Below are 72089 nucleotides of genomic sequence, written 5' to 3'. Positions count from 1 at the left end.
TTTGTTGCAGAGATCCCCAAGTTTGGAGAGCTGTTGTTGGAATCAATAATCTTTTCCAAAGCCCTAAGACATCTAAGAAAATGCAAATTGATCAAATCATTATCCATCCACATTTTGTCCCAGAAAAATATGTAAATGACATTGCACTTTTTCATTTAAAAAAAGCAGTGAATTATAATAAGTATATTCAGCCTATCTGCCTACCATTTTTTGATTTTCTGCCAAACTTGACCAGAAGAACAAGATGCTTTATAAGTGGTTGGGGCCAAACAAGAAACAAAGGTAAATATTGTAATTTACTAAGATAATGATCCTTTGCCCAGGTTCATTTGGTTGACAGCTGCTGTGGAAGAAATCTGAGGCTGAGCAGAGACAGTGATTTACAAACGTTATCTCTATATGACCTCACATAGAATGTAATGTAAAGGTAAGCTTTAGGGGTGATTGTCATTTGATATACACATTAGTCCTGCTGTTGGCTATACAGGACCAGACAGCTTATTGTACCCTCCTATAGCATGCTGCCATGTGTACAGAGGAGAGTATGAAGGGGCAAAGAAACTACATGCTATTTCAATAATTCCAATTTAAACCTATTCAACCAGTGCCAAAAAAAAAAAAAAAAAAAAATGAGGAATGGACATAAGAAAAGGCATTCAATTTTACTGACCAATCATTAATGAAGTTGTTGCTTTCTGTAAAATAAACAACAATGGGGAAAAATTAATACTAAACTTGTATTAAGTCAGGAAGACTAGAGGTAAAATATCACCTCTGATGTCTGCTGTGTGATCTTGGGAGAGTGGCAGTCTCTTAGGACTCCAGACTGCTCTCTCATATTCTGGGCTGCAGAGCAGGGATTGATCTGTATCAATAGAAGAAATTTCAATTCTTTCACTAGGAATTCTCCACAACTGATGAAATAATAGGTTTGATTTTTAAAAATTGCATAACTTGTATTATTGTGAAGGAAACAATAAGCTTTAAGAAAGTATGAGTTGGTTGATTTTTAGAAAAAGATGGAAAGACTTGCATGAAATAATGAAGAGCAAAATGCACAAAACCAAGAAAATATTGTATACACTAACAGCAATATTTTTAATTTTTTCCTTTATTGATTCTTTTTAAATATCATTCATGTTTCTCAATTTATTCATTTTTGTAAGACTTTGTGTTCCAAATTTTTCTCCTTTCCTCCCTCACTTCTCCTCTCCCCAAGATAATAAGCAATCTGATATAGTTTAAACATGTACAATCCTTTTTAACATATTTCCATATTTGTTATGTTATGCAAGAAAAATCAGACAAAAAGGGGGAAAAAAATCCAGGGGAAAGAACAAGCAAAAAAACCAAACAAATAAAAAAGGTGAAAATACTATACTTTGATCCATAGTTAGTCTCCACAGTTGTCTCTCTCTGAATATGAATGGCATTTTCCATTTCAAATCTGTTGGAATTATCTTGAATTACCTCATTGCTAAGAAAAGCTAAGTTCATCACTACCTGCCATCTAGGGGAGGGGTGGAGGGAAGAAGGGGAAAATTTGCAACAAAAGATTATGTAAGGGTCAATGCATATTGACCCATGCATATGTTTTGTCAATAAAAAGCTATAATTAAAAAAAAAAAAAAAAAAGAAAAGCTAAGTCCATCATAGTTGATCATCACATAATCTTGCTTTTGTTATTTACACTTAGAATCAATTCATCTAAGTCTTTCCAGGCTTTCTGAAATCAATCGGCTCATCATTTTTTATAGAACAATACAGAATATAGAACAATAGAACAATTACATTACATTCATATACCATAATTTATTCAACCATTCTCCAATGATAGGCATTCAAATTCCAATTCCTTGCCACTACTAAAAAAAACAGCTACAAACATTTTTGCACATGTGGGTTCTTTTCCCTCTTTTATGATCACTTTAGGATACAGACCCAGGAATGATAATTGCTGAATCAAAATGTATGCAGAGTTTTATAGCACTTTGGACATAGTGGCAAATTGCTCTCCAGAATGGTTAGATCATTTCATAACTCCACCAACAATGAGTTAGTGTCCCAATTTTCCCATATCCCCTCCAATATTTATTATTATCTTTTCCTGTCATCTTAGCCAGTCTGAGAGGTATAAAATAGTACCTCAGAGTTGCCTTAATTTGCATTTCTCTAATCACTAGCATTTTTCCATATGACTAGAAATACCTTAAATTTCTTCATCTGAAAATTGTCTGTTCACATTCTTTGACCATTTATCAATTGGAGAATGACTTGTGGTCTTATAAAGTTGAGTCAATTCTCTAAAACTTTTAAAAATGAGGCCTTTAATAGAAACACTGGCTAATAACAGAAATATTCTTTTTTAAAAACCTTTTTATTTTCAAAACATATGCAAAAATAATTTTCAACATTCACCCTTGCAAAATCTTGTGTCCAGATTTTTTCTCTCCTTTCCTCCCATTCCTTCCCCTACAGGACAAGCAATCCAATATGTTAAAACATGCAATTCTTCTATACATATTTCCACAATTCTCATGTTGCACAATAAAAATTAGATCAAAAAGAAAAAATGTGAGAGTACAAAATGCAAGCAAACAAAAATGGCAAAAAATATTATGCTGTGATCTACACTTAATTCCCACAGTCCTCTCGCTGGGTGCAGATGGCTCTTTTCATCACAAGACCATTAGAACTGGCCTGAATCATCTCATCAACAGCAATATTCTAAGAACAACTTGGAATGACAACTCATAAATATTCAAATAAACTACAGAAGACCTATGAAGATGCTATTCATATCCAAAGAACTGATAAATAGAATTATTTTACACATTTTACACATATAGATATGCATTTTTACATCTAATGATAGCAAGTAAAATTTAAAATAGGAATTTTACATTCAAGGAATTTACATTCTACTGAAGAATTTACATTCTACTGAGGAATTTACCTTCTACTGTTTATGTTAGGTACTCAGATTAATAAATACAAAGTAAATGAATGGCAGGAGGCAAGATCATATAACAGAACTTTCAGAGGAGTCTGAGGCTATGGATTCATTTGCCAACCTTCTCTTTTTAAGTATTTTAAAATAATTTCTCAATATGTGCCAAATGCTTCTTATCTAGGCATGAAGACTGAATTTGCAAGGTTACCAATATCAGCTGTGTCTGTGAAGACAAAAAGTATAGTCCATGGATACTCCCTGTAGATTTTTAAATTTGATACAGTACCAGGAATCTGTCCCTGAATAATGCCTTGAGTATTGTCCTGCTTTTTACCCTTTCCTTTCTGTTGCTTTTCTTGTTCTAGTCAGAGTAACAGGTGTAATCCAAGGGGCAAAACCCAATTGCATGGAACTATCCTCATTCGTAGAGAAGCACTCACTCCTGGGAGTGTTTCACCCAATCTCCACCATGATGATATCTTTGTATAATTGAGCTTTAAATTTCATGTTCTATGGAGATGGAAATGTGCATAATTTCAAATTTGGTTGAGACATTCATTAGTCCATGGAATGTGGTGACCCTTTTTCTATCAGGGGTCCTCAAACTACGCCCTCGGGCCAGATGCAGCAGCTGAGGACGTTTATCCCCCTCACCCAGGGCTATGAAGTTTCTTTATTTAAAGGCCCACTAAACAAAGTTCTTGTTTTTACTATAGTCCGGCCCTCCAACAGTCTGAGGGACAGTGAACTGGCCCCTTATTTTAGAAGTTTGAGGACCCCTGAATTTATTTTCTATATTATTGTCAAAAATATAATGTAGAGTTGAACATGGGACTTTCCTCTTGATGTTTTTCTTTGGAAGAAAGTCTGGAATGACAAGTTCTGACTGAATAATTAACAAACTTCCTAATTTCCCAAATGTTTTGTGGTTCTTTGTTGTAGGTCCATATTCTTCTATTTTGCAAGAAGCAGAAGTTCATTATATTCCTCGAAACACCTGCAATAGTGAAGAAAGCTATGATGAAATTGTTCCATACACTTCATTTTGTGCAGGAGAAGAAGATGGAACTGTTGATACTTGTTTGGTGAGGCTCAACAACTCTCCTTTAAAATTAAGTCAAATGACACAACTACTGCTGATCCTCAGGAGATACAAAAGCTTGCTGATATTTGCCAGGAATCAAACCTTACTCAGCTGCAGCCTCCCTAACAAACAGTATTGTAGGCAACTAAGGTCTATCTTACCCACCTGAAGCTAGCATAGTTCATTACTGATTTGAAACAAGTACATTTTATTGATTGATACCTCATGTTTTTATAAAACAGTCATCTCCCACTCTGATTCTTCCATTAAAACCTTTCTTTATGACCAAAACAAAACAAAATTTGAGTGAAAACATCTGCTACAGAGACAATAAATAGAATATTCTGATCTAGAAATTCTCCATTTCTCTGATCTAAAAGAAGAGTTGTGTTTCTTAATCTTTTCTCCAGAATCTTCTTTGTTTTCCCTTTTATTCAGAATTCAACTTCCTTTTCTTTTCTCTTCATTCCTTGTGTATATTATTCTCCTGGTTCTGCTTATTTCATCAGAGCACATAAATCTTTTTTTTCATTTTTTAAAATAATAGCTTTCTATTATCAAAATATATGCAAAGATAGTTTTCAACACCCTTGCAAAACCTTATGTTTCGAATTTTTCTCCCTCCCTTCCTCCCTTCTCTCCCTTAGACAATGACCAATCTAATATATGTTAAACATGTACAATTCTTCTATACATATTTCTATATTTATTGTGCTGCACAAGAAAAATCAGATCAAAAAGAAACAATGAGAAAAAAACAAGCAAACAACAACCATAAAAGTGAAAATATTATGTTGTGATCCATATTGAGTCCCCGTGGTCCTCTCTCTCTGGTTGCAAATGGCTGTTTCCATCACAAGTCTATTGGATTTGGTCTGAACCATTTGATTGTTGAAAAGAACATGTCCATCAGAACTGATAATCATATAATCTTATTGTTATTGTGTAAAATGTTCTCCTGATTCATTTCATTTCACTCAGTATTAGTTCATGTAAATTTCTCCAGGCCTCTCTGAAATCATCCTGCTGATCATTTCTTATAGAAAAGTGGTTTACTATTTCTTTGTTTGGCTCATTTTACAGATGAAGAAACTGAGGCAGGGTTAAGTGACTTGCCCAGGGTCACACAGCTAGTACATATCTAAAATGCAATTTGAACTCAGATCCTCCTCACTTGAGGACCAGTGTTCTATCCACTATGCCACCTAGTTGCCCTCATTTGAACTAGTTGATTTGAATTCTTCAATGGTAGCAAAGGTCTCTGTAGTTCCTTTAACTGATGCTTATATGGACTCAAAGCCCTTAAATATCCCGGTTGCCCTCCTCTGGATACTACTTAGCTTATTATTTCCTGACTTATCTTGGGTATCAGCTTCCTGGATGAGTCATTTTTGTTGGCGTGTCTGCAAAATATAAAGTTTATCTATCTGGACAGAGGAAACTGAAACAACAAAGCAGCTCTGCCTTCTCCATTAGCAGGGACAGCACCTTTTTCCATCTACACAGAATAAATTTCCTATCCCTTTCTCCTTTTTATTCCAAAGTATCTTTGAAAGCCTCTTTTTCTTTTTCCCATCCCTTTCCTTAGCTTTCCTCACCTGCTTCCTCCTAAAGAACCATCCCATAGAACAAATAGTGTTTTGGGGTTTTTTTTTTTTTTTTTAAGAAGAAAAAAAAAATCATCAAAGCTAATGGATGAAAAAAAATTTGAACATATGCAATGTGTAGCACTTATGGACCTCCCACCTCCATGGCAAATAGGTTGGGACAGGCTTCATTTAGAGTCCAGTTTGATCTTTATAATTTTGTTACATTTGCTTTTCATTTTTTTAGTTTATGATTCTTTTCATTAATTTCTATTGTAGTTACTGTATGTATTGTTTTCTTTGCTCTGTTTACTTCACTATGCATCAATTCATGTAAATATTTCCAACACTTTTCTGTATTCATCACATACATCATTTCTTATGACACAGTAATATTTAATTACATTCATGTGTCATGATTTGTTTAGCCATTGCCCAATTGTTGTCATCTACTTTGTTTTCTCTTCCTATTACTCGCAATAAGTGCTACTATACATATTTTGTGATGTAGGGGAGATTTTTATTTTATTGATAGCTTCCTTGGGGTATGAGCCCTTGGAGTCTCTGGTTCAAGGGGTATAGACATTTTAGTCACTTTATTTGAATAATTTCAAATTGTTTTCCCCAATGATTTTATTATTCCATAATGCCACCAACAATGATTAGTGTGGTTATCATTCCACAAACACTCCAACATTAGGTAATGGCATTTTTTGGTCCTCTTGGCCAATTTGCAGAGTGAGGTGTTTTTTTCTGATTTGTACTTCTCTTATTATTGATGATTTGGAGCATTCTTTCATGTGATTGTGAATACTTTACTGTTGGGAACACAATATGTAACTTTGCTTTACCTCTAGTAGACCTTTTCTTCTCTTCTTGTGAGAGCATGATGGTGATGAATCACTCAAGGAGACTTGAGAGGCAATTGTTATTCTCTGACCTCCCCACAGAGAGACCATTGTGTTGTCTAACTTCTCTCCTCTGTCTCATTCCCTCTTCTTTCCTTTCTCTCCTCTCTCCTTTCTCTCTTCTCTCCTTTCCCTCCAATTAATTTTCCCAGTCCACAAGCAACACCTGTGTTAGGAAAGGCTGCTTTGCAACTCCTTCAGATGTTGACCACTGTGGAGGTTCTTGGAGAATTGACCTGCCTCTTACAATGCACTTAGGCATGGTCTTTAACACTTTGCATCTCTTATTTTTTATTTTTATGGATTCTAATCAGGTGTCACTTAAGTATTGATTAAAAAACTCTAAACAAAAAAGTAAATATATCTTTGCTTTCCTAGAGCTTCATAGTAAATAAGGTCCTTCAATAATTTGTGAATGGGGTTGGCAAGGAGGATTGTGGCAAGGAGGAGAAGCTGTAAATGAAACCAGCCATCTCTAGCTTTTATGGGTGGTTATAAGGTGATCTTATAACTTCACTTCTCTGTAGTCAGTTTCCTCATCTGTAAAATTAGGGGGTTGAATGAAATATCCCCTAACAGGACTCAATCTGTAAATGCATAGATTAATCATTCATAGTTTTACAATTCACGTCTTCCCTATTTTGTTGCAATTGTTGTCTTTGTATATGATTCATTTTTCAAAGGCTCACCACAGTTCATTTCTGTAAGTATACTCAGAATTTTGATGGTAGTTGTCTTTTGCCTTAAAGAAGAATAGTATTTGACTGAGAAGCTGATCTTAAAATGAAACCCTTTTCCTCTCAACTTACAGTAGTTCTTATAGTTTTTGTTTTTGTTTTTTTATTTCTCCTTCATGTTGGGAGAAAATTACTGGATGATTTAATTGGCCATTGGGTGATATGTTATGGTGTTTGTTTTTTCTTGGCTGATTTTACAAAGTTGCTTCTCTGTTGTTGTGCTATAGGTTTTGATGAACATGTATGTGGAATAGGTACTCATCAGGAAATCCTTGATCAATTGAGTTCCTCTCTCCCACATAATCCAACTGATGAAATTTCAGGTACTTGACAGGCAGGACAGATACAACAAAATAACAAAGTTTTGCTCTTTTCAGACTTTCAATAGTTGTATTTGTAGATTGTAAAGAGTGAGAAGCCTGTAGTGGCTCATTCAGACTTTGTATAAGAGTCCACCCCTTTCAGGTTTTGATGGACAGATTTAAAGAAAGTTAGAGAAGTGCTTATACTTCTTTACTCCTGAAGTTCCTCAGTTAAGCTAATGAAATTACAGGGTAGCTAATTATTGCCTTACTGGTGGATTTAAAAATCACGAGCAAGCTCTCAGAAGAGATTCATTTTTGACAATAAAGAAAAAAATAAGTCATAGAAGAACCAATTTTTTTTTTCCTTGTGACTCTTCCTGAATATCACAGGAAGGATGAGGAGATTTCTCTGTCTTCCTATTACTCCATCAGCAATGGTACTTTGCAGTTGAGCAACTCATTTGACAGAAGACACTATGTCCAACAGAGATAAAGCTCTAGAGTTTAACTACATGACTGAGTGGAGTGGAGGAAAGCTGGAAGCTCAGTGGAGTTACAACCTTAACAGAGATGTTGTGTTTAACTTTTTGTGACTCATTTGGGTTTTTTGGGTTTTTTGGGCAAGATACTGGAGTGTTTTTGTCATTTCCTTCTCCAACTCATATTTACAGATGAGGAAATTGAGGCAAACCAGGGTTAAGTAACTTGCCCAGGGTCTCACAACTAATGAATGACTGAAGCTGCTCAGGGAGATGAGACTTAGTCATTTCAAGCCCAACACTATCAACTGCTTCACCTAGCTGCCCTAATATAATGATGGTGAAGTTATAAAATTTTATTCTAGTTACATATTTTTGAACTAGATTTACTGATTTTTCTGTTGCTTCTAATATTTTGTCTTCTTTCAGGACAATTCCATTTCTTAGTGAAACTATATATTTTTACAGCATTCATGGATAAGTTACTGAGTTTCATTATCATCTTATCTTTTTAAAATAAAAAAAACTGGTCAAATGTTTCCTTTCTAATATTAAATTTTCCCCTTTTTTATTTACAATCCTTATTATCATCAATGAAATTAGCTTTATAGTAGTTCCGCCTTTGTATTATGGGGCACTGTTGATGTTAATTCATTGGGTATTTTAAAAAATTTTCATTTGATGTCTTGTCTTCATATTCTCATTGTGGCATAGCATTATGAGTAGAAAATTGGTCTCAGAAGCATGAAGACCTGGGTTCAAGTGTTGCTGTTAACACTGACTATGTGATTGTGACCAAATCACTTCTCAACAGATCAGACAACTAGTCTAAGGATAATATGTTTCAGAAAATTTCCAGAATCTCAAGATTCCTCAACCTCTCATATCATTAAAATCACAAATTGAGTTTTTATATATATATATATATATATATATATAGCATACATATCCATTATGTTGGAACAGGTTTTTTTTCTACTTGCTTTCCCCCCCTTTTCTATGAGGCAATTTCCTTTTGAAAAGGAAATTTTTTGTTATCATTTTTTTCTAGAATATCTTTTGCTATTTCTAAGAACAAATGTGAGTGGAACTACCTGCCATCTAAGAGAAGGGGTGGAGGGAAGGAGGGGAAAAGTTGAAACAGAAATTTTTGCAAGGATCAATGTTGAAAAATTACCTATGCATATGTTTTGTATAATAAAAAATGTAAAAAAAAAAAAGTGAGGAAATGAGGATATTATGACATGTACCCTAGATTTTTTGGAGAGCAAATATCAAAGAACTCAGAGAAAGAATAGGTAGGATCCTATGGCTTAGCATTTTATAAGAGAAGTTTATTAGTTTTAGAAATGGAGTACTTTCAAGAATGAAATTCTTTTTTTTTTTTTTTTTTTTTTTTTAATTTAATAGCCTTTATTTACAGGATATATACATGGGTAACTTTACAGATTAACAATCCAAACCTCTTGTTCCAATTTTTCACCTCTTACCCCCACCCCTCCCTAAATGGCAGGATGACCAGTAGATGTTAAATATATTAAAATATAACTTAGATACATAATAAGATACATGACTAAAAATTATTTTGCTGTACAAAAAGAATCAGACTTGAATTATTGACAATTAGCTTGTGAAGGAAATCAAAAATGCAGGTGTGATAAATATAGGGATTGGGAATTCATGTAATGGTTTTAGTCATCCCCAGAGTTCTTTTTCTGGGATATTGGTTCAGTTCATTACTGCTCATTAGAAATGATTTGGTTGATCTTGTTGCTAGGATGGCCTGATCCATCAGAACTGGTCATCATCTAGTATTGTTGTTGAAGTATAATGATCTCCTGGTCCTGCTCATTTCACTCAGCATCAGTTCGTTAAGTCTCTCCAGGCCTTTCTGAAATCATCCTGTTGGTCATTTCCAGAACAGAATATTCCAAATTTTCATATACCACAATTTATTCAGCCATTCTCCAACTGATGGACATCCATTCAGTTTCCAGTTTCTAGCCACTACAAAAAGGGCTGCCACAAACATTCGTGCACATACAGGTCCCTTTCCCTTAAGAATGAAATTCTTAAGACACAAAGAGAAACAATTTTATTGAGGGAAAAGGATTATCAAAGCAACTGATGTGGATACAAAAAGAATTAACCAACTGACTTAGATATTAAGAAGGAGAAAGCAAGGTCAAGTAATGGTAAAGTATAACATAGTTCTATATAAATAATGTTATAAAAATTAAGTCCAATCACCTGCATATTCTACCCAATGAAAGAGAAAGTAGAACTGTATACATAGTAGGAAAATTGAGCAGCATTACTATGAGTATTTACATGTTGGAAATAAATTTAAAATGTGTGCTTTAATAATATAGATATCAAGTATAATATTGCAATTTTTTATGACTTACAGAATACTTGAAAAATTATTGATGTCATTGGGGGGGTCTTTTCTTCTCTTTCCTTTTTTTTTTTTTTTTTTATAGGGTGACAGTGGTGGACCTTTAATGTGCTATATTCCAGAGTCTAAAAGATATTTCCTAATGGGAATTACCAGTTTTGGATCTAATTGTGGCAAAAAATCTTTTCCTGGAGTTTATACTGGGGTGCAATTCTACAAAATGTGGGTGAACAACATATTGCTTCTGGCAGCAGCTGAAGACACAGATAAAATAAAAATTGTACAAGGAAAGACAATTCTAATTGTGATCTTCATCATTCTACTACTGGATATATAAATCAGCACTAAGGTTACAGTAATTTCATTTTGTAATTAATCTGTCCTTTTTCATCTCTATACTGGACAAACTTGATAATTATTCATTCTTTGGTAAATGAACTGTCCTCAAGTTTTCATGTCAACAATTTTTGTTGTTTATAAAAGGTTTATTTCAAAATTTAATATTAAATCACATCCTTTCCATGTGTAAGCATATTGGATGTTTTATAATGTCATAATAATAGTTTATTATTAAAGAATACCTTTCCCAGTATTTATATCAAACATGCTATGTATGTTCTTTATAATAAAAACAATAATTTAAAGTATCTGTAATGAAAATTATAGTTGCTTATTTTAAAATATTTTTATGAAATTTATTTGAATATTTTTAGGAATTTTCTTAAAATTAAGGTTTTACTTTTTACAATATCATTTCATAATTTATAAATTTTGAGACTATTGTTTTGAGATTTCCAAGTCATATTTAAAAGATAAATGTTTACTCATTATTTTAATTTCAGATAGTAACTTAATACAATTGTCAGAATTATCCAAGCTTTGATTTCAACATCCTCTAAGAGGAGAGAGATTTGCTCAAGAAGTACTGCCAATTTACTGTACATTTTTTGCTGACTTTGTGACCTGGATTTATCCCTATTCCATTCCTTTGGTTTTCTCTATGTTGAGGACCTCAAATAATTTAACAAGACTTTCCCAAAGATTCTCTCAAAATAGAAGGGAACATCAATATAGATTCATAGGGAAAGCTGCTTTGTAATGTCAAGCCCCTAGAGTTTGTTCCATTCTCTCACCTAGTATTTTCTCTCCCTAAATTGAAAAGAATTCTCCCTGGTTGATGAAATTTTCCAGATACTCCTTTTTGGAGTTTTGGCTGGAATTAAAGAAGAGAAGGATGAGAGAAGGTACATAAAAATACTGAAATTTCCATACTTCTCCAAGGAAAAAGGGAACCTTGCTTGCATAGTTACTTGGCTACATAACTTTGAACACGATAATCTCAAAAGATTTGAAAACAAAAGCAATGGAAAGGCCTTATGATCAGTGTGAGCAAGCTGTAACAAGTAACAAATGAGGAATTTTGAATAAGAATAAAAGATCCTATCCAAAAAAGTGAAAGCTAGAAAAAGAAAATGCACTGGTCCTATAGTAAGAATTACAAGGCACAACAGATATATAGCTCAAGTGCCCCATTAGAGGCTCAAGATGATGAAAGATCTCGAGCATGTTGAATTCAATTTCTGTGGTAGGAAATATAAAGATTACATAAATTTGTCAGACACGAATAGACTGTAATCTATAATATTGTAGGAAATATTCAGTGGGATTACAGATCCATCTGAGTATTGAAGAACTCCACAAAAATCTTCCTAAGGACAGACCAAGAGGTTTTTTTTTTTTTTGGTCATATTTTTCTGTGATTCTTTATTGATCATATATTGCTGCCTCTTCATGTCTACTAATCTACTAATTTACTGATAAGTAAATAGTTATTAAGCATCTAGACACTGTTCTAAGTACCATAAGCCGATATCCTTTTGGCTACCATTAGACATGAGGCAAACCTAAACTTTAAAAGATTTCTCCTGCAATTCCAGGGGCATGATATGATGAGCCAGAGAATATTTGAAGACCTTTCTTTAAAAGAGGTCAGGTTCACCCATGAGTAAACCCAGTTCATGAGAGACCTGAGCTGGATCCCCTTATTAGAAAAGGATGCCTGTAGCCTCTCTTAAATTTAGTGGATCTTTAAACTCACATATAAGTATATAGGGAACTCTAAGATTCTTCCTGGCATCCTACATACATATTCAAAATTCAAAATAAATAATAATTTGTCTCAATTTATCTTTATTTTCATTATTATGTGAACTAGTCAATATCAGACAGTTTTTAAAGAATACAAAACAATCTCTAAAATGTGCTTGGCCACATGTGTTTTCTACCTTTGTACCTAGCGTATGTGATTTTTTAAAAATAAGTTCTTATGTCTTCTGTTTCTTACATCATCATCATTATTCCAAATGTCCCTTTTCTACTCCTTCCTGAGAGTCCTTCCATATAACAAACCATTTTTTTTTCCACGCTAAAAAATGGTTTGTTGACTAATTAGTCAACACACTGAACAAGTCTGAAAACATGTACAATAGGTAACACCTATGGATCTCTCACCTCCACGAAAGAGCATCTCATAGCTCTTCAATTAAGTCCTGCTTATTCTTTATTATTTTGTTAATTTGTTTTTGTTTTACATTATTGTAGTTACTATATATACTGTTTTCTTGTCTATTTCATTCTCTATTCTTTTTATGCTTCTCTGAATTCATTACATATATCATTCCTTGCAGTACAGTAATATTCTGTTGCATTTATATAATACATTGTTTGATGGGCACCTACTTTGTTTCCATTTCTTAGCTATCACAAAAAGCACTGCAATAAATTTGTTTTTTTATGGGATCTATCTTCTTTTCAACGGCTTCCTTGGGATATAAGCCCAGTAATGGAGTTCAAAGGGCATGGACATTGTGGGGAAAAACAAAAAACAAAATTACTGTTCTCCCCCCTCCATGATGTGGATTCCCCTTTTCCATCTTGTCTCATTCCCAGAATGCCAGGTGCTACACCTATTAGTCAGCTTCTGTATCTGAGGTCAGCGGGGCCTTACCTCCTCTTGAGCTTCAGTGTGCATCTGGCCAGCCATGTTTGCGAGAGAGTCACAAGCCAGAAGAGATGAAATCAAGATGCTCTTTATTAGAGGCGCTTTCCTCTGCCTTCCTCTACCTTCTTTTTACAATCTTTGGTCCCTCCTTATATCCCCCTTTCTACACCAACCTCAAGGAAGTACACTTATGCCGACATGGGTGATTCAGGAAAGGTCAGAGACCCCGACAAGGAACCTTATGCCGACATGGGTGATTCAGGAAAGTCATGGAGCTCACATCCTGATGACGGAGGACAAGCATGTTTTGGGGTGACTGTGACTTGCTCTTTGACCTGAGCTATTGTCAGCAACCTTTGCAAGCCCCGGGTCTCATGTTTGTCAGGGGAACTACAAGGTAATACTTCCTTCTCTCTAAACTAGCACAGATTTCCTTCCTGGGCCCACGACCTGAGCCCTGTGTCACCACAAACTTCTTGCCAGAGCCCTCTGGGCCCCAACACCAGAACAATGCTAATTATCACAGATAACAGAGATGCCGAGAGGTGGTCATGATAGAATCCCTTAGCAGCACCCAGCTTGGTGGTGTGAGGTAAGAAAGCCAGTCAGCTTCTGCATTTGGTAAGCCCATCATTCTGTTTCAGTTGTAGAAATGTATTAGCTATGTCATTTATGACAAATTGTTTTCTCTGCCCAGTTTTCTGATTGAGAACTAATAATGGTTGTTGTGAAGATCAAGATCACAAGCGCTTAGCACAAAACAAATGCTATATAAATGTTAACGGCTTTATTGGATATAATAGTTTTATATTTGATAACTTTATATGGATTTTTAGATGTGACCAACATAAAATATCAATGTTGAGAAAAATGAATTTTCCATGTGTGGTAAAGTGATTTGGAAGCAAATTCAATTAAATCAAGGCCTCCCCAGGATAGTAGGATAGTACAAAGTGGAAAAAGAGTTTCTTTTCCTTCCCTCTCTTGACTACAGCAAGGGATACTTGGATGGAGGAGTGAGTTTCTCCCCCTATCTCTAGAGAGTAAACTTTTGTTTCTTTCCCAGCAGAACACAGCAGTCCCGTGATGGCTTAAAATCAAGATGGCGCTGCTTAGGTTCCAAGTTAAAATTAAGCTCTATTACTGGAGGGAGTGCATTGCATTTAAGAGATAACGAAAAGTTCGTGGATCAGACACATAATTAAGATCTGGCCCAGACTCGTTTTTTAAAAACGTCAATTTTATAAAGCTCCTCCTTTTTCCACCCCCCACCCCCATCCAGAGCAAGAAAAACAAAATGCGCGTTAAGAAATAAGTGCATTCCCGTCCTGGGGCCGGCCCCAGGACTAGACACATAATCAGGGGCTTCTGGCTTGCTAAGAATAGCCACGCTCTTGTTTCTGACGCATGGGGGGGCGGGGGGAGGGGACACAGGAATGTTCCTATATTTGGTCACATACGTATGTGTGTGGATGATGATTGTATGTGCGTGTGCAGAGATGCCTGACTCTTGGTCGTGTGCGCGTGCCCCGGCTCCTGTTCACGTGCGCAACGCGTATACGTGGGCCTTCGCGTGGGCGCATTAGCGTCTAGTGCTTCGGGAATCCCTCGGGAGAAGTTTGGTTCAGGTTGGGGGGGGTGGGAGGGATTAATGACCAGAGAGCCCCGCCCCTCTGCCGCGGAGCGCGCCAACCGCCACGCGTGACGTAACCGACAGCGCAGAGCCCCGCCCCCGCCCTCACCGGTTTTTTTTTTTTTTTCCTTTCTCCTCCCCATTTCCTCCCCCCCCAAAAAATGGGGCCCTGGCTTGGGGGCGCCGCCTTGTGGTTATTCTGGGGCAGCTTCGCTTCCGCCAACGGTGAGTAGTCGCCCCCGTTCGAGGAAAAGAATAAGCGCCCCGCCCGCGCTTTGCGCTGGTCTCCGGGGAGAGCGGGTCCGGGCCGGCGTGAGGAGGCTGAGGGCCGAGCTCCCGGCGGCGAGCGCCCCCCAGTCCTTCAGCCGGGGCCCGGGGGTCTGCTCCTCCTGCCGGCGCCTTCCCCCGAGGGCGGAACCGGCAGGCAGGCGCGGGGAGGGCGGGAGGGGGGCCCACGCTGGGACCCTCAGTGGGGCCCGCACCACTAGGCGAAGGCGGGGGAGCCGAGCCCAGGGCGCCCCGTCTGCGCATGCCCCGAGCGTGGCGCGCTCTCCGCCTGCCCCCGTTACGTTTCGCGGCGCTGCAGCCAATCGTTCTCAGTTTAATGGTTTCCCTCGGTTACAAGTACGTAGCGTCCGTGTTGGAGAACGGCGTCTCGGAAAGGTTGCAAATGCATGGTAGGTTCAGCCCGTCTTTAAAAATTTAAAAACATTTATTGCATTAATGCAAATAATAATATTCATATATAATAGTAAATTATTAAATTGCATTGAGAAGAGGGCAGAGAGTGAATGAGTTAGGCACGAAATGCGGATTTGCAGCTGATGTTTCGTGTTTCCAGTTAAAATAATGTATCGTTTCTGTTTGTATAGACTGTGGGACAGTACCGCTGCTGGATGTGATTTCAGGGTCTCGAATTATAGGTGGTCACGAAGCTCATATTGGAGCGTGGCCATGGATGGTTAGCCTGCAGTTTTCAAAATTTTTCAACAAATCCATTCATTTGTGTGGTGGATCCATAATTAAAGAGATGTGGGTCCTCACAGCGGCCCACTGCTTTAAAATGTCTAGGTATGTATAAGCATTATTACATACTATTTTTGGTCACAAGTCAAAAGTTTTAAAATGATAATGTTCCTCCCCAATTGGGCTCCCAACCCTGTTGTTTTAGGTTGCAAGCTTTAAATATTTAATTGGAACAGTCTGTCACAATTTGTAACGAATGGATGGCAATACAAAGCCAAAAACAAACCAACTTCTTAAATTACTGTTTTAACGTCATATATGGGACATGGTTACTGTATCTCTATATTGTAACTAAAAACTGACTTTTTGGGGGCAAGGAAACTTTTCTTACCAGGATCCCTTTACACCTAAAATAAAATCAGCTGAGCACACACAAGTAAAAAGCAACTTAATGTAGTTAGGACTTTAAAAAAAGTTATAATTATGAAAAAAAATAAAAAAAATTTTAAAAAGGTTATGATAAGTATAAAGGATCTATTTCACTCAAAAGGGTATTTTAAGTTTTTTTTTTTTTTCACTAGACTCAGAATGTTTTAAAACATACTTTCCATATTTTGGTCAATTAAAAAGTGTGGTGGAGGGAAAGGAAAAGAAATAGGGAAAAGATAGACAGTTACCGAGAATCAAAGTAAGGAGCATGGAAGTGATGCCTTCCAGAATATGCTCCAAACAAAGCTAACTACTTTCTCTTTCATAACCAATTTCTCTTTCATAATCAAATCCTTCCCACCACCACAACAAACCAACAAAAGCCCTGAGCTTTCAGGTCTCCTTGCCTTTGCTTACATTGTTTCTTATTCCTAAAGTCTAAGTGCAGACTAAAATACATTTATCAATATTGTCTGCAAAGTATTACTTTAAACCAGAAGTTGTTAACCTCTTTTATGTAATATTCGCTTTTGGCTGTCTGATGAAGCCTATGGATCCCTTCTCAGGATAATGTAAAACAGAAAGGATTAAGAAAAACACAAAGTATAAAAGAGTTCTGTTCTCCACAAAACACTAAATCATATATATGATATTATATTGTCATAATAAAGTACTATATTGGATAATAACAAAATAATAAAAATTCTTGAATTGGGCTTTACAGGATAGTAACTGAGGGAGAGAAAAAGAAAATTAATTTCAAAAGTTCTTTGAGGGCAGGGTCCATATCTTACCTATACTCATCAATTTTATGTCGTTTTATACTCACAGCTTTCTTCTTTTTATTCGTAAAACCACTATTCTTTTCCTTAGATCTGGACTACTGTATCAGTCTCCTAATTGGATTCTTCATTTCCATTCTTATCTCTCTTTCAATCCATCTACCACACAGCTGCCTAAATAATAGTTCTAAAGCATGAATGTGTCTATGTCATTCCCCTCATTAAGAATCTCTAGTAGTGAATTTGTTAATTGGCATTTGGCCCTTTGAAATGCTTTCAGCCTATCTATACATATTCGACACTGTCCCCTTCATAAACTCTACATTATAGACAAAAATGACTTGTTTGTGCTTCCCTGAACTTAATATCCCATCTCCTGCTTTCATGACTTTGCACAGACTGCTTCTTTTTCTGAATGAATTAAAGGAAGTTTATTGAACTAGCAAGATCTTAAAAAAATAAATCCTAGGGGCTGCTTTTTGATTTGGGGGGGAAAATTAGGCTCAGGAGATCTCTGTAGGTGTTGAGATGAAAAGGGACTTCCCTCTTCCCCATTAACCATTGCTTCCAGCAATAGATACAGATGAGAGAAAGAGAGATAAACACACTCAATCTAACAATTTTAGAGTTAAAAAGTTAAAAGAACAGTCGAAGGAGCAGAGAGACAAATTCCAAAGAAAAACAAATGTAGAAATACAGTTAGTCACTAGAGGGAGGAAAAAGCTTCAAGGAACAGGACTCTTGGCAGCAGAGAAGACCTGCTGTGGAAAAGAATACATCCTGGAAACCTAAGGATGCTACACCCAAGGAGAGATGCATAAGGATTCTTTGAAGAGAGGATGGTCCAGAGCCTTCAATAACTAGAGCTGGGCATTGTCTTTGCCCCACAGTATTCTGTTTCACAACCATTATACTCTAAATTTGATCCCACTCTTTCTATGGAATGTAACATAAATGTGTTACATTCGTGACACATTTATTAGAAAGTATGCCCCAGGTTTAAGGGGCTAAGGTTTTGTTGCTTCTGGGTTTGTTTGTTTTGGGGGAAGAGTAGGGTTTGTTTGTTTTGTAATTTTTTTTTTTTTAGATGCCATTTTAGTAAGTGCTTTTGCTAAGAGTGAATTGTGTCTACTGTCTTATTGTGAAGGACAGTTACATTGTTGGGACCTCATAAACTGCAAGTTACCCCTGTTGCCTATGTAGCAGCTGCCCTCCAGGGACCTTAAAACAGGATTGTTAAGTATAAGATGGGGAAGTAGTCCAGAAGGAGACAATATAAATAATGTTAACAAATGTGACTTTTGATATGTAAAATTCCTTTAAAATTCCCATTTCTATAATATAATCAATCAAAAATAATCATACTCAAATTAATCCAGTGACACAGATTTTAGCTAACTTGTGCTTGTTTGACTTTTGGAATTTTGGCTTATATCATCCTATAAATTCACTGCATATTGAAGAAATTCTTCACTTTCTCTTAAAATAGCAAGGGTACCAGTGGGGAATTCTTTCTGTCTGTCATTCCTTTCCCTTACCATGTGACCAATCTGTTCTCTCTTCTCATCAAACATTTCTTTGATAACATCTTTTAATCCTTTTCTTTTAAGTTCTTCATGTTTATATGTTGTAGCCTCTTTATACCTATCATAAGTCCCTCCATTGCACTCAGTATGATACTCATTTCTAATTTGGAAACTGTGTTTGTATTCTGTGTCTCACTGCTCTATATGTCTCACTGATGGAGACTGCTGGCATTTAAAAAGATGAACCATTGTTTTCATGGGAAGCTTGGAGTCATTAAAGGAACTTTGCAATTTCCTAAATTAAATCCAGCCTGCTTTTCTCTTCTTATTCTACTCTTTGTGAAGCACATTGTCCATCTGTACTATTGGGTTCAGATATATTTACAGATAGACAAGCTTTATACACTTTTCATCCAAATTCATAATCAAGACAATAGATAGTCTTCATCCATTTGGTCTTTTCTGTCTGACTGATAAGGCCAAACACTTTTGAATGGTTATGGCTGTCTTCCAGGATGTTCTTCACTGTTCCGGGACTTGATGCAGCTAGCACAATGTCATCAACAAACAGGGACATCTGGAGGACCTTGCCATCCACAGGGTGATCCCTCTTCAACTTGGACTCAGCACTGAATTTTCTCCATCGCAGTGCAAATACTTTTTGGTGAGCATACATCTCCCTATTTTATGTCTCCTCTGATGTTTGTGATCAGAGGGTCATTAAACTGGGTTATCTGTTATATCTTTCAAGGCATCTTGAATGATTTTGATGTATGGATTAGCTTTATTGGAAAAGAAACTTTAAAACAGTGTATTTATTACTTTATCCAAATTAGAGGGTTTCCTAATTAACAAATAATAAGCACAATGAGATCTTATATTCTCTACATCTTTTAGTCAGTTGTGAAATGTTAAAGATGTAGCCTATTGACTATCCTTTAAACCTGCCTGTTTGTGCTTTGCATAAAGTTTTTGTATAATGAATTTTGGCTTATATCTTATAAGAGAATAGGCATGTAAGTTAATAGTTGTTTTTATTTTCTCAATCACCTTTTTTGTTATTAAGTCTTAGTTTGCTTCTAGACTTGTAGTGCTTTCAAATAACTTGTATATCAGTTCCTTAATGTTTTCATTATTGTGTCTCTTCTGGCATACTTCTCTATATATACCTGATCTAATCAGGCTCTTTCTTCCATTTTTTTTCCCTTTATTGCCATCTTTACCTCTTCTATAGGGATATGCTGCTTCTACTGTCCTTGATGAGGAAACCAGATTGTTATAATAATACTCTTCATGTATCTTTTTCATTTTACTTCTATTTATTATCCTTTTTTGAATACTTAAATACTCTTGATATAGTTTCTTTTAGGTCATTTGCCAAGTTTTCTTTTTTATTCTCTTCTGCTTCTCTCTATTTTAATAGATGATATTATTCATGATTATCTAGCATCTTTCTTTGTAAGATGTTACAAATTAATTTATATTCTAAATTGGCATTGACTCTGTACATCATTCTCTGCTTGTCAGATAAGTCAAAATCAACAGTTAAACCTGCATATAAAATTATCATAATTGATGTTTTTTTTTTTTAAAAAAAAACATAGATTTAATCTTTGTGTTATTTTAATTCAATTTTATTTTATTTTCAACTCCGAATTCTCTCCCTTCTACCTTTTTTCCCTTCCACCATTGAGAAAACAAAAACAACAAAACCAGTTACTAAAATGTATAGTCAATTAAAACAAATCCCCATATTAACCATGTATAGAAAATAAATGTACGTCTTGATTGTATTCTGAACCTATTACCTTTCTCTCTGGAGGAAGGTAGCTTATTTCATCATGAATTGTTTCAACTGGAATTGTGATTGTTCAGAGTTCCAAAGTTTTTCAAAGATGCTTGTCTTTAAGATATTATTGTCATTGTATAAATTGTTCTTCTGGTTCTGTTCATTTCATTTTGCATCAGTTCATACAAGTCTTCATATGTTTCTCTGAAACCACTTCTTTTATCATGTTTTAAAATACAGTAGTATTTTATTACTTTCATATATCATAAGTTCTTCCCCAATTGATAGGCTCCCCTTTGGTTTTCAATTCTTTGCCTTCACAAAAAGAGCTGCTATGAATATTTTTATACATGTGAATTTTTTGCCCCTTTCTTTGATGACTTTGAGGTTATAGACCCAATAATGTTATTATTCTCTCAAAAGGTACACAAAGTTGGGGCTTTGGGTTCATAAATCTTTCCAGAATGTCTAGACAAGTTCACCCAACTGCTCCCTAATGTATTCAATTTCCTACAATCTCTCCAACCTTTCTTGGTCAACTTTATTGGTCTGATAAATGCGAGATGTGAGGTATTCTTTATTCACATAGTCACTGATAGCTGGATGTCTTCTTCTAAAAATTGCCTCTTTTTATCTTTGGCATTCATTCTATTGGGAAATGCCTCTTATTCTCATAAAATTTGTATCATATATATCTTAGAAATGAATCTTTTTATCAAAGAAATTCATTGCAAAGATGTTTACTCTATTTCCTGATTCTCTTTTAATTTTGGCTGCGTTATGCAGCTTTGGTTTGTGCAAAAACTTTTAAAGTTTTATCATCCTTTATCTTTGTCTTTTTGATATAATAAAAAATAGCCATTTTATCTCCTACCAACCTCTCTGTCATTTCTTTGGTCATGTACTTTTCTCCTATCCATAGATCTGACAAATATTTTCTTCTATGATTCTCCAGTTTGTTTATTACCCATTAAATCTAAATTTGGGCTGACTAGATAGTGTGGTGTTCTTTTCTTTTCTTTTTTATAATATATGATAGTTCTCTGGGAGCAGGTTTCTTGGGGAGGTTTCTGGAGGCAGCCTTAGTTTCGGTTCAAAGTAATAATCTCCTCAAACACAGCCAGGGATTTAAGTATAGTCTTTTATTGTCTCTTCCAAAATAGCCCAGTTAGTTTTCTTAGAGGCCTATCTTCTTCCTTGGTTCCAAGAGCTCTTGCAGCTTGTCCTTTGTCTCCTCCAGCTCCCTCTGAATATATTGGTTCTACTCCGAAACCTTTGTTCTGCTGGACTGCAGTCTCTAGCTTGTAAATCTCCGGAACTCACAGACTTCTGGCTTTCAGTCTTTTTCAACTGACCTCTCCTGACTGAGCTCAGGTCTTTTTATGCTCTTTTAGAGATGTAAACTCAAAGGTTGACTCCTCCTCCGAGAGTGGATTATGGGAGATGTGAATTCACAAAGTTACAAAGTTAACTTTGTGTATCTCCCATATTTGTGAACTCCAGTGTGTGAGCCAATGTGTGAACTCTCAAAGGTGTAAACAAGCATTGTTTCTATCGATTCTAATGAGTTAACACCTTGTTTCAAGTTTTGGCCCTTAACAAGATGGTACAACAGTTAGAATGTTAGGCCTGAAGTCAAGAAATGTCAGCTTCCAAAGTTAAAATCTGGCCTCAATCACTTACTTGCTGTGGAACTCTGGTCAAGTCACTTAACACTTTTTGCCTTGAAACCTTACTTATACAATGAGTAGAAGGAAATGGCCAACCCCCTCCAGAATCTCTCCCAAGAAAGCTCTAAATGGGGTTACAAAGAGTCAGGCACAACTGAAATGACTGAGCCAGAACAATATATCTAAGTCATGACTCATGTGTAGTTATTTGGTGTATAGTGTAAGATATTGATCTAGACCTAATTTTTGCCAGACTGTTTTTCTGAATCATTTTTTGAATCATTTTTGTCAGATACTGACTTCTTGCCCCCTAACCTGGAATCTTTGGGTTTATCAAACATGAGATTATTATGTTTATTTGCTTTTGTATATTGTGTACCTAACTCTACTGATTACCCTCTCTGCTTCTTAATTGTTGTTGTTCAGTCATGAAATTTCAAAAGGCCCTTATTGAAAATAACTTTTATTGTATTTTGGTTTGTAAAAGATATGTTTACTATTTCTGCTTTTTGTAAATTTGCTTGTGAATTTTTTTCCCCTAACATGGTCAAGTTTTGCAAAGTCATTCTATACGACTAAGAAATGGGTACAGTACTTTCTATTCTCATTCTAAAATCTCCAGAGTTCTGCTATCTATAAGTTTTCTAAAATTATATTTAGGTCCTTCATTTTCTTTTTTGTTTATTTTTGGTTAGATTTCTTTAGGTCCAAAAGAAATAAATTAGGATCCCACATTATTAAAATTTTATTTTTTATTTTTTACTGTCTAATTTTAAGGATGATGATGACTATTCTTTGTTGAATTCTTGCATAGTTCAACCTTACTTAAATCCAATTCACTTGCATGTCCTGGGATCATTTCCCTGATGAATGAAGAACAAGCAACAATAACATTTAATTAGTCCTTTATGAATTTAGATGTTATACCAGTTGGTGCAAGTGTGTTTAGTATTTATATTGATTTCTTGCTTATGGTTTCTTTTTAGTAAAAAGGTGGGAGAGGGGGAAGAGAAGAAAATAAACATTTATATATAACCTATTTGTCAGGCCCTATGCCAAGTACTTTTTTTTTTTTAATTTTTAAAATTTTTTTTTATTTAATAGCCTTTTATTTACAGGATATATGCATGGGTAATTTTACAGCATTAACAATTGCCAAACCTCTTGTTCCAATTTTTCACCTCTTACCCCCCCACCCCCTCCCCTAGATGGCAGGATGACCAGTAGATATTAAATATATTAAAATATAAATTAGATACACAATAAGTATACATGACCAAAACATTATTTTGCTGTACAAAAAGAATCAGACTCTGAAATATTGTACAATTAGCTTGTGAAGGAAATCAAAAATGCAGGTGTGCATAAATATAGGGATTGGGAATTCAATGTAATGGTTTTTAGTCATCTCCCAGAGTTCTTTTTCTGGGCATAGCTGGTTCAGTTCATTACTGCTCCATTGGAAATGATTTGGTTGATCTCGTTGCTGAGGATGGCCTGGTCCATCAGAACTGGTCATCATATAGTATTGTTGTTGAAGTATATAATGATCTCCTGGTCCTGCTCCTTTCACTCAGCATCAGTTCGTGTAAGTCTCTCCAGGCCTTTCTGAAATCATCCTGTTGGTCATTTCTTACAGAACAGTAATATTCCATAATATTCATATACCACAATTTATTCAGCCATTCTCCAACTGATGGACATCCATTCAGTTTCAGTTTCTAGCCACTACAAAAGGGCTGCCACAAACATTCGTGCACATACAGGTCCCTTTCCTTCTTTATAATCTCTTTGGGATATAATCCAGTAGTAACACTGCTGGATCAAAGGGTATGCACAGTTTGATAACTTTTTGAGCATAGTTCCAAACTACTCTCCAAAATGGTTGGATTCGTTCACAACTCCACCAATAATGCATCAATGTCCCAGTTTTCCCGCATCCCCTCCAACAATCATCATTATTTTTTCCTGTCATCTTAACCAATCTGACAGGTGTGTAGTGGTATCTTAGAGTTGTCTTAATTTGCATTTCTCTGATTAATAATGACTTGGAGCATCTTTTCATATGACTAGAAATAGTTTCAATTTCTTCATCTGAGAATTGTCTGTTCATATCCTTTGACCATTTTTTCAATTGGAGAATGGCTTGATTTTTTATAAATTAGAGTTAATTCTCTATATATTTTGGAAATGAGGCCTTTATCAGAACCTTTGACTGTAAAAATATTTTCCCAGTTTATTGCTTCCCTTCTAATCTTGTCTGCATTAGTTTTGTTTGTACAAAAACTTTTCAGTTTGGTATAATCGAAATTTTCAATTTTGTGATCAGTAATGATCTCTAGTTCTGCTTTGGTCATAAAGACCTTCCCCTTCCACAGGTCTGAGAGGTAAACTATCCTGTGTTCCTCTAATTTATTAATAATTTCATTCTTTATGCCTATGTCATGAACCCATTTTGACCTTATCTTGGTGTACGGCATTAAGTATGGATCAATGCCTAGTTTCTTATGCTAAGTACTTTTAACAAATATCTCAAATATAGTTTCCTTGTCTAGTTCTTTTAATTAGATCTATTTTTGCTGTTATTTTGCCTGAGATCATGGTTGCCATCCCTGTCTTTTTTACTTCAACTAAATCATAATAGACTCTGCTCCATCTCCTTAACTTTAGCTCTGTGTGTATCTTCCCATTTTAAGGGTGTTCTGCAAACAAAATATTGTTGGGTCCTACTTTCTGATATTTTCTGCTCTCTTCTTTTGTGGGTAATGCAATAAATAAACTACTTATCATTATAATTATTTATTATTTATTTCATTCCTTTAAGATCATAAATACATCAAAAAGAATTAACAGCTTGGAATAAGAGGTCCAAAAAATAACTACTTGGAGATCAGAACAGACAAAATAGGAATTAAAGACTCCATGAGACAACAGAAAATATTAAAGTCAAAAGACTAGAAAAAATAATAAGAAATGTAAAGTATAGCAAAAAAAAAAATCATTTGTAAAACAGATTAAGGAGGGATAAAACTGCCTAGATCTCTTAGAAAAAGTAGAAAAAAAATCCCCTAGTAACATCCTAAAAGAAACCCCAAAATGAAAACTTCCAGAAATACTATACCTAAAATTCAGAGTTTTCAAGACAAAGAAAAATACTGTAAACAGGCAAAGAGAAATAAGTTTGATAACTTTTTAAGCATAGTTCCAAATTGCTCTCCTCAATGGCTGGATTTGTTCACAGTTCCATCAACAATATATTAGTGTCCCAGTTTCCCCACATCCCCTCCAACATTCCTCATTATCTTTTCCTGTCATCTTAGCCAATCTGAGAGGTGTGTAGTGGTATTTCAGAGTTGCCTTAATTTGCATTTCTCTGATCAATAATGATTTAGAGCACCTTTTCATATAACTAGAAATAGTTTCAATTTCTTCATCTGAAAGTTGTCTGTTCATATCCTTTGACCATTTAGCAATTGGAGAATGGCTTGAATTCTTATAAATTTGAGTCAGTTCTCTATATATTTTAGAAATGAGGCCTTTTATCAGAACCTTTGAATATAAACATGTTTTCCCAATTTATTGTTTCCCTTCTAATCTTATCTGCATTAGTTTTGTTTGTACAAAAACAATTGAAAAAGATGAGCTTTATTTAATTATCTTTATTTATATTGGATGAATTTTATTTCAGTACAGTAAGGAATGGGGCCAGAGATGAATGCTTGAAAAGAGTAAAGGAGATTGGGAATAGTCTCATCCAAATTTGATAAGAGTCAATATTAAGTAAATAAAAGTTATTATGCAGCAATAAAGGCCCAGGTGGATTTATTCATTTATTTATTTATTTTTTATTTTTTATTTAATAGCCTTTTATTTACAGGATATATACATGGGTAACTTTTACAGCAAAAATCCAAACCTCTTGTTCCAATTTTTTCACCTTCTTACCCCCACCCTCCCTAAAATGGCAGGACTATTATAGATGTTCAATATATTAAAATATAAACTTAGATACAAAAGTATACATGACTAAAACATTATTTTGCTGTACAAAAAGAATCAGACTTGAATTATTGTACAATTAGCTTGTGAAGGAAATCAAAATGCAGGTGGGATAAATATAGGGATTGGAATTCATAAAATGGTTTTTAGTCATCCCAGAGTTCTTTTCTGGATAGCTAGTTCAGTTCATTACTGCTCCATTAGAAATGATTTGGTTGATCCGTTGTTGAGGATGGCCTGATCCATCAGAACTGGTCATCATCTAGTATTGTTGTTGAAGTATATAATGATCTCCTAGTCCTGCTCCTTTTCACTCAACATCAGTTCGTGGTCTCTCCAGGCCTTTCTGAAATCATCCTGTTGGTCATTTACAGAACAGTAATATTCCATAATATCTATATACCACAATTTATTCAGCCATCTCCAACTGATGGACATCCATTCAGTTTCCAGTTTCTAGCCACTACAAAAGGGCTGCCACAAAACATTCGTGACATACAGGTCCCTTCCTTCTTTATAATTCTTTGGGATATAATCCAGTAGTAACACTGCTGGATCAAAGGTATGCAAGTTTGATAACTTTTTGAGATAGTTCCAACACTCTCCAAAATGGTTGATTCGCTTCACAACCACCAACAATGAATCAATGTCCCAGTTTTCCACATCCCTCCAACAATCATCATTATTTTTCCTGTCATCTTAGCCAATCTGACAGGTGTGTAGTGGTATCTAGAGTTGTCTAATTTGCATTTTGATTAATAATGACTTGGAGCATCTTTTTCATATGACTAGAAATAGTTTCAATTTCTTCATCTGAGAATTGTCTGTTCATATCCTTTGACCATTTTTCAATTGGAGAATGGTTTTTTTATAAATTAGAGTTAATTCTCTATATATTTTGGAAATGAGGCCTTTATCAGAACCTTTGACTGTAAAAATATTTTCCCAGTTTATTGCTTCCCTTCTAATCTTGTCTGCATTAGTTTTGTTTGTACAAAAACAATTGAAAAAGATGAGCTTTATTTAATTATCTTTATTTATATTGGATGAATTTTATTTCAGTACAGTAAGGAATGGGGCCAGAGATGAATGCTTGAAAAGAGTAAAGGAGATTGGGAATAGTCTCATCCAAATTTGATAAGAGTCAATATTAAGTAAATAAAAGAGTTATTATGCAGCAATAAAGGCCCAGGTGGATTTAGATAGAATGAATTTATAGGGGATCCAGTCATAATAAAAGAAGTTTGGGGCAGCTAGGTGGGACAATGGATAGAGTACCAGCTCTGAAGTCAGGAGGACCTGAGTTCAAATCTGGCTTCAGACACTTAACACTTCCTAACTGTGTGACCCTGGGTAAGTCACTTAATCCTAATTGCCTCAGGGGGAAAAAATTTTATCCTTTCATAAATCTTTGTTTCCTGGGCCATTGCCATTCGTCTTGACTCTGGTCTTGCTGTTAGACTGTGATGACGGGAAGAGGGAGTGAGACTGATGACTTTGTGCACCTCTGCCTGACTTCAGTCTAAATCACCAAGTCCAGACATCACCCATGATGTCATTGTTCTTATTCGAAAATTAAGGATGAACAACTACAACAATAACAACATACTGCCTTCTGCAGAGACTAGAGAATAGTACCTTAAGTAAATTCAGTTCAAGAACTAGAGATTTCCCCATCCCTGGTCTAGCTATAGGATACATGGGCTATTGAAAGAACCTACTAAAGACCTCAAAAATCAGAGCATTTGGCACATCAAAAGGAGCTTATTGTTGGATGTAATTTATAGGGAAAGAAAGTCAGCTACAAAATCTGAATAATATGTTCTAAGTGAGGTTAAAGTATTTAAACCTCTGGGAAGTACTCCTTAGGACAGAGAGGCCCCAAAGGAAGAGGAACACTGAGAATACAAAGTTGCCTTTTTTTTTTTTTTTTTTTTTTTTTGTCTCTATTGAGATTGTGACATGATTATAATAATCTCATTGATTTTTATGGGCAGTGATGGATTGGGGTGGGGGAAGTTATTCTGAGAGAGAAGACATCTTAATGTTCTTCACTGCTGCTGTGACCCAGAATGAAGAGAATTGGTAGTAGAATACAAAGGGTACTACTGTCTGTTCCCTCTCACTCTCTCTCCTCATTTCTTCATCTACATTTCTTTTTTTAGTTCCCCTACTACTTTGCCTCATTAATAGTCTTCTTTCGTTTTATGTAGATTTATTTTCTTTACCTGTACTTCCTTTTTCTTCCTTAAAATTGAAGACTCATTGAAAATTAATGATTTTAGAGGTACTATATGGTCATACAATTCTGGAATTCTAGGGTTGGAAAGGATTTCAGAGCTCATTGGTCCAATCTTTATCTATGAAGCATGAATACCCTCCATAAAATCTCTAGTGAGAGGTTTCTTGGCTTCTCTGCTTATATACCTTCACTAATGGGGAATTCACAAAACTTAGAAAAGAGATTGCAAAATGCTTTGAGTGATAATTTTTTTATGTGTACATTTGATTTGTATCCCCCCCCACCCCCACGTGTTTGTTTTTTAAATAAAAAAGCTATATAGGCTGATATCACAAAAAAATTTTAAAAGTCAGTGAAATATTAAAGCATATATTTTAGTTAAATATGCAGAGATATAATAAGGACATTTGCTTTATTCCAGAGAGCCACAATTTTGGGTAGCTGTAGTTGGAGTTAATGATATTTTACAGAACCGTAAGAAGAATAAGAAAATTAAAATTGATGACATCATCATACATCCAGAATACAAGCATAATACCTTTGAAAATGACATTGCACTAATTCATTTAAAAGATCCTGTTACTTATAATGACTTTGTTCAACCTATTTGTTTGCCATTTTTTAATGATGTGCCAAAAATAACCAGTGCCAAACGGTGCTTCATAAGTGGTTGGGGAAAAAGAAGAGAAGAAGGTAAATATTGACTTGATTTTATTAATATGTGATAGACATTTAGTTCCATAGTAAATGGAATAAAAACAAACCTTATGCTTGATTCTCTCTTTAACAGAAAGTATGATTTCCCTGCCTCCTCAGGTTGCATTCATTCTTTTAAACTTCAAGGATCACATGACTGACCAATGTGGGAATTGGTTTTGCTGGACTTATGCATATTGGTTATGAGGGATTTCTTAAAATGAAAATTGTTTGATGATGGGCAGTGGAAGGGAAAGATAAAGTTTAAAAAAAAAAAAGTAAATTTAAAAAAAGAATTCTCAGAAAAAAAGATCATAGGACTTAGTATCCCAAAATAAGACATAAACTGGGATTTAGCTTCTTTGCTGAAGACCTATTCCAATACATCAGTTAAGTTTAATGAACTTTCCCCTTCCCCTCCTGATCACCACAATGCAACTCACCTGAATTCCTTTAAGATCCTTCATGTTCATCGAATTATCATCCCTGTCTCTTTCCTGTTCCTCAATATTTGTTTGTTTTATACTATATTCATTTTTGAAATTGATATGTGTTTTCTATACTTTTATTTGTGTGCATTTTGTATTCTCAGATTGTAAACCCAGAAATAAGGACCAAATTTTGTATGTGTTGAGATGTGTGTGTGAGTGTAAGCATGTTCCCTCTACAGAGCCAACATAGTCCTCATTGCTTAGTAGTTTACCTGACAAATGTTAACTGATCTGATTAGGACTGGCAAAGAAATGAAAAAGTAGTTTCTGCTTTTGAGAAATTTATATTCAAATTTGAAATACTTAATGGCAAAGATTTTTATATATCTGGCACTGGGCTGAGCATATACCAATTATTTGTATTGTTGAGTAATTAATCAAGTGCAAATATATATATATATATTTGTTAATTAATTGATAAAGGATGTACTCACATAAAAAGCTTGAGGGCAAATCATGTAGGATAATAATATGGATTTGCAGTTAAGAGGACTCAGGTTCAAGTCCCAGTTCTGCTACTTTCTACTTATCTGACTTTAAGTAAATCATTTAATTTTTCTGGACCTCAGTTCTTCATCTCAAAAGGAAGGGGTTGGATTATGTGATCTCTTCCAGATCTAAATTAACTTATGACTTTGGAGTAAAGCCTAAATTAACTAGAATCCAACTAACTGGAACTCAGTAAAGTAATTTTTTTTCTTTATTTTGCTTTTCTCAGAAAATGGCATCAGAAAAAATATAAGTTAATACTATATGCTTCTTTTGAAAAGCAAATTCCAGAGTACATCATTATATATTCAGCTTTACCTCTTTTACTATCAGCATGTATGTTGATAATACTGTACAATGTAAATTAAAGTTCATATAAATGTTCTAAGCTACTATAAGTTCTTCACATATTAAGAAAAGTTTCATTTATGTTTTGAATACTCTTACTTAGGAAGGTATGCATTTTAAGAAAATGATGCACATTGATAGTAAACAAAAAAAGCCTGGAGTCAGAGGAATTGAGTTAAAATCCTGCTTGTAATATTTACTCCATGTGTGACTTTGAGAAGATCGTGTAACCTACCTACTAAATGTAGATTTCTTCTCTATAGATTTTTCTTCTTCCTTTTCTTGGGGAAGCATGAACAATAGCATGAATTTGTCCCTAAGAGATAGGTACTTGGAATGTCATTCTAGTGATCTTTGGATTCAGGAAGTAGCAAAACTGGGAAGTATTTGAGTAAATTCACTTACCTTTCTTTGTCTCATTGACAAATTTAACTCAGTCATTTATTCAACAAATATTCATTTAGTGCTTACTGTATACAAAATAGTACATGACACAGTGGATAAAATACTGATCTAGGAGACAGGAATCAATCTGTCAACAAGTATTTATTAAGCTATATGCCTATAATGTATCAGGTACTATGCTAGCTTCCTATGTGATAAGAGCTAGGGATGCAGATATAAAGAATGAAACAATCTCTACTCATGAGGACATTACATCCTAATGGGGTAATGGAAAAAAATATATATATACACACACATACATACACACACATATATAGATAGATATATAATGTCCTGTGAATTTAATATAACACAAATTTATAAAATGTTTACTGCAAAGTAGTTTGGGAAGGAGGGCATTAGCAGTAGGAGACTCAGAAAAATTTCATGAAGATGGTGTTTCAGCTGCATCTTGAAGACAGAGCTAAGAGGTAAGATCGTTTTGTGCATATGAGAGAGCCAGTACAAAGGCGCAGAGGAAATGGGCTGTTGAGGGTGAGACACAGAGAGGAGGCCACTTTGTCTGGATCAGAGTGTAGGAGGGGGAATAATGCCCAAAGGGCCTGTAAAGAAATATTGGAGAAGGCATGAATACAAGGCATGCCTCTGATGTTCTACCTCAGTTACCATGAGGAAGTCACTACTTCTCTTAGCTTAGACACTGAGAAGTTGCTGAGAAAGGAAATCTGCCAAACACAAATATTCTTAGATCATCTCTTGTTGAAAAGAAGGACTGATGTCTTAAATATTATATGGATTTTTTGTTATAGGTATTCTGACACCTTTATTACACGAAGCTGAAATACATTATATTCCTTGGGATACATGTAATGCAATAGGAAGTTATTCAGGAAGAGTTCCTAATACTTCATTCTGTGCAGGTGAAAGTTATGGAAATGTTGATACTTGCACGGTAAGACTATAGAATTTTAAAATATAAGAGCCTTTAAAATATAAAATACTGATACAGTTTTCTGGAAGATTTTTGGCCAAAGATAGATCCAGTGCTCTTGTAACTGTTGTTCGAGGCACTTGTCGTCCTGAAGATCTCCATCTTGGGACTCATAAGACCAGATTCAGTCCTGGGAGAGTCTGACCCCAAAGAGAGGTGATTCAGTGTTTGTGTTTTTTGTGTTTGTTTTTTTCTTCTGTGCTCATTCTGCCCTTACTTCAGAACCCTAGGAAAAATCTCTTTTTACAAAATTAAGGAATGACACATGTCTAGGTTCTTTGAAGATCTAGAAAAATTAATCATTGTATATATTTAGGTCTATTGCATTTACCACTAAGAAATGCTTAAAATCAAGACTCCTAAATATTCAATAAAAATATATAAAATGTGGAACATTAGCCCATTACTCAATGAAAAAAGAAAAGGACCTCTATATACAAATATAGTTATAATAATTCTTTTTTTTAATGGTAAAGAACTGGAGATAATTGGGGTGTCCATCAGTTGGGGAATGACTGAACAAATTATGCTATATTAATATATCATAACAACTGATAAACAAAGATTGGTTTTAGAGACTTCTGGGAACACTTAATGAACTGATATAAAGTGAATTAAGTAGAACCAGGAGAAATATTTACACAATAACATCACTGTAAAAACAAACTGCTTTGAAAGACTTAAGAACTATCATCAATGTAATGACTAATCATTATTCCATCATTAAAGCATGCTACTTAACTCCTTATAGAGATATAATGGACTTAGAATACAGAATGATATATGTATATTTGTATGCATGCATGTATGTATGTATAGTAGGATATGGCCAGCCTGGGAATTTGTTTTGTTTGACTACATATTTTTGTTATAAGAATTTTGGGTAGGTTTTGGTGGTGGTGTTGCTGTTTGTTTTTTTCAAAAGAGAGATGGCTGGAGAGAATTTTTATTGATAAAAAATTACTCTAGATATTTACTTTTGAAGTCTTCTGTTTTCAAACAATAAGTTTGTATTTACAGTATATGTGTCATTTGGGGGCTCATTCTTAGTATTTTTAAAAGTTTTTTAAATATTTAGAACAATTTTGAAATTTTTCCTTTATATATATAGTCTATCACCTCTTCACCAAGAGGTGAAAAACATTCATCATCTCTAATCTTCTGCAATTGTGTGACTGGTCATATCTTTCAAAATTAATGTTCTATCCAATGTTGTACTTTATGTAATAATTGTTCTCCTAATTATTCTTGCTTTACATTATTTCATACATTTTTCTGAGTTTCTTTAGTAAATATAAATTTTTTTTCAATTGGCAACAATTAAAAACCAAGTACGAAAAAAACTGAACTTAGAATCAGACCTTTGAATTACTGTATCACCAAATGTTAAACAAAGATTTTCAGAAATAATGAAGAATCTGTCCTTTTCTCATTTCTTTTAGCACAATAATATTACATGATATTCATATGGTATTCATATGCCATAAATTGTTCAGCCATTCTTCAGTTGATGGGTACCCAACATTGTTTCCAGTTCTTTGATCTGGCAAAAAGTTCTGCTATCAACATTTTTGTATATATGACTCCTTTCCCTCTATCTTTGATTCCTTTGGGGGGAATAAGCCTAGTAATGGTATTATTGGGGAAGGATATAAAAGTTTAGTGAATTTTGGGATATAATTCCAAATTGCCTTTCAGAAATGCTTGGAGAAGTTCATAGATTCAACCACACATGTATTTATCTTCCTACAGCCCTTACAACATTTGTCATTTTCATCAATTGGATGAATATGAGGTGGAACTAAAGCGTTGTTTTAATTTGTATATCTCATTAATATTTGTTGTATTTTTTTCATATGATTGTTGATAGCTTACATAGTACTCATTTTGAGAATTACCTGTTCCTATCTTTTGAACTTTTAGCTAATTGGGAATGGCTCTTGTTTGCATCTATCTTCATTTAATATCTTGGATATAAACTCTTTATCAGAGAAATTTGCTGCAAATAGTTTAACTAGGTAAACGATTTGTGCCTTGGCCACACGATATATCCTCAATATTTATATATACACACATATATTCCTCACTCATGCTTATTCTATGTATTCTATGTCTCCACTTGGGAACATGTGAAAGAGCATATTCCTACTTGTGTGTATAGGGGTATGTGTGTGTGTGTGTGTGTGTGTGGCTGTGGGTGTGGGGGTGTGTGTGGGGGTGTGTCTTAATATTTTATTTGCTCTGGTATTCATATTAAACATGTGTCTTACTGTTATCTGGCAAAAATTAAATACATTATAGAAGTTCATGAGCTATGGTTTTGAATAACTTCTGATTCATAGAGGGCTTCAAAGATGTAGTAACACTTCTTGGAGCTCTGGTGCTATAATGGGGGTAATATTTGCATTATTTATTTCACATAATTAGTGTTAGAAATAAGATAATATACATAAAGCTTTGTGTAAGGTACTAGGTAAATGTCAACTATTATTATTTCAGATCAAAACCATGTAGGTGGAAAGCTTATCTCTGTCTTTCAGAAATTCTTATTGAAGAAGTAATCAAAAAGGAAATCAATATTAGTGAATTTATAAATAGAAGAATGCATACTTTAGTTACATGGTATCATGTAATATGTTAACTAATGCTTTACCTTTTTGCAACTTATGAAAGGCAATTAAATTAACCAACCCTGTTTGGGGTCCTTTTTTTTTTTTTAATAGGGTGACAGTGGAGGTCCTTTGATGTGTTACTTTCCAGAAAATGAAAAATTTTTTCTAATGGGTATTACCAGTGCTGGAGTTGGCTGTGGCAGACCATTTTTTCCTGGTATTTATACTAAGGTCCTATTATATGAAACATGGATAAAAGATATGTGGCTTCTGGAAGCTCCTACAGGCAAAAATGAAATGAATATTGTACAGGGAAAGATTATAATAATTATGGTATTTGTCATCTTATTTGTGCCCATATAAAATGGCATTAATTTAAGACCAAGATTACTTCACTTTGTAATGTGTCTTCACATCTTCATGTTATCTGAATTTTGTGTATCAGCATTTCTTATTGATATGAAAAAGTTCTGATAGGTTAGGTATACAGTTTAAATTTGATACTAAATCCTATGTTTTTCTTTAGTATTTCTATAGCTTTCATTTATAAAGCTATAAAAATATAGCTTTATATTTATAATACTTTCCCCATGGTTTATAACAAATATATGTTACAACATGTACTTTATAATGCACATAATTATCTAAAGTAATAGATGTCCATCAGTTGGAAAATGGCTGAATAAGTTATGATATATGAATGTTATGGAATATTACTGTTCTATAAGAAACAATCAGCAAGATGATTTCAGAGAGGCCTGGAAAGACTTACATGGACTGATGCTAAGTGAAGTGAACAGAACCAGCAGATCATTGTACACAGCAACAACAAGATTATATGATGATCAATTCTGATGGATGTGGCTCTTTTCAACAGTAAGATGATTCAGGCCTAATTCCAAGGATTTTGTGATGATGAGAGCCATCTACATCCAGAGAGAAGACTGTGGGAAATGAGGGTGGATTACAACATGGCATTTCACTCTTTTTGTTGTGGTTTGCTTAAATTTTATTTTCTTTCTCTCTCTCTCTCTTTTTTTTTTTTTTTTTTTTTTTACTTTTTTTGATCTGATTTTTTTGTGCAGCAAGATAATTGTATAAATATGTATGCCTATTTTGGATTTAATATATATTTTTACCATGTTTAACATATATTGGATTACATGCCATCTAGGGGAGGTGAGGGAAGGGGAAGAAAAATTGGACCACATGGTTTTTCCAAGGGTTAATGTTGAAAAATTATCCTTGGATATGTTTTGAAAATAAAAAACTTCAATTAAAAAAATTATCTAAAGTATATGTAATGGAAACAGTGATTGGTCATTTAGATTTTTTTTGGTAAAAATTCTGATTCTGATGTTGATGCCAACAAATATCATTCAAATAATCCACTTTTTTGACATTTATTTTCTGAGCCATTCCCTATATCTAGGATGTGTCAGTATTGGTAACTATAGAACTCTTTCATAAATAGATCTCATGAAGGGGTTAACATTGTTGTTTTAAATGATAGCTGCATATAGGTAATAGAGACTTGGCCAGAAGTCCTACATAGTAGATTCCTTACACATCTGGACTATTCTTTGCTGAGAGAAGCTCTTGTTTTTCCACTGCTTGCAAGGCCAGGGCTATTGAAAAGGTACATTTATTCTCCTTGATCTATGCTATTTGGACTTCATACAGTGTCACTATATTATCACACTTTGTTATTATTTCAGAGATTCAAGTACATCTTTTCATCAGATCTATTTTGTAGGGAGTTATATGCTTTTCCCATTTCATCAAATCTATTTTTAAGGAGTTTTCTTCATTTTCTGCTTTTACTTTTCCATACCCTTGTGCAAAGATCTCATTTCATTTCCCCATTTTTCTTCTACTTGTCTTTTAAGATCCTTTTTGAGAGAAGATCATAGGTCACAGACAGTCTTGTCTGCTCTCTGCCATCTTGGTTCCACTCCCAAATCCATCTTAATGGCATCTGAATGCTGACATTGAAATCTGATTCTTTGTAGTAAAGTCCTTCTTTGCACAGCAAAGGCATTTTCCCTACATCTTTAGTCTATTTCCAGCTAGATGAGAATGACTAATAATCACTCATTATTTTACTTGTAGTCTCACCCTTTCTATGCTTTAACTCTTGAAATAACTCTCTATACTATACTGTTAGTTTTCACTAAAATATTTGTTTCTCAGCAGATCACTATTTTATGAACAAATAACTCTGTGCTTTTACAATGAGTGGGCAGCAGAACAAATTATGCTCAAATAGCACTTCTTATTGACTACTCCTTCAACTTGCATTTGTTTCCAGGGTTGGGTCCCCAGATACACATGTACTCTTAGTTATAACCCTGTTAGTAATTACTCCTACCATTACATCTTGTGAGCTCTCTCCAACATGCTTTCAATTAATAAATCAGCCAAGGGATTTAACTGGTTCTTAGCAAAAGCATTTACTAAGATGACACAGAGTCTGGGGTCAAGAAGACTCATCTTTGTGAGTTCAAATCTGCCCTCAAGCACTCCCTAGCTGGGTGACCCTGGGCAAGTCCCTTAATTGTCTTTGCCTCAGCTGCTCATGTAAAATGAGCTGGAGAAGGAAATGGCCAACCACTGCAATATCCTTGCCAAGAAAACTCTAAAATGAAGAGTCAGACATGACTGAAATGACTGAACAATAACAATAAAATAGTAAGAACAATGGACAGAAAGCATTTCCCCCAAAAAACCTAGGGCATAACCTTCCACAAATGCTCATGGTATCTTTGGCTCAAATTTGGAGCATAAAGGTAGTGATACTTTATAAAACACTGTATATACATTATCTCATTTGATTCTCTCAACAGCTTCTGACATAGATAGTTCAGCATCACCCAGATGACTAACCTGAGGCCTTGAGATTTTAAAAACACTTTTCTCTAAGGTATCTTAAACATGTGAGTAAAGGATAATTCACACCTGTTACTGCATGGCCTAAAGTTCTCTCCTTCCCAAAGATGCAGTCGGGTTCCTGGCATCAGCTCCTTTCCTCAGGCCATAGCAACACTCATTATGTCATGCTTTCTGAAGTTGCTTACCCCTTTAGGTGACTGTTGGCATCTGTGACTGACTTTGGTGTGTTTCTCTGATGCTGGGTTGGATGTGTCACTGCTGATCCACTAGTTTCAAAGACATGGTTGTGTGTGTGTGTGTGTGTAGGAGATGGGGTTTAGAGCTTTTTCCTCTCTCAAATCCCTGCAGGGTTGTAGTGGGACACCTGTAAAGATATTCCTGTAGTTTACCTCTCAGATCTGTGGAGAAGGAAGGAATTTGTGGCCAAAGAAGAACTGGAGTACATTTTTGAATACAAAATAGATAATTTTAATTACATAAGTTAAAAAGTTTTTGTACAAACAAAACCAATGCAGGCAAGATTAGAAGGGAAGCAATAAACTGGAGGGGGAGGAATTTTTACATTTAAGCGTTCTAATAAAGACTTCATTTCTTAGAGAACTGACTCAAGAATAAGAATTCAAGCCATTCTCCAATTGGTAAATAGTCCAAGGATATGAATAGACAATGTTCAGATAAAGAAATTGGAACTATTTCTAAGCGTATGAAAAGATGCTCTATGTCAGTATTGATCAGAGAAATGCATATTAAGACAATTCTGAGATACTACTAAACACTCTCAGATTGGCTAAGATGAGAGGAAAAGATAATGATGAATGTTGCAGGAGATGTGGGAAAACTGGGACACTGATACATTGTTGGTAGAATTTGAACTGATCCAACCATTCTGGAAAGCAATTTGGAACTATACTTAGAGGGTTATCAAACTGTGCATACCTTTTGATCCAGCAGTGTTTCTATTGGGTCTATATCCCAAAGAGATCATAAAGGAGGGAAAGGGATTCATGTGTGCAAAAATATTTGTGACAGCCCTTTTTGTAGTGGCAAGAAACTGGAAACTGAGGGGATGCCCGTCAATTGGGGAATGGCTGAATAAGTTATGATTTTTAGAGAGGTCTGGAGAGACTTACATGAACTAATGGTGACTGAAATTAACAGAACCAGGAGAACATTGTACATAGCAACAATAAGATTATACAATGATAAATTTTGATGGACATGGCTTTTTTAAACAGTGAGAGGATTCAGGCCAATTCCAATGGCCTTGTGATAAAGAGAGCCATCTACATCCAGAAAGAGGACTGTGGGAACTGAGTATGGATCACAACATTGTATTTTCACTCTTTTTTTTGGTGGTTGTTTGCTTGCATTTTGTTTATTTTTCCTCAGCAAAAAAAAAAAAAAAAAAAAAGAAAGAAAGAAAAGAAAATTTAAAAAGAAAAGAAAAATAAAAAACTTTAAAAAAAAAAAAAACACCTTGGTAAATCTGATCCTCTTTCCTTCCCCATTTAGGGGAGGGTGGAGCCAGGATTATACTCCTCTCCAGGTATGGGAAAGGGCGTTGTTGTTTGTATGTTTATTCTTGCTGTGCCTTGGAAGGAATTATTCCTTTGTAAGAGCTAATCTATTGTGTGGTTAAATAGAACCAGAGTACTTGGACCCTTAAATGGAGGCGGGCTTAGGCAACTCTCTAAGACTATAAAGTGAAGATTACTGGATTAATAGGAGTTCCCCAAAACAATAAAATCCCTGGCTCACTTCTGAGACAATAAGCATTAATTAAATGCCTATTACATGCCAGTCTAAGTGCTGAGCATACCAAAAGACAGTCCCTCTTTTTGAGGAGTTCATATTCTAATCGGGAAGCCAATATGTAAACAATTAGGTACAAATCAACTATGTACAGGATACATAGGAAGCAATGGAGGAAAGGTTTAAATAATTAAAATTAAGAGGACTTGGGAAAGACTTTATGTAGAAGATGGGATCTTAGTTGGGATTTGAGGGAGACCAGGAGGCAGAGATGAGAAGGAAAGTATTTTAGGTATTAGGGGTGGTCAGAGAAAATGTCCAGAGCCAAGATATGAACTTGCTAGGAGTCTCACTGGATCACGGTATAGGTAGGGGGTATAAGTTAGAAGACTGGAAATGTGGGGGGTGGGGTAGATTATAAAGGGCTTTTAGGGTCAAATGGAGGATTTCATGTTTGATCCTGCTGATGATGAAGAGTCATTAGAATTGATTGAATAAAGTAGTAATATGGAAGAACCCTAAGGAATTTCCTAAATATTTCAGTTTTTAAACTCAATTTTGTTCATCTCTTTTCATTCAGGGTACTCAGGGTAGATAATAAAAACATGGGGGAAGGAGGGAAGTATCCTTTATTTCCTTGCTGATTTGAGGTCATACTGATGGGGTTGTGAAACTGTGTTCCCTTTAATCTGTAAAATTATCATTCTGAAATTGTGTCTCCTTTTGATCTGAGAGATCAGAGTCTCCCAGGTTCCATGGAGTCTGTGAGAGAGCCTGTTTCTCAGGCTGGACCATTTCTAAGGCAAATCACCCCTACCCCCATTGATAGCTGGATGCCCATTCAAATAAATTTTATTTGGAAGATCCTGGTCTTGACAAGGGGAGCCTGAAACTGAAGAGGAGACCCCAAAACTGAAAACTTCTTCAAGGAGAAATTCTCCTTGGACCCTGCCTCTGTGAGATCTGCCCCCAGGGAACCAAGATAAAGTGGTTTATCTTGGTGGGACTAGTTGAAGTAACCTCATTTAGCTGGACATCTAGATTTCTATTGATCCCCATTGTTGGCTCAAAACCACTCCCAGGAGGTGGTCTCATCTAGGTCTGGGGGCAGTGACAGCACTGAGGGAATCTCATTCATTTGAAACTTCTGTCTCAGATTTCCTTATAAAAATGGCAATTTTAAACTCATTTCTTTGCAGAGGACCTAATATGCCATGCCAAGGAAACTCTCTCTCCTTGGCATAGTAGCAAGCCTCTACCATTCAGCGTTACTCTCTCTTAACTCTCTCACCTATTTCCCTAACAAGACTTCATACCTCTCTATTGGGATTTCTCTACTAGAAACTTTACTTCTCCATCAGACCTTACCATTAAGGAATTCATCCTTTCTATTCAGGCATAGCAAAGGCTGACTTCCCAATGCCAATAAAAAACTTTTTGTCAGTCTAGCTTTTCAGGTTCATAAATTCCTTTACGAAGGATCTCTGCACCGCCAGATGGAGATGCCCACAACTCCCTTCTTTGCGGAATCCTAAGGGGATTTAGGGGAGCCAAACCTCTTCATTTGATTCCCTGAACCCCGAATCTGCCACTAACCTCATCATTTAACTCCCTGACCACCAGGAATCCTAATCTCTTCAGTCTGATCAGTTCAAACTGCCCCAGCCCTCCACCAAGATCTGCTCAAATTTCTGTTTACTCATTTCTTTGCAGAAAGTCAAAAATAGCATGTTCTGCCTCTTTGGTATAGCTACCAGGACCCTGCCCGCTGAGAAGACATTCTCTTCTCAGTGCCAGCCTCCATTTCCCTAATAGGACTTTACCACTGAGGAAGTCAGTCCTTAGCAAAGCTGACTTCTCATCCAAGAATAAAAAATAGCACCTTCCCTGGAGAAACTTACATGAACTGATGCTGAATAAAATCAGCAGGACCAGGAGATCATTATATACTTCAACAACAATACTATATGATGATCAATTCTGGTGGATGTGGCCCTCATATACAATGAGATGAACCAAATCAATTCCAATAGAGCAGTAATGAACTGAACCAGCTGCGCCCAGGGAAAGAACTCTGGGAGATGACTACGAACCACTACATAGAATTTGCCAATCCCTCTATTTTTGTCCACCTGCATTTTTTATTTCCTTCACAGGCTAATTGTGCACTATTTGAGAGTCCGATTCTTTTTGTGCAGCAAAATAACTGTATGGACATATATACATATATTGTATTTAACATATGCTTTAACTATTTAACATGTATTAGTCAACCTACCATCTGAGGGAGGGGATGGGGGGAAGGAGGGGAAAAATTGGAACAAAAAATTTTGCAATTGTCAATGCTGAGAAATTCCCATGCATATATCTTGTAAATAAAAAACTATAATAATAATAATAATAAAACACACACAAAAAAATAGCACCTTCCTTCCAGGGTTATTTTGAGGATCAAATGAGATATTTATAAAGCACTTAGCCCAGTGTCTAGCATATAGTAGCTACCTAATATTTTTATTCTTTCCTTTAAGCTAGCTTCTTTCCTTACTCAGCTTAGATTCTACCTTTATCAGGAGGCCTCTCTTAGTCTCCTTGCTCCAACAGAAAATACCCTTCTATTTATACTGCATGTAGAATATATTTCTTGTATACATTGTGTTTTGTATGCTGTCTCCTCCATCAGGACATGATGTAATTCTGCAGAAACTGAGGCAAGATAGAGATTAGAGAGTTTTTAATATTTTGAGAAGAAGAGATTGTGCTGGGGGCATGTTGCCCCCAGGGCTGATGTCTCAAAACATCCAGCAGGGAATGTGAGGTTCCCATGAAATATATATACACATGGCTCTAAGCTACCGGGGTGGACTCGGAACACTGAGAGCGGAACAGTTCTGACAGGGGAGGGGGAGGCACTGGACATTCTGATAAGTAGGGAAGGTCTGGGGTCATGATGCCTAAGATAGAAGGTCTTTCTCTGTATCTGAATTAAACATTTACACTTTATAATCTTAGATAGGTAGCCCTAAATCATATCAGTTCTAATAATTAGGAGGGAAGGGTGGTGTTGCAACCAGAGATATTGAGGCAGAACAATTAAGGGAAACTGAGGCAGGATAATTAGGGAACTGTGGTACAACAATGAGTTCTGTAAGTGAAGGAACTGGATTTTTTCTTTTTCTTTTTTTTTTTTAATCCCCAGCATTGAGCCTAGGGTCTGACATACTGCAAGTACTTAATAAATTCTTAAGGATTTTTTACACCTAACATGTCTGTTTACAAACAACAACAAAAAAAAACAAAGAAAAAAGTTCAGAACCTTTAAAAACCCATATAGCTTGATTAATGGACTTTTTATTGCATGGAAGTTGTTATTTTATTGCATTTTTATTGCACTCAGTTATTCTTCTATGGATTAGTAATCTGTCAGTTTATCCCATTAAACTATGAATTCCTTGAGGGCAAAGAACAGAGTGATGTTTTTGACTTTCTTTCTAACCCCATGGCCAAATGCCTTACATTTTAAAATGCTAATTGATTGACTGACTCATCTTTTTTCCCATGTGTCTAATTTTGATTTAGAATTGCCACGACAGAATATACACATTTTATTTATCATGTTTCCCTAGGATAGGAGATGAAACAGAAGAAGATCACTTGAGGTTACCCTTGGTAAGGAATAAGTCCATCATGTGAGACAGGGTTGAAGGAGGAGTTAGTGGCACAAGGCACCCAAGTGGTGGGAAGTAAAGAAGAGTAAAGAGGGAATTCACAGCAAATAGCCTCCATTTTTTCTGAGGTTGTATGACATAAAATTTTTGGTGGATTCTCCGCCTTTGTTCAGCAGCATGTATTTAGGAATGAAAGTTAAGAGATGATGGGAGTGATCCGAGACTGGGGGTTGGCTGGGAGAAATGGGAGATATAAGGAGTCTAGGGATTCAAGAGAAGAGGACAGTGTAAAGTTGAATTGGTTCACCAAGGGATCAAAATGATGAAAAAAGGAGAGCATGCGCGATGCAGGAGAGATAGCCTTCAAGAGAACTGAGAGGTCAAGGGATTGGAAGTTGGAAGTTACAGCATGGACACAGAAGCTGGGTTTGGGAGGGGAAGACAGAGAGGTGGAAAGAAGATAGATTGTGGTCAGATAAGGATATTTTTTGAATTCTTGAATATGAAGGAACTGAGTAGGTTGAGGAACTGAGTGGTAAGAGTGTTCAATAGAGAGATTTATTGAAGTCTAATTTGAGGGCAGGAATTGGGGACAAAAGAAAAAAATTATGAACCATGTACTGAACTCACTGAAGAAGAAGGGGAATAACATGAAGATCTGGAGACAACATCCACCAGAACTTTAACTGGATAGTAGAAATGAACCTCAAAGGAGAAGATGCTACTGGAGATTAAGATAGGGAGAACCTGGAAGGGACAATAAAGAACGAGGGGTTTTCCAACTCTTCTGCCTTGACCAATGAATCAAGATGCAGCTAGTACTGGAAGTGTGGCTAGAGCATTATGACACATCTGTGGGAGTCACACTTCAATAACAGCTAAAAGATAGGAATAGGACAAGAAAAGATTTAAGATGAAGGGAATTCTGTTAGCTATGAAACAGAGATTCCAGACAGATTAATGGAAGAGATTGGTGGTGTTTGATTGGAACTTTGGGCTATGATGTTTAAGGAAGATGGGAATAAGGAACTGGGTGAGGGGGTGGGGGAATGGAATCTGGACAAGAATCTGTAGAAGTTCAAAATCACTGTTATATAAAGTATGACTGGGATAGAGTATGAATGTTCATTGTGCAGTGGAAGGGGCTACTGTTCTTCCCAAAGGAGGCTGGAGATCAGACTGAGACCCATGTCACGTGAGATGGAAGGCGTATGGTTAAAAAGTGGGATTTTAGCTGAGATGTGAGGAAGCCAGTGACGTCAGTAAGTGGAGATGAGAAAGAAGATAATTACAGAAATGGGATGGAGCATTGTGAAAATGATTAAAGCCTGAGTTGGGGAGTATTATGTTTGAGGACCAGAACACAAAGCATGGGAGTGAGGGGGTGAGAGAATAAGGTGTAAGAAGATTGGAATGGTAGGAGGCAGGGAATGAAAGTCTCTCTTTTTTTTTTTTTTTTGGCCGAGGCAATTGGGATTAAATGCCTTGTCCAGGGTCACAATTAGGAAGTGTTAAGTGTCTGAGATCAGATTTGAACTCAAGTCCTTCTGATTTCATGGCCTGGACTCTATCCACTGCGCCATCTAGCTGTCCATGAAAGTCTTTAAAAGCCAAACAGAGGATTTTATTTGATTACCGAGGAAAGGAGAAACCATTGTGGAGTTCTTCAAAATTATCTAGTCTGCAAGAAAAACCTTTGGGGCAGAGCTCTGGGTCAATGGCACTTGATTAAAGGGTCCATGGTCCCCTCTAATGGAGTGGACTTCGGATCTTCCTTACAATTCCACCTTTCTTTAAGACCTTAGTTGTACAGTGCTTGATACCTGCAACAATTCAGAGTAGACCAGAAATAGAGTCTTATTGGGGAGTAGACCTTGCCCTTGATCCTCTAGAAGGTTCTATACAAAATTACAGATTCCCATTGATTGACAAATGAGCTAGTGAACAAATCTGAAGAGACCCGTCTTGACTTTTCAGAAGGTCATAGTGAGCCTACGCCAATACCATGCTATTGGCAACCAAGGATGGCTACATGCTCACGGCCACCTCCCCATCTTGGGGAAAGAGCTGCTGCTCTTTCTGTGTAATTGAATCACCACACTGGGCTTGGTCACCATAACAAAGAAAACAAGGGTGGAGGTCCCGGTTAGCTTCCAATGATTAAACAAATAAGTTTAGAATCTTCAGTTCACAATTCTGAGGCCTGATATCAGAACTTAGAATCACTACCTCTGTGGAGGCATATCATACTGATGATTGCTACCGATTGGATAAAACAGGGATGCAATTACTCAAATATCCCCCACTGGAATTTATTGAATAGGAAGGTCATATATGAGACCTGTGAGATCACTTTGACAGCTGAGTGGATATTAAACTAAAGAGGCTTGAGGCAGGAACAGCAACCAGAAAGCTAATGCAATACCCCGGTATGAAGTTGCATTCAACCTTACCCCCTCTTTCCTGATACTCTCTCTTTGTTCTACATTGTGGTGTTAGCTCCTGGGACTATTGCCTCTGTTGACTGCTCCTTGATATTTTCCTTTGTTGGTGCCTTTTTCATAATTATGAGATGTAATATTTCAGCAAATATTTACTGGGCACCTATTATGGTGGAAGCTGATCTGCTAGGAAATTGAGGGACAAACTAGCATATAAGACATTCTCCATCCTCTTGAAGCTTACAATCCATCAGAGGTATTAAAAGGTGCCTGAATAACTGTAGCATCTATTGCTCTCTTGGCTATTATCATCAGCTCATAATATTTTATCTAGAACTTGTCAGGGTCAGGAGATACCAAAGAAATAGTAGGGATCATCCTCATCGCCAAGGAACTTATGGTTTAGTTGGAAATATGCAGATATAGAGAATAACAAGGTGGCAGAGGGGACAGAGTGCTGAGCCTGGAGTCAGGAAGATTCATCTCCCATAGTTCGTTCGTCTGACCTCAGACATATGCCAGCTGTGTGATTCTGGGCAAGTCACTTAACTCTGTAGCTGGAGAAGGAAACAACAATGATACATTCTAGTACCTCTGACAAGAAAATCCCAAGTGGGTTCACAAAGAGTTGGACACAACTGAACAATAACATGCAGATATAGAACATGGGAAAAGACTAAAAATTGTTTATATTGAACAATTACAGATACATATTAGCATAGCTAAGATTCAATGGACAGAGAATTATCCTTGAAGTTAGCAAGGCCTGTATTATTTAACTCTTCTCTCATTAGCATCTTGGGCAATTCATGCAATTTCTCTGTGTGCCAGACAGTTATTTAAGAAAACAAATGGTCCCTAAGTTGCTGATCTCCATGGATAGAATTCTACATCAGATATTTCCCTGAACAGGGGCAGCAATGGGACTACACAAAGGAGAACAACAAACAAAAGTTCTTGTGTATTCAGCATTAAGCCACTCACTAGTTGTAGACAGGAAAAACCGTATCTGAGAGAAGGTCATGCCTCCTGAGAGATAAGAGAAATATGAGCCAGGTTTTGATCTGGATGGGCAGGGAAGGAAGGAAAAAGTTCCTGCCAATAGAAGGACTGGAACATGTAGAGTGAGGAGATCAGAGCGCAGCAAACAAGGCACTGCAGATAACTTAGCATGGCCAGAGTAAATGCTCCATAGGGGGGATTTTAAAAAGTGGGACTCAGGAGATTGCAAAGGTAAGGGAGGAATAGACAGAATCATTAACAAAGTTTAGATTGAATATGATAGACTAGTAAAAATGAAGGTTCTCAGATTAAAATCTTGAAAAGAGGTGACTCCAAAAAGTTGTCCAGATAAGACCAGATAATAATAGCAATAATGTACTACAATTATAAAATAGTTCTTTACATTTATATAATATACTTTATATACTTTTGCTTATCTGAGTCTCACAACAATCCTGTGAAGTTAAGTTCAAACTATAACCCCATTTTATAGATAAGGAGATTGAGGATGAGAAAATTTTAAGTGGCTGGCATAGAGTTAATTTTAAAAAGCATATTCATTCATTTATCAGGTGCTTTGTTGGGAATACACTTTTGTTGGGAATTCACTTTTCTAAAAGAGAAAATGTGGTACTTTGGGCTAAGAAAGGTACCCAAAAAATATACAGAGCAGATGGAAGATGAGCTCTTTGGGGAAGGCACGAGCAGGTGAACAGGAAAGCCTTCAATAAGAGGATGGGATCTAAGATGAATTTTTTTTTTTTTTTTTTTTTTTTTTTTTTTAATAGCCTTTTATTTACAGGATATATGCATGGGTAACTTTACAGCATTAACAATTGCCAAACCTCTTGTTCCAATTTTTCACCTCTTACCCCCCCACCCCCTCCTAGATGGCAGGATGACCAGTAGATGTTAAATATATTAAAATATAAATTAGATACACAATAAGTATACATGACCAAAACGTTATTTTGCTGTACAAAAAGAATCAGACTCTGAAATATTGTACAATTAGCTTGAAGGAAATCAAAAATGCAGGTGTGCATAAATATAGGGATTGGGAATTCAATGTAATGGTTTTTAGTCATCTCCCAGAGTTCTTTTTCTGGGCATAGCTGGTTCAGTCTAAGATGAATCTTGAAGGAGGTTGGGAAAATTAACTCAGGGTTGAGGTAGAATAGTTTATACAAAGGTAAAGAAATGAGAAGATGGACTGTTGTGTTTGAGGAGGTGGGCCAGTGTGGCCAGTGTAGCCAATAAGTGTTGGAGGAAGGGTCTTAACCATTCCTGACTGAGTCCAGCATTCTATCTGTTATACTACAATGTAGTATCCCCATTTGAATTGGGAGTCTGTTGTCCTTGTTCATTTATTTCAGTTGTGGCTGCGTCTTCATGACTCCATTTGGGCTTTTCTTGGCACAAAGATACTGGCATAGTTTGCTATTTATTTATCCAGCTCCTTTTACAGATGGGGAAACTAAGGCAAACAGGGTGAAGTCACTTGGTCACAGTATCTGAAATCAGATTTTTCAAGTTAGGTCTCCCTGTCTTTAGGCCCAGCACCACCCTGTTGCCTCCATGTATCTGTAGCTAGGGACTATGTGAAGGCGGTAGGGTGGATAGAGTGAGAGACCTGGAGATGGAACAGACCTGTGTTAAGGACCAGGCCTAAGTAAAGGGGCAGGTCAATTCTCCGAGAGCCTCCACAGCTGTGAATCATGACACTTGAAGCAGTTGCAAATCAGCCTTCACAGATGTTCCTTGTGGATTGGGAATGAAATATAGATTGGAGGCAGAGGGAAAAGGAGAGAGGTCAGAGAACATAACGGCTTCTCAGTCTCCTTGTATCATTATCATCAATCAACATCCTCTCACGTGAAGAGGTCCGTTCTACAGGTCTGAGTTAGACAACAGACCCGAGTTCAAATTTTGCCTCAAGCAATCGTCAATTGTGTGATCCTGGACAAGTCGTTGTACAATAATCATAACATCTATTTGCCAGGGTTGTTGAGAGGATTCAAAGATTTTATATTTGTAAAGCACTTGGCTAACTTTGAAGCATTGTATAAATGTTAGTTATATATAAAACTTAGAGGCAATTTTCAAAAACTTTATGCTTACCTAGAAGGTCTTAGAAATATATAATCAAGACATTCTCCAGATAATTTGAGGTTCAAAAATTTTTTATTTTAGTAAAATATTCTGATCTAAATTACCAGAATTATTTTCTTGGTTCAGTTTAATTCAGTAAGCATTAAACCCTCTAACCACTAAGCATCTATTTCGCAGTGTTGAGATACAAGATAATAACTGTAAAGTGCTTGGAACACAGTGCCAGGAGTGGAGGGAGTCTCATATAAATATTAGTACTTGTTATTATTCATTATGTGTCAGGCACAGTGGTGGGTGCTGGAGAAAGCACAAACCAAAACCAAAAATTTGAGAGATACAACAGGCTCACAAATGAATATAGATAAGTTACATACAAATGAATGAAAAGTCTTTTTGAGAAGAGAATATGATGACTCGGGGGTGAGAGAAGATCTCATGCATGTTACGCCGCAGTTCTTGTATTGTCCTGACTCGGTTTCCCCAATTATCCTGACCCAGTCCTGCCTTGGTTTCCCTGCTTCCCAGTTCTGCAAAACCTCCTCTCCCTCTTTATCAGAATATTTGATAAGGATAAAAGATGTTATGTTTTAGAATATCAGAATGCCTCTCTCCATCCCAAGCTATTGGAATGTCAGATACTGTCTTATCAAGATGCCTCTGCCCATGTCCAGGGTGCCTCCCCAGGATGCCATTCTTGGAGACGATAGTCTCATTCAGCCCTGGGACCAAACATGGATCCATTGGTCCTGGTATATCTACTAGGGAATGTAGATGCTCTTCTGGGCAAGGCTGTATTGTCCTCATCATTAAATATGAAATACTCTCTAATCTCCATCTTGCTCAGTTTCTCCAACATTACATTTTGGAGGCTTCCCACCGAGATGTTAGAAAATGATCAGGATTAGAGAATAGAGACATTCGGGTCTCTGAGGCTTGAAGGTGGCTGGAGATCTGAATTCTTGGCCTGGAGAAGCTGGGGTCCCTCTGGATTTTTTTTTTCCAGAGCCTCTGGGGAAAGAGAGCAGTTTCCAGCCACAAATGTGCCTGAAGATAGACACCCCCATTTTGGCCATTGGAGAGTAAGTCTGTCTTTGAGTACCTTTTGGGGTGCCATCTCTTATGGACACCTGTTCTGTATGCTAGCAATCTGGATTCCCAGAATTATGAAATGCTGACGGGCATGAATTCTGGGAGTAGGGTCCTCTGGACGCAGGGAACCCTACCTGGGTTTCTAAGACACATCTGGTTCTGTGTGCCAGTTGGCACAACTCTGGGCATTCCAGAGTATAAATCTGGGTGTCTTTTTTTTAAGACACCGTCTGGCAAAACAAAACAAAACAAAACAAAAAACAAACCATTTCGAGGGAGCTGATAACTTCCCTCAGGGCTAGTCTAAAATTTCTAGATAGCCCCTGGTCTGTGTTAAATGTTTTGTTTTATGTTGTGTGAGGGATAGAAATCCTATCCAAAAATGATTACTCAGAGACCTCTCGAAGTAAAAAGCAGAGAAGTTGTTTATTTAATTAATTCTCATGAGAATGAGCAATTCCATCCTGATGAGGGAAAGAGAGAGAGCTCACTGTAGAAGGGCTAAAGAAGGGGATAAGGTATACAGTTTTTATCGGATTTAGATACAAAGGATTACAGTATGAGTTGGAGAACATTAAGAGATAGGTGCCTCCCCACCCCTTAATTGGATGTTATTCGTGCCAAAAACAGCAGATTCCTAGTTCTGGGAGGAACCATACATTAGGCAACTAATTGGCCAGATGTTGGTAACTTGAACAGTGATAAATGTCATCATTCTAGGTTAACCTACATATGTCTAAAATCTAAGTATATATTGGCTACCACTCAACATACTCACACAGGTCACAGCTAGAGAAACTAAAAATACAGAAGAGGAAGTTAAATGTCCTTGGAAGTTCAGCTGCTGAAAGTTCTTCACCTTATCTTTACTACATACAGCTGCTGGAAGTTCTTCAACTACACACACACACAGTTGTAATTGCTCAGTCAATGTCTGTGTGTACTGTTTGTCTTGTTGGTTCAGAGCTCTGCTAAATTAAGAAATTTGGGAATTAGTTAAAATTTACTGGTGATTTTAAACTTAAAAAAAAAACCTGGCACTCAGGCAGTTTAAATTTAGGGGTGGCTTGAATGGAGCTACCCTAGATAAGGCCTCTGGAGAACAAAAGGAGTTTATGCGGAAAATAATTTTACTGTTGCCTTTGCAGGCTAGATTTGGTATCTTTGAATGTAAGACCTTAAGAACTTGTTAGGGTGAAGTTTGGTTAACTTATTGAAAGGGGTCACGTGTCTCCAATTAAGGTCTGACTATTCTAAAAGCTTCAACACCCACACCCCCAATCCATTAAAGGTTGGGTGGGGTAGGGATCTTTTGTCTTAAAGTCACCCCCACTGCTCTCTGCTACTTCAGATACAACCCCTTCCCTAGTCCCTGCCTCTTGGAAGGTGGAGTGGGGGGGAAGGGTGGCCACGTGGCATTCCCCTCCCCCCCACCCCCCACTCCACCCGCACACAAAGTGTGCTCCAGCCTTTTTCTGCAGAGGCTTGACTTTGGCAAAAGATTTCAAGAGATAGGCCGGATCTATAATTTGGTAACGCTGTTTCTAAAGATTTAAAGGATATTTTAAAGAATCTTTCAGATTCTTTTCTGTAGAACTGGGTATTCTGTATAAGTTTAATTGATTGTATCCTGAGGTTATGCCCATCATTTAAAGGGCTTCTGAAAATAATAGTTTTTCCTTATCCTTTTGAAAATGTTTCTGTTAAATATGAAAGCTAACTTGTGAACTTACTGAAACCAATTTATTACTGTTATCAATATGAGATTATGGTATTTCTGAAAGTTTAATATTTTTTAAGAACCTCTTGAATTCTTTTATATGATATTAGGATGTTCTGTATAGGATAATCTAAGTTCTAATTGATTGTATTAGGTCATCCTAAGGTCATTTACAAAGCCTCTGAAAATAATATATTTTTGTTTGTCCTTTTGAAAATATTTCTGTTATGGACACTGTAATTTGGAATATTTGTCTATGTATTGGATATTTTTAAAAAGCAAACTGGTTTGTATGTATGATGTTCACTTATGGGAACATCTGCCTAGCTATGAAAGAAGTGAAGTTACTGAGACAAATTCTTACTGTCATAAATATATGGTTATAGTAAATATCTGTTGAGGATATGTCTGAAACTTGGTTAATATAATTTGTTATTAGAAGTAAAATTCTTTGGACTTATAATTAATGCTATTTGGGAGTTTTAAAACTCTACGCTCTGACAGTTAGTGGGACAATTATCTAGAGTAAAAATGAATTAAAACTATTTTATCCTGTTTTGCTAAAAGTTAAGTTTTAACTGCTTATGTTATGGTTGTGTCCCTGCCTTTTTTTCTACTGTAACTAATTTTTATGATCAGAGCAATGGTCAATAGAAATTGTTAATGCAATTCAATTATGTCATACCTTGCTATTTCTAATCTGGTTATAAGTCATACCTGGTTATATGTAATCATTATATCTTAAATACTTGGCAAATGAGTATTTACCCTGGCCATCTATCTGTTACTGACAGATATTTGTGTCTGTGGATATTCAGGTTTTTAAAGGTTTCTAAATGATGAGAGAGCAAAAGCCTAACTGCTATTTTATCTATTAGGAAGCTGCTGGCCAATTCATACTGGCCTCTTCACTTTTTGTATCGGTCTGCTCTAACCTCTGCTCTAGATTTTGGTCAATTTACAGGTATTGACTTGCTTCTGGATGGGCCCATCAGGCAGCACGGCCACACCCTCTCTGGACTCCTCAGCAAAAAGGAGTTTTTCAAGATCACTGCTCCTGATGTAATTTGGACTGATATTGGGGAGTGGGAAAGTGGTTGAATTATTGTTAAAATTTTAACTGTATCACTGTTTAAGATTTGTTAAAACTGGGATTTGTTACAACTGTTTAACTATTGCTGTGTGTTTTGAGGGAGTTTTAGGAAACATACTGTATTACAGGAATTTTGATTCACTCTTGGGATTTATATATGGAATAGTCATTTTTCTTAGGCACTTCTGCCTTGTCCCCTATTTCATTAGTTCAGATTGAATTGGAAATTATTTAACTCCTTGCTTAAAATTTACTGGACTATGATTTGCTGGTTATGTTTTAACTTTAAATTCCCTTATTCTGCTGGAATTGCCCTGGCAGACTCAGTTTTGGGGATTATTCTTTAGAAACAACTAGTAATCAGACACCTGTCCTGGGACTGGCAGTCTCTGATCTGTTTCTCCACTCCTGTTACCCCAGTTCCTTAATTAGTATTTCAGCATTTTGATATCAGGACTCTAATAGTTTGGGGTTGCCTGCGTTGGTTTAACTGCATAATTTGCTCAGAAATCTGTCTCCTAGTAGCAGTGCCTGTTCTATCAGAGGGGACAGGTAGAGTTACTCCAGGCCCCACTTTTTCCCTCTTTTGGAGTCCCTGAAAGACTTGGGGCACCCTCTTAGGGCCACAGAACTGTCTTGAGCACCGCTACTCGGCAGAGACTAAGTTTAATGCACAAATGACCACAGACCTCAAACTGAACATCTCTGGCTGAGATCCTCCCCAATTGCAGAGGACCTGAACAGGGAGGCCTGTGTGTCTCCCTAAATGAGGAATGCTGTTTGACGCTAATAATTCTGGGGTTGTCGGGGAGAAACTGGTCCTTGCCATAAGTCCTTACATTTTTCTAGTTTTAGTTTGATTTATTTGCTTTACATAGGGTTGGTCAAAATCATGGTGCTAAGACCTTTTGGAGGAAGATAATTCAATGATTTGAATATTTAGAAGAGAAAGTGGAATGTTGTGCCATTCTCTTATTGTCCTGACTCAATTTCCCCAATTATCCTGACCTAGTCCTGGCTCGGTTTCCCTACTTCTCAGTTCTGCAAAACCTCCCCTCCCTCTTTCTCGGAATACTTGATAAGGATAAAAGATCTTATGTTTTATAATATCAGAATGCTCTCCATTCCAAGCTATTGGAATGTCAGATACTGTCTTATCAAAATGCCTCTCCCCATGTCCAGGGTGCCTCCCCAGGATGCCATGTCATCCCCTCTCCCTAGGCTCACTCCACCTTGTCAGTCCCGTTCAGCTCTCAGCACCCTGACTGCACCCCTACCTCCCTCTCCTCCTGTGTCTGAGCCACGTGTATATATGTCATGGAGAACTCTGATTGTTTGCTGGATTCTTGGAGACCATAGTCTCATTCAGCCCTGGGACCAAACATGGACCCATTGGTCCCAGTATATCTCTTCATTTAATAAACTATTAAATACTCTCTAATCTCTATCTTGTTCAGTTTTTCCGGCATTACATGCAGAAGATGGCACTTGGAGTTTTGAAGGAAGCCAGAGACCCTGAAAAGGAAGGTAAAGGAGGGATGCATTCCAGATTCAGAGGTGAGAGATGTTCACCTCTTGCTTTAGATTTGGGGATTTCAGGATCATGATCCTAGAGTTGGAAAGTCCTTAGGGAGTCATATCACCCAACATTCTCACCGTATAGATATGGAAACTGAGCATTGGGGAGCTTAAGCTTTCAACAAGCTCAAATTTTAACCCCACCTTCTTGAGCCAGTGGCTGACTTCTGTTCTCCAACCTGAGGGTAAAAGAGTTCTTGTTTCTCTTTCTTGTTAGTATAGTTACCTCCCCCAATCCCTTTTCCCTTTAAAAATGGGAATTTGCCTTTGTTGAAATGCTTTATTTCAGCCAAACTCCCCCACACTGCTTCCTGTTTCATGGTAAAAAGCAGGAACAGGGCACATATGGAAGTGCCCAGCAAGGAAAAACCCAAACCCAAACAGACAAAAATGCCATCACAGAACAGCCACAAATCATAAACACTAAAAGGGAAGTCGGGTGGGAATGAAAGTAGGAAACTTGTTTTTTTTTTTTTTGTTTGTTTGTTTGTTTGTTTTTTTAGGTAAAAGGTCAGGGGCTGCAGGGAGCGTAAGGGTAGGACAGGGAGGAGCCGAGCTTTGACTCAGCCCTTAAAAGCCTTGCTCCCTGGGTAAAAAATCTGGGCCAGCTGCCCATAACTGATTTGATTTGAGCCAAGTTGCTCTGACACAGCCTGTCCTTTTTCCTCGGTAGCTTTTTGGATCTGATTGTAATAACTGGAGAGCTGGGTCCTGAATTCTTCAGAAAACAGCTTGCGCTTTTTCCTTCTGGACTCATGGCGTTCGTGGTCCCCATTTTCCAGCTGGCCATCTCTGTCGCTGTATTTCCCATCTTCCTTCTCCACTTCTTGGGCCTGTGGAACTGGATATGCAAAAAGCTCTTTCCTTTCTTCATGGTGCAGTTCACTAAAAGCTACAATAAGGAGATGTCATCCAAGAAGCAGGAGCTCTTTAGCAACCTGCCCAACTTTGCAGAATCCTCGGGAAAGCTGGCCTTGATGGAGGTTGGCTGTGGCACTGGAGCCAACTTTAAATTCTATCCTCCTGGCTGCACGATCACCTGTGTCGATCCCAATCCCAACTTTGAGAAGTTCCTGATTCAAAGCATTGCTGAATGCCGGCACCTCCAGTTTGAACGCTTCCTAGTGGCTTCAGGGGAAGACATGCATCAAATAGCAGACAACTCCATGGATGTGGTGGTTTGCACTCTGGTCCTGTGCTCTGTACAGAATCAAGAGAAATTCCTCAAAGAGGTGCATCGAGTACTGAGGCCGGTGAGTCATAGTGAGGGTACCACAAGGGCCCTTGTCAGCATAGCTACCTGATGCAGCCTAGGACCCTTCTAAAAATCCAGGATAAAAATTAGTCCACTAGCTCACAGCAAGGCCCCTTTCTTTTACCCACTCACAATAAAGAAAAACAACTGGTTATATCAAAGCATTGTGGGTGGCCAAAATCCCCTTTGTTCTTTGGATCGCATCAAGGTCTTTGCCTCCTCACTATATCCTCTTCAGTGTTTTGGTTTTTTCCCCAAATCTGGAAGAGACAAGTAAAATAGCTTGTCTGGTATTACATAGGTATGTGGTGGCAAAGTCAGAGTGCAAAACAATGCTCCTGACTCCCCCATGGCCATAGTCTGCTTCCTTGATAACGTGAAGCAGGGTGCTGGCTTGAATTATCAGAATGACTGTGGCTGAGTAGTCTTGCCCAGGAAACTGAAAAACTTATTATTTTCTGATGAAATTACAATATTACAACACAGATATAGTGGCTCTGAAATGCCAGAAAATGATTCTATCACAATTATCAAAAGCCTCCTGTAGATAGAAAGCTGCATATGAAATCTGTCCTGGAAAGTCTCCTAGTGATTTCAAGCAATACAACATTTGCTCTAAGAAAATGTTTGAAAATGATTGGAGTCTTTCCATTATTACTATTGTATTAATATTTTATGATGGCTCTAGAACTTAAATATTAACATCAAAGAAGAGAGAAATTTAGGCATAAATTTATTGAACTAAAACGCACTACTCAGTTGGCATCTCTCCAGCCATAGCTAAGAAAACAGAATACATTTGGGATAGCTCAGGTTAGATAAATCAATCAATCAAGCTTATTTTTGTCTCAGCTGTCTCTCTGGTAAAGTTAAGAAACATTATAGAAATGGAATCTTCTTCATAAATCCTTGGATTAAATGAATGAATAATTGACATATTATAATAAATTCTTGGAAGACTTTTCAGGAGCTTAAGTTCTTGAATTTAATGAGTAATTAATATGTAATAAATTCTTAGAAGATATTTCATGAAAATATTAGTACATAGTAAAGCTATAACTAAAGTAGCACAATTGAGTCTTTGCCCAGGATACCCAACTTGAAGTCTGCTAGATTGAGAGTATGTTCACCGAATTCTTTGTCTACTAGAAACATGGAAAAATACTAGAGCTTAGCACTGAATTAGGAAAAATAATTGGTTAAAATAGGAAGCTATTCAGTGGCTGTCTAAGTGAGCTCACCCTTGCTATGTCCTCCTGACCCCCAACTAAGGTCTTATTCTCAGTGTGGTATAATTCCCAAGTTTCAGATAATCAGTCCAGGACACCTGAAAAATTATATTTAGTAAATTGTCATTGCCTGTGACTACTTTAGAGCAAGGATTCCAGGAAGTTATCAAGGTCTAAGGCTACAACTGGTGTTTTACTGCAGACCCAGAATCAGGTCTGGTCCCCTTATTTGTCCTCCAGGGAATAGTAGGGGTTCTTAATCTGGAGAGGTCTGTGATTTTTTTTTTTTTTTTTTTTTAATTTTGAAGGCTATATTTAATAATTTATTTCCTTTATAATTTTACGTATTTAAAAATATTATTTTGAGAAGGAATTCTTGAGCTTCATCAGAAGGACAAAGATGTCCACACCACCAAAACAGTTAAGAACTAGATAAGCCAAACCCTAATTCTTTGTATTACTCCTTACAAAAGCGGATTTTGCCTTCCTCCCAAAGGTGAAAATGTTTTAAAAAGGTGAAGCAGGGGAGAGTCTGGAAGCCATCTATCTTCCTCAAATATAAAAAATACCCACACTTATTTATACCAAACATTCTTCAAATTTTCATTTGGGTCCTTGGAGTGTCACAAGATTGTTTATAGCTCTTCTGCTCAATGGATTTCCATTCTGGCTGGCAGCTTAAGGTGAATCCTTGGGGGGAATAGACAGGAGGGGTGGGGGAGGAAGTTGAAAGATCACCTAAAAGCTTCTCATAGGTACAATGTATCCAAGACTACCTTGTTTCCTCTTCAACAAATAATTACTTGTGAGTTAGTTTGTGGATGAAGGGAAAGCTGGAAAAGATGAATGAACTTTGTGACTTTCCATGGTCTAAAATATCTGAAATTATTTCATTTTTTAGGGAGGTGCTTTTTATTTCATGGAGCATGTGGCAGCTGAACCATCCACCTGGAATTTCTTCTGGCAACAGGTTCTCCAGCCAACATGGCATCTACTGTTTGATGGTTGCAACTTAACCAGAGAGACCTGGAAAGCCCTGGAACAGGCCAGCTTTTCCAAGCTAAACCTCCAGCATCTGCAGGCACCCCTCTCCTGGAAGATAGTCCGACCTCATATCCTCGGCTATGCCATGAAATAATTGGATGGGCAGAGTGGTGGTTCTGGGAGTAGTGTCCTCTTCTTTTAAAACTAAATATAAAAACATTGTGGTAATGGGGAAGGGGGGAAGAAGGGAGATTGTTCTTTGTCTCACACTGAAAGGAGGGGAAATTAGAATGGGGAAAGGTCCTGATCTTCTGGGAAAATATGAAAAAATGCAACCCAGATCTCAGCTATCCAAAATGACTGGGAAATATTTATTATGGAATACCAAAATCTCAAAATCACATTCTATTCAGCACTTTTGACTTTTCCAACAATATAACATCCTACTCTAGTTGTTAATAGAGCTAGGTTGAATTGGATTCTACACCCTGCCTTCCCCACCCACTCCCTTGTTGCTAATAATGTCTGGATTTTGGCAATAAAAAGGAGGGGAAGAAGCAAAGTTGATAATCTACGAAACGGAACATGGAAGTCCTTACTAATTGAATCTATGACATATAACATTCCCACAGAGATGAGCAGGATTCAACTGCAGGACTTTTTGAGACTGGTACCCCAAGTACCACAGTTCATTTTGCTCAGATCGGTCTTTTCCCTCTCTCAAGTTCCATAGGCTGTTATTTGTACACATGTTTAACACTGGCCACAGCTTATTCTGAGTATATATAAATACAAAGTTGTTGTATCCTGTGAGATAAAATCCCCTATATTTAAATCCAATTATTCCTAATAATAATACCCTAAGCCCCAGATCATAAATGCTTAAATACTGAGACAAGAGGAGGTAGCAGCATATAGTAAAAAGAGGTCTGGATTTGGAGCTGATGGAACCAGGTTTGAATCTTGGAACTGTGTGACTGAGCAAATCCCTGAGCCTCTCTGGGACTTATCTGTAAAATGAGTAGGTTGGACCTGGATGACCTTTAAAATCTAATAAAAATGATTGATAAATATAATTTTCTTAACTCTCATAACAATCCTCGTTTTACAAGTGAGGTTCAAAAAAAAAAATCAGGGACATTATCCCCTTCTATTGTACATAACAGCTACAGCTGTTACATCCTGATCCAGAGCTGGGAGGCTCGTTTTGAATTTCCTCCTCCATTTCCAGGGTACAGTTCTTGAACAGTTATATAACCAATTCAAGTTATATAATTTAACCAACATACACACATATATGGATGTAAGTGGACAAACATAATTTGGGTGTAAGTTTTAGACATACATGTGTGTATACATGCTTTATATATACATATGTGTTTTATACACACATATGTATATATATATATATATGTGTGTATATATATATATATAGTTTACATCCAAGTTATATGAGTTTATTCAACTGATAAAAAAGCAGAACCAAGATTGTAACCTCAGGGCCTCAGACTCCATCCAACTCGTGTATTCTTCCTACTGTTTCCCTTAGAAGGGCAAACATTTTTCTACTCCAGCCATAGCCAAATGCATTCATTAGGATTATTAATACCCAAGTTATTCTAATTGCTAAGAAAACAAGAGAACCTAATTACTCATCTATTAGTGAGTCTGGTTATTCTTTAATATGTTTTGGCTTCTTGGTTTTAGTATTTACCATTCATGTGCAATAACTTTGCACAGAATAGGGGATGAGCCCTAAAAATCAAAGTTGTAGATAGTGTAGTCTAGATAAACTCAATTAATAGGTGAACCCCACACAGCTCTTCACCATTTAACTCTGGGCAGGAGTATTTCTTTGTTCCAAGTGACTTGTACAATAACTGCTATGAGAAGCCGGTTGATTTCCCTGAGTACTTTGGAATTAGATGTAAATTGTTCTATCTTTGAAAAATTTCATGGGTTTGGTATTATGGTGTGTTTACTTACATGTATTGTAATAAGTTTGGTATTTGTCTCTAGAGGACTTTGCAAAGGCAACTTTTTTTTAATCAATAAAGAAATTTCTATTCTTTTTTTGGAAAGCAAATTAAATGAGATGTAACTTATTAAATTTTTTGATATTTTGTCATTTTTCTTCATATTTCAAAGAAGTAATAATTTTGAAATATTATGCTTATCTGTGTATGAACTTACAATAGATCTTAAAAGAATCTTAAAGATAATATACAGTACCCTCATTTAAAAATTTATAATTATCCGTTTAACATGAAAATATAGAAAGGACTTGTAATTTAGTCAGAATGGTTAAGCTTCTGGTATGGAAACTGCCTTATCCAAACAGATGGCAATCAATATACAACTTAATAAGTACACAGAAGTTAAATGGTTTACCCATTTGCAACATGGCCAATATGAAAATGTTTTGCATGACTACATATGTATAAACTTTTGGAGTAGGGAGAGCCCAGAGGGAGATAAAGAATTTGAACTCAAATTGTTAAAAAAAAAAAAAAAATGTTAAAAATTTTTGTTTACATGTTAATTGAAAAAAAAAATAAAATGAAAATTAAATGAAAAAAGTTGTTTCCCCAGAATCACATAGCTAGTAAGTACCAGAGGTACTTTGAAACCAGATCTTATTCCAAGTAAGTCCCTCAGGTTCTGAGACTGGGCTGATTCTATTACAATTTACATTTTAATAATTACAATTTAATGATCATCAACAAAATCAACTAAACATACAAAACAAAATAAAATCTTACATAAACATTTAGCAATATAGAACTATTTAAATAGACAAAAAATGTTTGTAGTCTTCTTCCAAATTCATACGGTTCTACTATTTTTGAGGGTTTGTGTGTGTATATGGAATAGATACCAAGGCATGATAGAAGGCTAGTCTTAGAATGTATGTGTATAGAATAAATACCAAGGTGTAGTGGATAGAGGGCTAGCTCTCTTTTTATTTTTAGAAATAAAAGGTCTTGTAGGCTCAAAGCCTACCTCTGAGACTCACTCAAGTCACAACTTCCCTTATGCCTCATGTAACTTAAGACTGAATTAATAGATGAGTTGCATTGATGAAAAGAGGGAATCTCGTACATTGATGAAATCACAGACTAGGTCACTAAATCATACATGAATAATTACTGTAGTTAATTTATATAAAGTGCTAATTCTGCTGATCTTTTTATTTATAAACTTTCCATATTTCTTATATTCATATTTACCATTTTTATACCATTATATTTAATTCTATCAATATGCCATGATTTATTCAGCCATTCTCAAACTGTACATATAAGTTGTCCCCACATTTTATTCACAATTACAAATAAAACAGCTATATATACTTTTGTACAGATAATGCCTGTTTTTGTTTTTTTGTTTTCAGGATATTTGGGTCAAATAAATGATAGAATCAGTTTTATGACTCTTCAAATAGTGTTACATTGTTCTCCAAAGAGTTTACACAGCAATGACAGAGTAACAATGCTTTTTTTCTCCATGGTACTGCAAACATTGAACTTTATCTTTTTTCTTCCAGTTTTACATTTCTAGTAGTATTTTTAAATCATCTTAATTAACATTTCTCTGATCATTAAGAGAACCTGAACAACTTAGATACAGCATTTCATGGGTCAAACTTCATTTTACAGATGAAGTGAAGAAATTGAGAACCAAAGAGATGAGATACCTTTTGTTCCAGGTCCTGTAATAAATTACAGGTTAAGGTCATGGACATAGTGGTGTGGGGTAGATGGGCTGGATTGACAATGATAGAGTGACAAAGACACTAGGAATTTCTGAATGGAGAAATGGAGCTTGAATTTTTCGTTTCCTATAAGAAACTCATAATTTAGTCAGTTGTTTGTTTGTTGTTGTTTTTTTTTTGCAGAAAAATTAAATTATTACAAAGCAAGGAGAAAGAGGGACATTACCCCCTTCTGTTGTACATAACAGCTACAGCTGTTACATCCTGATCCAGAGCTGGGAGGCTCATTTTGAATTTCCTCCTCCATTTCCAGAGCACAGTTCTTGAAGTTCTCACAAGAACCCATACTCCCTCCCTAAAGCATGGAATTTTAAACATTTTTTGCCAATACCCAGTACTGTCTGATAAGTTTGTTCTAGTGAGAATTCCAATTCTCTCAGAGTGAGAACTCTGACCTTGGAAGACAAATACTATTAAAATTCAGAGTTCTGAAAACGTCTATCACTATGACATATGATAACATGTAACAACTATGTGCTGTAAATGATAAGGAAAAAGTATTATCCCCATTTCTGAAATGAAGAAATGAGGTCCTTAAGAGCTCAGTCACATAGTGTTCAGCTTCAGGATCCTTTTGTTCTTCCAGGTGAATTTTACTATTTTTTCCAGCTCCATTTTTTATGATTTTTGGTAGTTTGGTATTGCACTGAATAAATAAATTAATTTAGGTAGAGCTGTCATTTTTATTAGACTCAGACTCCCCATGAGTAATTAAATTTTTTTCAGTTTAGATCTGTGTGTGAAAACTGTTTTGTAATTATATTGTGAAGTCCTGGCTTTGTCTTGGCAGGGAGACTTTCAAATATTAAAATATTATCTGTGGTTATTTTAAATGGGGTTTCTCCTTCTGACAGTGGCAGTACAAAGAGTTGTGGGAATCCCCTCTGGTCCTGACCAGGGACCAGAGGGACGCAGGTCCAATGTGAAAGAATTCACAAACCCGAAATCTGAATGTGGTAAGAAAAGGGATTTTTTTGTTTGGCACTGAGATGCCAGCTTTGCTAGGAAGACAGATTTCTTAGTGACAAGGTCCTGTCAGAGAAATAGAGGTTATCACTGAGAAGAGGGTATCTTCACAGCAGGCAAGAGTCCTGGTAGGCAATTGTGCCAAGAGGAGAGGTCCCTTGGCAAAGCATAATTCTACTTCAGATTTCTGTAAAGATTTGGGGTTTAAAATGGTCATTTTATAAAAAGTCTGAGGATAGTGCTTCCATTGAATGAGATTCCTTCAATGTTGTCACTGCCCCCAAACTTAGATTTCCAGCTGAATGAGACCACTTAAGTTGGAGCTAAGTAGGGACTAGTCCTGGGCTAATCTTAATGAAACCACTTAACAGTCCTGAAGGGTGAGTCTCTGTCAGAGGAGAGTTTCAGAGCTCACCCCAAAAGTCAAGGAGGACAGTTTTAGGGTTCACCTCCATCACTTTTATCTCTTCCTGTTGCTCTTTGTTGGTAATATATAGAAATGCTGATGATTTATGTGAATTTATTTTATGTCCAAGAATTTTACTGAAGTTGTTAATTATTTCAACTACTTTCGTTTATTATAGTTATTTGTTGGAATCCTTACAAAGTGTTAACTCATTAGAGTTGATAGAGACAATAATTCTCTAATTTAGCATGGTTCAGTATGATTGATCTGATCCTTACAAGGAGATGTTATGGGCCAGAACTTGAAACAAGGTACTAAGTGGAACTGATAGAAACAATGCTTGTGTTCACACCTTTAGAGAGCTCATATAAGCAAGAAGCTCTCAGGGGCAGAGAACACTCTGGGACAGACACAGGAGGACTCTGGGAGGAAGCCCACAAGCCCACTCTTGGAGGCACAGCCAGATTCATTGACTTCATCTCACACCACCGTGGTGGCTGGCCTCCTGCACTTCCCCCACTGAGACCAAGGCTGGTCTGAAAGGCTCTCCAGAAAGCTGCCCAGCTCCAGGCAAGCAGACAAGAGATTCATTCCATTTTCCACCTTTGTGCTGGCTGGAGGCTGAAGGACAAACCTTTGGATTTGGAGACATTCCGAGGGAACTCTTGGAACCAAGCAGGGAGATAGGCCACCAAGAAAACCAACTGGGCTATTTTGGAGGAAGCAATAAAAGATCTGAACTTTTAACACCTGGCTGCCTTTGGGGTGATTACTGATCTGAACTGACACCAAGGCTGCCTCCAGAAAACCTCCCTAAGAAACCTGCTCCCAGAGAGAATGATTATATTATACAAAAGAAGAGAACACCATAGTTATTGTTGTTTATTCTCTAGAATTCTCCAAGTATATTGTCATGTCATCTGCAAAAAGTGGTATGACATACCTCAGAGATATGGTGGCTTCAGTTCCAGATTACCGTAATACAGTTGCCATGGGTGAACTCTGAAACTGTGTCCCCTTTAATCTGGAAAAACCGTGTCCCCTTTGATCTGTAAAAGAAGGCAGATTCGAGGCCCCAGACTCCAGAGAGTCTGGGAGAAAGCATATTTTCCAGACAAACCTTTTCCTTTTTCATTCAATTGGAAATTCGGACAAATCACGCTCCATTGATCTTTTGGGTAGCCGGATCCCCATTTAGGAAAAAAAAATTCTGAAAAAAAGCCTTCAAAGTGACTTTCAATCAATTGGGAGATCCTGGTCTGATAATCAGTTCAAACTGTCCCCCAAGATCTGTTCATAAAATAGGTTTCTATTAGTTCATTAAGAGAGCTGTCCTCTATGAGAGCTTCTTAGTGAAAAATAAAACTTCCTTTTTGCCACAGACTTTGGGGTTCATGAATTCTTTTGCATTTGGACCTGTGTCTCTGACCAGAGGGGATTCCCACAACTCTCTGCACTGCCACTAATTGCATCAGAAGGAGAAACCCCATTTAAAATAACTGCACAATATGAAGTATTTGAAAGTATCCCTGACAAGACTAAGCCAGGAATTACACAGTTTTCACACAAATGAAATCAGATCTAAACAACTTCAAGCAGAGGGGATTTCTCCCCCTTCCCACACAGCATCATTTGGTGGCCTGATATGGGGATCCCTGAGAGCCTGGTAAGCCCCCCCCCCTTTTCTGGTAGTCCGTTCTATAGTGAAAGTAGCCTAACTCCAGGAAAATTTTTGGATTGTCTGGGGCTCCATGTCCAGCAGAATTCTCTGTCCAGGGATGCTCGGCCAGAAAATTCCTGTGACTTGACAAAAAGCCCCCTTAATCGGGGAAAGTTTTTGTCATATCTTTCTCTCTAGGGACACCTAAAGAGAACTAAAAGCTATAGAATTGGAAAAGCTTGGGTCTTGTAGCAAAAATGGGACAGTTTACTTCCTTTATTCCTAAAGATTCTCCTTTAAACTGTCTCTTAAAAAACAGACAAATTCGGCTTGAAGGATCTCAAGATCAAAAATCTCATTTACTTTTTCGATGCTGCCTAGCCTTAAGAGATTGAAGTTCCTTCTGTTCAGGCCTTCATGGCTTTGTCTCAGGACCCTAAAATAAGACAAAAGTGCAGAATGTTGCTGGTCAGGTTTAATGCAGGGGAACTGGAGGTAGACACCGACCTTTTAGATGACCCTCTCCTTTTCACTCCTTTAGGGGCACAAGAAGTTTCTGCTCCCTATTGAAGTCCTTATCAGGAGGCCTGCAAATCCCTCCAAAACCACCCCTTTATCAAAAACAGGACCTTAGGTCCCACAATATCCGATTCCCCTCCCAAGCCAGATTCTGGGGTCGCCCAGCCCCAACTCCTAAGTCCTCACACAAGAAGTGGGAGCCCTTTTTCTTCAACCTGATCCCTCCCACCCATCCCCCATGCCTCAATCCTTCTCATACCTAGAGTAGAGCTCCCCTTTCTCCTCCCCAAGCGCCTGATTCAGCCACAGCTTCTACTCAGGACCCTGATTTAGGACCTCTTCTAAACTTTGCCCATTGAGGGAAGTTGCCAACCCTCGGGGAAAAACGCTTAGAGTGCAGATGCCCTTTTCAATGTGACCTTTCCCAAATTAAGGAGAAACTGGGCAGGTTCTCTGAGGACCCCACCAAGTATACTGAGAGGGGTTTAAAGCCATTGCCCTCTGATTTGATCTTTCCTGGGGAAATATTAATATCATTATCTCCTCCTGTTGTATCCTAGAGGAGAAAAAGAGAATCTGGGATCTGGCCAAGAAGTTTGGGGATGACATGGCTGCCTCCTCCTCTTCTGGTGGATACCCCCCCTCCCCGGGGCTATTTATACCAGTCTCAGATCCCGGGTGGAACTACCAGGAGGGGAGAAGAGACAGAAAAAGAAGGGACCACCTCTTAACCTGCCTCACTGAAGGCATGAAGAGGGGAACTAAGAAGCAGGTTAATTATGACAAACTTAGGGAGATCACCCAAGCAGCTGAGGAAAACCCTGCCCTTTTTAGGGCGGCCTTGCAGGGGCCTGCACTCTGAACCCCACTTCTCCAAACGGGATCACTGTCCTTGGCATTCATTTTATTAACCTATCAGCCCCAGACAAATGAAGGAAACTGCAGAAGTTAACCTTGGGACTCCAAACTCCCATGACAACAGTCATGTTATACCAAAGTTCCCTTTTAATGAGGTGACCAGTTCCTCCAATTGTCCTATTTCGTAATTTTGCCTTAGGTTATAACCGTTCCCTCTTAATGTTTGAGATAAAGGTTTTATAAACATTCCTTCATGTTTGACAAGATAAAGGTTTATCCATTTCAGATGTCATTAGAATATCAGTAATGTCATTGTTCTTGTTATTCCATAAAAGGGTTTCTCTCCATTTAATAAATTATTGAATTGGTCTCTAGTCTCTGTCTTGCTCAGTTTCTTTGGCATTACAATTAGAAGTGGCTTTTGCAGTTTTTAATAAGGACTGAACTGCAGCAGAGGAGAAATACTGCAGGGCCAGAGCAAGAAACAAGGAGCAGGCCCACCTCTTGGTTGCTGCTATTTTTTAAATACACAGTAGTTTGTGCTACAGGTATAATGGGCAGGGACACTGAGCATGCAACTGCCCTCAGAAAAAAAAACAAACCCTGGCCCTTGTAAGGAAGGGCCCTGGAAGAGGGATTGCCCAGAGAGGGGTAGAGCTGCTGCCCAAGCCTTGGGTCTTCCAGGACCGGGAGTGCTGGGGCCCGAGGTTCGGCCAGACCCCCCCTTACTCCATCACCATTGGACGGGCAGGTAAGGCCATTGAATTTCTTTTTGATATGGGAGCCTCTCGGTTTTGCTCTGGCACTCTGATCCCACTTGCCCCTCCTCCTATAAAGTAATGGGAATTGAAGGGAAACAAGAACTCTTTGAAGACTTTCCCGCTGCTTTGCCAGCTCAGTTGACCTATTGTTTGCGCATTCCTTTCTAATAGCCTCCTCCTGTCCAGCTCCCTTATTGGGGCAGGATTTAATGGTGAAATTGGGGACCCAATTCTCCCTTCTCAGACCTCCCGAGAGTGATTTTTTTGTACTCCTTTCAAAACCCTCCCATATTCCCTATGAAATCTGGGAGGAAATAGATTGTTCTGTGAGGGATGAGGGAATCCCCCGGGGGGCCACATATGCTACCCCAGGACTAATTAAGCTGCAAGATCCTAGTGTATTTCCTCATAAACATCAATATCCACTTAAACCTGAGACCAGGGGAGAGTTTCAAGCTCCGATTGAGAAATTTCTTAAGTTTAAGCTTCTGGTTCCCTGTGAGTCTCCTTGAACACTCCAATTCTTTCTGCTGGGAAACCGAATGGGGAGTTCCACATGTGCAGGATCTCAGGGCAATTAATGAAGCCTCATTCCGATCCATCCCATCGTGCCTAATCCTTACACACTCAGATTCCACGAGACACAAAGAGGTTTCCCACCCTGGGTCTTAAAGATGACTTCTTTTGCATAACTCTGCATAAAGACTCGAAATTTCTCTTTGTTTTTTGGATGAAGCCAGGGGAGCTTCCCCTCCAATTAACTTGGACGGTTCTGCCTCAGAGCTACCAAGGTAGCCTCCCCATATTTGGACAGGCACTGGCTAAAGATTTAAGGGAATTGGAGCTGCTTAACAACAGTCTCATCCAACATGTGAATGATATTTTACTCTGCAGTCCCACCAGAGAAGAGTCCCTAAATACAGCCATGAAAACTCTAAATTTCCCAGCCTTGGTTTACAGATGAGCTGAGCTTTCTTGAAAATAAGGAAAGGCAGGTTATTCTGTGGTGATTCTTAATAGCATCCTGGAGGGTAAACCACTGCCCCCTGGGACTTCTGCCCAGAAGGGCTGAGCTCATACCTCTAACCAGAGCTTTAGAACTGGGGAAGGGAAAGAGAGTGAGTATTTATACTGACTCTAAATATGCTTTTCATATTTTGCAAGCTCATGGGGCTGTATGGAGAGAGAGGGGTCCGTTGAGAACAAAGAATTCTCCCATTAAACACGCAAGAGAAATTCTGCATCTGCTGCAAGCTGTCCACGAACCCAGGGAGGTTTCAGTCATATTTTGCAAAGGACATCAGAAGGGGAGATTCGATTCAGGCTAAGGGGAAACAGGCTTGCAGATCCAGCTGCCCATGCTGCTGCCCGTTTACCCCTGACCATGGCACCTTTACTCCCCCAGCTCTCTTGCAGAAGAAAGGGGGTTACATGCTTTCTGGCTGGTTTCAAACACCCTCAGACCACCTCTTAATTCCAGAGGCAAGTCAGTGGAAACTGATCTTTGGCCTCCATCAGGCTACACACCTGGGGAGAAATCCTCTTTAGTCCCTGGTGAAAGGCATTCTCACTGGTCACAAGCTGAGAGATACAACCAAACAGGTTTTCCCAGGCCTGCCCCATTTGTGTCCAACCTCCCCCTCCCCTGAAGCCAGTTCAGAGAAGGGGCACTATCCTGGTGAGGATTGGCAAATAAACCGGCAAACCCCTTGTAGAGGTTTCTCATCTGCTTCTAGTCTTTGTTGACACCTTTACTAATTGAATAGAAGCTTTTCCTTCCAGGACTGAGAAGGCTCAGGAGGTATCAAAATACATGCTGGAAGAGATCATTCCTCGTTTTGGCCCGAGACAGTGGCCCTCCCTTTACTTCTCAGGTAACCAAAGCACTTAAGCTCACTTACCACCTCCACTCTGCCTGGTGTCCTCAGGCCTCTGGGAAGGTGGAGAAAATGAACCACACCCTCTCGAGAGGACTGAGTGAAGAACCTCCCATTAAGAGTACAAACTGCACCTCAGGGGAACATTAAGCTGAACCCGGTTGAACTTCTGTATGGAAGGCCCTTTTTACCTCTGACATTCTTGTGAATCCAGAACAGCACCAGGTTACTCAGTTTGCCACCCAGCTTGGGACAGGGCAGAAGGCCCTTTCTGAATACGCAAACGAGCATCTCCCTAAACCTACAGATGCTCATACTCAGATTGCCTCCCCTGTAAATCCTGGGGCCATGGTGTACTTGGAAAAAACCTGGAAGCCTCAGAGGTTTGACCCTCTGGGTATAAAGTGGAAAGGCCCATACAAGGTCATTCTGACTACACCAATGTCAGTAAAACTGGAAGGGTTCCCCAGCTGGACTCATATTTCTAAGATTAAAAATGCTGCTTCTGTTACCCTCCGTCAGATGCCTCAAAGTATTTCTATGAATCCATAGAGGACCTGAAGTTTTTCTTCACAAGAACCCTGAAAAAACTCTGGAGGAAGAAGGGTGAAAATATCTATTTTTTTTTACTCATATTCGGCCCCTGCATTTTTAAACTGCTTGTGAGACTTGTCTCCTCTAGGCTTCAAGCTGAAAATTTTCAACTGCTCCTGCAGCCTATACATCATGGGATGCCTGATTGGGAGACATAACACCCCTTAGATGCCGCAGCTGCTGTTTTCAGATCTCACACCTTCCTTCCTGGCTTGAAACCCCTCCATTCCCGCCTCCCCGCCAGTGAATTTAGGGACAACTCTACAACCCTTGCCAGCTAGAAACAGCTACTGAAGATGAAACCTTTGCCCCTTTACTCCAAATGAATTTGGGAGTTAACTGCTTGAAGGGGGAGAAATGACTTGGGTGAACTCTGAAATTGTGTCCCCTTTGATCTGTAAAAGAAGGGAGATTTGAGGACCCAGACTCTGTTTTTCCAGACAAACCTTTTCCTAAGATAAGCAGCATCATTGAATTGGAAATCTTGGGCAAATCACCCCCAGTTGATCTTTTGGGTAGCTTGATTCCCATTAAGGAAACTCTAAATTCTGAAAAAAAAAAAAAAGCCTTCAGAGTGATTTTCATTCAATTGGGAGATCCTGGTCTGATAATCAGCTCAAACTGCCCACCAAGATCTGCTCATAAAAAAGGTTTTGTTACCTCATTCCTTGCGAAACTCCTCATTAAGAGATTTGTCCACTAAGAGAGCTTCTTAGTGAAAAATAAAATTTCCTTTTTGCCACAGACTTTGGGGTTCACAAATTCTTTTGCATTTAGACTTACCTTTCTCCAAGCAGAGGTGGTCTCTCCCCCTTCCCACACAGCATCACAGTGAATATTAAAATAAAGCAACTCACACACATTTTTTGTTTTTCCAGTGCAGTTAAAAGTTATGTTTATCCTATACTGTTAAGTTTGCGAGTATTATGTTTTTTAAGTACATATCTTAATTAAAAATAGTTTATTGCTAAAAAAAAAAAAATGCCAACCAATATCTGAACCTTCAAGTAAGTCATAATCTTTTTGTTTTGTCTTGCCTCAGTGTTGACCATTGCTGACTGAACAAGGTGATAGCTGCTGAAGGTTGGGGTAACTGTGTCAATTTCTTAAAATAAGATATCAATGAAGTTTGCCACATTGGTTAACTCTTTTATGAAAGATTTCTCTGTAGCACATGAAGTTATTTGATAGCATTTGATCCAAAGTGGAACTTAGAAAATTGGAATCAATCCTCTCAAACTATGTCCCTGCTTTGTTGACCAAGTTTATGTAATATTCTTCAGTTTTTTTAGTTTGAAGACTTTGTGAGTGGGCAAAATAGAATATATGTGACAGATGGAGAGAAAGAAATGACTAGATCTGGCAATTCATTGTATCTGAGAGGAGTCAAAGATGACACTCAAATTGAGAACCCAGAAGATCAGGAGAATAATAGTGTCCTTTACAGCAACGAAGAAGTTCAAAAGATGGGTAGGTTTGTAAGAAACAAAATATCTTATCTTACCAAGAATTCCATTGACTCATTGATGAATGCAAGAAAGATTTTATATTTTTGCAAGAATGAGTCCCTAAGAAAGGAGTAGAGACACCTTTGAGACTTCAAAGGCAGCATCTCATTTCCTATTCGAAACACAAGTCCTTCTGCTGATTCCCTATTAACTAAATGTTACAGAAGTTACATGATATGAATCTCTACCCCTCATTACTAAGCCAATCCCTGCCCCCAAAGAGCTTACATTCTTGCTGGGGAAGATAACCCTCACCCCTGATTATTCATTGATGTTCTTGGGGGTTTCAGTTTTCTAATTTGTTTCATTTCTCCAATTTAATTTTTATAACTATGGAAACCAAAATGCCCATCCATTTCTCACAATTTCCCCCTTTTTTCTTTTTAATAATTTGGTTTCCACATCCTTTTCTAACTCCTCAGATTTCACTAATTTTTACATCCCACTTTATAAAAGTCTATTAACTCCTGCACAGATCTTCTTACACAGGATGGATAATTAATCCTTGAATTCTCTGCTAATTCTTCTGACAGGAAATGAAACATTCTCCAATTATAACACATTTCCTCCTTTTTGCCAATAATCTTTCTAGAGTCATTCTATTTTCCCCTGCCATTCTGCTAGTGGCATCTAACTATTCTGCTATTCCCTTTACTGCCTCTTTGGTGTAACTTATCCAATAATATTTACTCACCAGAGTAGGGATGACCCAAATCCAGAAGTAGATTTTTATCCTTGAATTCATCTGTTACCGTCCTTGATTTAATTCTTCCTGATTCAGTCTTACTTTCTTCATCAAATGCCAGGGTAAAAGGAATAGCCAATTGGGTCAGTGCACAGGTGCCACTCAGTTCCTGGGCAAAACAGGTTTGAGAGTGCTGCCTCCATAATACCACCCAATGCTTGGAGCATTCTCACCTGAGAAATTGCCAGAGCAATTACATTCCAGATTTGGGTGACATGTCACTACAATCCCTAGATTTTGAAATTTTTCACCCTGCCTTGAGAGGCAAGCTGAGCGATTTTCAGAGCTAAGGGTCTGGCATAAGCTGGGGTTATTCCTTCACAGAAGGAAAAGTTAGAACAAAGCATTGCAATTCTTTCAAGGAATATTATTTTGGGAACAGGAGCAATTTGGGTATGTTTTTCCATACCTAAAAGCAGGGGTCCTCAAACTACGGCCCACGGGCCAGATGCAGCAGTTGAGGATGTTTATCCCCCTCACCCAGGGCTATGAAGTTTCTTTATTTAAAGGCCCACAAAACAAAGTTTTTGTTTTTACTATAGTCCGGCCCTCCAACAGTCTGAGGGACAGTGAACTGGCCCCCTATTTAAAAAGTTTGAGGACCCCTGCCCAAAAGGATTGGTGTTATCTGGGCTTGGGACAACCCATGGTGCAAGCATAAAAATTGCTTTTTATTCAGACTCTTTACAGAATACTTTACCAATTCTACTCAGGCACTGGTGTCGATCATTTGCCTTAAGTCTTTAACTTCATTCAAAATCTTCCTAAGAGAGCTATACCTCTTGTATATATAACCAACTTCCTCTTTGATCTGCATTTTCAAAATGTCTAGCCCTTGTAGCATACCAAACATTATTCCAAATTGTATAGGCAGTTCCATAAAATCTTCTTTCTCTATTAGGACACAATTATATCTAAATGTCTAGTCAAGGCTAGACTAGTCAAGCTTCTACACTTCTATAATTTGACAAGCATCCAACTGAATTGTTTATGCAATATCCTTTTTCAGTAATATTAACCCAAATCTTAACTGATGTCCCCATCCTAAGTCCCAACTGCTATTACAGCAGAGGAGAGCATTAATTC

General features: G+C 37.2%; 3 protein-coding genes across 6 annotated transcripts in view; all 3 read left to right on the top strand.

Annotated features, from left to right (window-relative positions):
- LOC100925202 (transmembrane protease serine 12-like) overlaps positions 1–11061 on the top strand; it is a 17633-nt gene extending 6572 nt beyond the window's left edge. Inside the window, exons 3-5 of the mRNA XM_031937897.1 lie at positions 11–282; positions 3896–4038; positions 10536–11061. Coding sequence (XP_031793757.1) covers positions 11–282; positions 3896–4038; positions 10536–10787 — 667 coding nt within the window. The 3' untranslated portion in view covers positions 10788–11061. The remainder of the gene's footprint in view (positions 1–10; positions 283–3895; positions 4039–10535) is intronic.
- A 2872-nt stretch (positions 11062–13933) lies between these two features.
- On the top strand, positions 13934–60698 carry METTL7A (methyltransferase like 7A). 3 transcript variants are annotated; one of them, XM_031937895.1, is made up of 4 exons: positions 13934–14043; positions 53746–53845; positions 54540–55119; positions 57252–60698. In XM_031937895.1, exons 3-4 carry the CDS (start codon positions 54622–54624, stop codon positions 57486–57488), a joined length of 735 nt encoding a protein of 244 aa, XP_031793755.1. In that variant the 5' UTR covers positions 13934–14043; positions 53746–53845; positions 54540–54621; the 3' UTR covers positions 57489–60698. The 3 variants fall into 3 exon arrangements, with proteins under 3 accessions (XP_031793755.1, XP_031793754.1, XP_031793756.1); XM_031937894.1 differs by lacking the exon at positions 13934–14043 and adding an exon at positions 50932–51007; XM_031937896.1 differs by lacking the exons at positions 13934–14043; positions 53746–53845 and having other exon boundaries at positions 54393–55119.
- Positions 15090–35266, top strand: LOC100925461 (transmembrane protease serine 12). Of its 2 annotated transcripts, none has more exons than XM_031937893.1 (5): positions 15090–15309; positions 15957–16155; positions 28909–29180; positions 31726–31868; positions 34631–35266. In XM_031937893.1, exons 1-5 carry the CDS (start codon positions 15246–15248, stop codon positions 34880–34882), a joined length of 930 nt encoding a protein of 309 aa, XP_031793753.1. In that variant the 5' UTR covers positions 15090–15245; the 3' UTR covers positions 34883–35266. The 2 variants fall into 2 exon arrangements, with proteins under 2 accessions (XP_031793753.1, XP_031793751.1); XM_031937891.1 differs by lacking the exon at positions 15090–15309 and adding an exon at positions 15338–15761.
- Positions 60699–72089: the final 11391 nt, after the last annotated feature.

Source organism: Sarcophilus harrisii, chromosome 5, assembly GCF_902635505.1.
Source record: "Sarcophilus harrisii chromosome 5, mSarHar1.11, whole genome shotgun sequence".
Taxonomy (NCBI): Eukaryota; Metazoa; Chordata; class Mammalia; order Dasyuromorphia; family Dasyuridae; genus Sarcophilus; species Sarcophilus harrisii.
Note: the sequence above shows the minus strand (reverse complement) of the source record. Positions and strands in the feature narration are given on the sequence as shown.

Excerpts from the sequence above, each read along its gene's own strand:
- METTL7A (XM_031937895.1), top strand. The coding sequence starts at position 54,622 with ATGGCGTTCGTGGTCCCCATTTTCCAGCTGGCCATCTCTGTCGCTGTA. Across the intron at positions 55,120-57,251 it reads TGCATCGAGTACTGAGGCCG|GGAGGTGCTTTTTATTTCAT; the intron begins GTGAGTCATAGT and ends TTCATTTTTTAG.
- LOC100925461 (XM_031937891.1), top strand. The coding sequence starts at position 15,614 with ATGCCCCGAGCGTGGCGCGCTCTCCGCCTGCCCCCGTTACGTTTCGCG. Across the intron at positions 15,762-15,956 it reads GGAAAGGTTGCAAATGCATG|ACTGTGGGACAGTACCGCTG; the intron begins GTAGGTTCAGCC and ends CTGTTTGTATAG. Across the intron at positions 16,156-28,908 it reads CACTGCTTTAAAATGTCTAG|AGAGCCACAATTTTGGGTAG; the intron begins GTATGTATAAGC and ends GCTTTATTCCAG.